Source organism: Diadema setosum, chromosome 12 (genome assembly GCF_964275005.1).
Source record: "Diadema setosum chromosome 12, eeDiaSeto1, whole genome shotgun sequence".
Classification (NCBI taxonomy): Eukaryota; Metazoa; Echinodermata; class Echinoidea; order Diadematoida; family Diadematidae; genus Diadema; species Diadema setosum.
The window spans coordinates 6,880,060-6,952,148 of record NC_092696.1 but is presented as its reverse complement, the minus strand read 5'-3'; the positions used below and the strand labels follow the sequence as shown (position 1 = coordinate 6,952,148).

Genomic DNA, 72,089 nt, shown 5'->3' with positions numbered 1-72,089 from the left:
ACCCCTCGCATCTTTCGACATTACACGCAGCTTCAACTAAAAATAACTCAGCAGAGCTGAAAATCTTGCTGTCAGAGAGTCCTACTGAACGATGGCACATTTCATTTCTTCTATAGTGTTTTAATGGGTGCAAGTCACGAGACCGATACCCACAAGTCATACAGCCTTACGAGTTATACAGCCCATAAGTCATACAGCCCACTTGGTATACTACCCACTTGTTCGACACTATTGAAGTAAACAAAGATCACGAGTTCGACACTATTTAAGTGAATAAAGCCCACGATTTCAATATCAAGTGAAATATAGGCCCACGAGGTATACAGCTCATGAGTTCGACACTAGAAAAAAGGGCTCCTAAGACTGACACTTCCAAAAAAAGATCGAGAGCTCATCCTGTCGGTCTCGTGGGCTTCGTTTGCGTAGTGTTGGCCTCGTAAAGCCTTTTTTTCAGCGTAGTTATCGGTCTCATGGATTTTATTAAATACAATGTATAGTGTCGAACTCATGGGCTGTATGATTCGTGGACTGCATAACTCGTGGGCTGTATGACTGATGGACGAATTTTCAATGTCAGTCTAGTGGAATGACACCGTTTTGTTATTTATGTTGTATTTATGGCAATGCGATATAAACTGTTTCATAACCTGTCACTTTGATTGTTACAGTAGTCAAACAGTAGAAAGTCTATTAGTAACTGCTGCATTTGCATTTGTGTATCCCATACCTCTTGGGCAATAGATTGATGTACTCGATGTCTGTCCCAAGGCGTTCCTTCCTTCACACGACAGTTCGATGCACCAACGAGGCCGTGGAGAAAGGACGGTAGTAGGAGAAGATGACTGGGAGAGTGTGACGCCATCAGCATTGATGACGTAAGAATTGATGGCTGGTTGTGGCTGGTTCTGTGGGCTCACGTGACATTCAATATGCAAGGAAGATCCCTGGTCACGTGTCTTGATAGTAATCACGTCATCGGCCGGGCCATCTGCGAAATAGTTGAATTAAAAACTGCCATAAATGCCAATTAATTGATTCGTGACAACACAGTTACAAGGGACAGATAAAATACCGAAACATTAAAAATGTTGATATTCACTTTATTTCATGCAATCCAAGTCCACAGCCAAGAGACTCTTAAATGGAGGGAAAATGATTTGAACCATCCTTCTCAAACACGGTTACTATTACAAAGGTCACTCTTCTTGAATAACGCAGACTTATGTTCACGCTGTGAACGCAAAGACATGTCAGGATTTTAAGAACTCTACAACAACCTTCGGAGAACTTGTGTTGATGATATGTTAACAACTCACTAACTGATATCCGGAAGCGGTGCAACGGTGTTCCTAAAAACAAACATGAAATTGTGTCAGATGTTGGGGTCAAAATTACTCTTGGATAAATGTGACCCGCTACAACAAAAGGATCCGAAAGTCGGGGGAGGACAATTTTCTGAAAATGGCATGACATTATTCCCTTACTCTTCTCCTTCAATTTCATATATAGCACAACTCATAAAAGTACTTTGTTGAGGAGATATCAATGATTTTATTAGCGCATATCAAATGGTTGAGGAAATCAGAGTTTCGAGAAAAACACCTTCAAAGTTATCCTTCCGACGCTATCATGATCAAGGGGAGGCGAGATAATTTCCCCCGCTTGACAATAAAACGTATGCTCCCAGCGACCTCCGCGATGTTCATTCAAGCCTAGCACCAGTGGTCTACGCACAACCAATCAGTAACCCGGATGCCACGCACGGACCAATAAGATCACTCCTTCATTGCTAGGGGTGGAGTCTAGCTGCGGCGCTAAATCCAAAACTTCAGACAAGTACCTGTTACGTTGAAAGTCGGAAAATCATGGCCCAGAAAAACGCTGATTTCTTGCCTTTCCTTTGATCATTTAGCTTCGAAATTTAGGCAGATGACAGACAAAAAATTAGACTACAAAATTATGCCAAAAACAGAAATCCTATTGTTTTGACCAATTTTGATGATGTGACTTCAAATTTTATTTTTTCTCGGCTCAGCCGTCAGTGACTTTAGGATCCTTTTGTTGTAGCAGGTCACAAATAGACATTCGACGTTCTTATCATGTGAGATGTATATAACAGACGAAGGGCTCTCAGACAGACGGACATATGTATGTGTAAAAATAAACCGATACGAATTATAAATGCGCACTATGATCTGCTGGTCGGTAATTAAAAATAAGTGAATGTGATAACAATTTAAATCTCTATGAATAAGATTTTATGTAAATTTTTGTGTTTATTTTGTTGACCAGATTGTGTGGTTTCATGGACATTAGGCATAGGCAGAGCTCGAACGGTATCGGCGCTCACTATACGACATGAAAGAAAACGGGGACAAGAAAGATGTGCTCTAATGATGTTAAAGTTTCACACCAACGTCATAATGACCCTCTTCTTTTTCTAGAGATCAAATATTCAAATACGAATAAAACAGCAGACACTAAACAAAGATCACCGGATGCTAAAACAGAAAAAAAAAAAAAATGATCTCGCAATGTGACCTTTTACGTGAACATAATTTCCCCTCTGCCAAGTTGTAGTATGTCATGTACATTCCATATGTCTTTCTTTCTTTTTTTTTTCCCGATATTTGATGGCGAATTTTGCTAATTGATTCAAACGTATGGCGCGTTCATACACTGTCGATGTCTACCTTATAGAATGCAATACTAAAGAAACTTATTTTAGCAAATTTCATAATAAAAAAAAAAATCCATACTTCTTTTCATGAGAATTATGCATGAAATACGTTTTGTTTGCGTTCGGAAATAGCAGAAACCACCCTTTGTTTGCTCTGCACGATTTGTGACACAGCCTTGGCTATAATATTTATATTTCAGTTCACTTCTTTTCGTTTATTTTCATTTTCAGCAAAGAGTGTCAGTGTACAAAATATAGCATTAATAAAAAAAAAAACATTAATTATTCTACATAATATATATATATATATATATTTACATATATATAATAGCTTTATGAACACAAGAAAGTTAGAAAGCTATCCATGAATAATGTTGATAATATTGAAAATTCTCAAATAAATATGCAATTGGATATTGAGTTTTATTTCAAAACGGGCTCACTCCATTCTTGTAGAGATATTTGTGATTAAAACTGCTAAAAAAATAGAGTAATAACAAAGTATATGATGTCTTCAATCATAACTTCTAGAACATTCCTTGTAATGTTACTAGTGACGTATTACTGGAAAGATTCCATTTTGCTCTATCTGATGATGGACTTACTTTGAAATGTTTAAAAATGGCGCTTAGCCCATTTTGCAGTAAAACTCTTCATATATACACACACAAGTACATAATATGGGCATGGGTTATACAATAAACTACTCGATACACACACAATAATTTATGCAAACTGTAACTGAGGAAATTAATGAATTGATTAATAAATGTGATACAATAACTGATTCAAATGATTCAAATTTAAAAGCGGTTAAGTATGGTGTCTTGTAAACAATGATTTTCATTTATGGGTTTTATTTTTTTTTTTCTGTTAATCAATGTAAATAATTTGTAGCAGTGCCAAACGTCCATCTTCGATGAATGGCACAATGATGCCTTTGAAAATAAAGATAAAAAATACAGTTTTGAATATGTCTTTCTCCGACAAGAGATGAAGCATGTTCTCTAATCGATATGTCCGACCAGTACTTTATAAGTGGAAGAAAGAGAAAATGAATAAAGACAGACTAAACATTCTTTGTTACTATCACATTTCTTGGCAATTCCATTATAGCTTTAAATGTTCGTTTGATTTCCTGGTATCTCGATGTTTTAGGCAAGGATTCTCAACATTCCCCGCTTACTTACGTTGTGTAATGTCGCAAGGAAGAATGATGTCAACGTTAATGAGTATCCCTCCGCGCTCAAAGTGACAATAATGTTATGAATATGTATTTATGTAAATTACTTTAACGTGTTCAGCCCAAGAGGGGCGGAGGATGTTTTGAGACTCTGCGGACTGACAGGAGGAATAAAGTTCACTTGCTGTTACTCCAAGAAAGTCTGGTATGGTGGTGATCTGTTTGGTGTCACAGAGGATAATTCTATGTGTGACATGTAGTTGAGTTGCCATCATGTTTTCCTAACTTCCATAATAGCACGTATGATATTATGTCCTCGTTTGCAAGACATGACACAAACTACATTCGTTTTCAATCACTCATATGTATTGGGAGAGTTATAGTGGACGATTCTTCTTTAGTTTATGGCATATTTTCTATGCTCTGTAGGCCAAAGCTATGCATACCAGAAGACACACATGCACACACAGCATCATCATCATTATAATCATCATCATCATCATCATCGCCATCGTCACCATTATCATCATCATCATTATCATCATCACACCACTATACCAACATGCAGCTGTACAATAATATTAAAGACTTACGTCTAACGTTCAGCGTGGCTGATTGTTGAGAACCGGAAATGATGCACTGTAGCGTCTTTCCATGATGAAAGGAGGAAGGAGTGAAGGTCAACACACTTTCGATGTTGTAATACGTCTTGTAGTGATAGCAGCGATCCGAGCAGTACTCGACACGACATTATACGGTCCGGTAAAATACTCTCTCCTTCGACACTGTGCTCAGAACTACTTCATGCGAGTTCATTGTCGCAATCGCTGCATGCTTTATCGACTCTTAAATATTATCCTGGTACAGTGTTTGGGGAACAATACCAAACAAAATGCGATGACTAAAAGGGAAAAACAATTTGGGTTGACATGCAAATGATGAAAAGTACATTACAATTTTGATAATCTATTAATTTAGGATAGCATTGCTTTCCGATGTATATTTTCAGCACAATTAATTCTGGTGATGAAGTTAATAGTATAATTTTATCTATATTACACTTTTATACTGGTACTGCAAGTACAATTATATCACTTATTAGGATCAGTGATCTTGTACAATTCCTGGGAAGTAATTAATATCTCTTGAAAATGCGGAAACCCAGAATCACGTAAATTATTTCTTGGAATTCATGTACGTGCCTTGTTCGGACGTCAAAGACAATATCATGTGTAACATAAAAAGGGAAGAAAATGTTTACGCTATCTTGAAGAATAGATTGATTTTATTAATTGCATGCACTGCGTACCTGTCTGACATAACAGTTAAAGTATATTCAGCACGCTTTCTTATAGATCCTTGAACTTACACGTGAAATGAAGTTATTTGCATTTTGGGGGGGCTGCATTAATACACGTAGAGACGCCGATTAATAACTTCAAATGTGTGCCGCAGAAACGACTCAACTGGTGCGACGTGTGTGTCACCTTGTATCACGTTTATTCTAATTTCACGTCACTGTTGGATTAAAGATACACATGGTCAATTCCTGATAAGTTAAGTCTTGCAAGTACAAAGAGAACAAAAAGACTCTACGACGGTTGGGATATGTGGAATCATAGATACTGCCACCAGTTATTATATGTCTTATATCTGCAAATATTTTGGCTTTATAGCAGAAGATGTGTTTCATTTATTTGGAACGTCACAACTTCAATTAGAGTAACAGTCATCCCTCATGAGCGCACATTCCAATACTCAGAATCCTTCTTTGATCACCAAAAACAAAGACCACAGCAAAAAGGTAAAAAATGACGGACACGCGTAGCGTCTCCCTTTTATGACTCAAGCTATCCAGTGGGGACAATACGAACATATAGACATTAAGCAGCAAAGTGGGAAGAAAAACTGCAGCTGTTTCACGAGAATCATTCATCTGTAGCGGTGTGAGAGCAAACGTTACGCAAAAGTTTAACTCACAGATTCGTTTTCAATTCGTCCTTAACTAGTTGGGTGATGTTAAGTTCGTTTTGGTTAAGATCTGTGTTTTTTGCGAACATGCTACTAACACTAGAGTGGTCTACATCGGGCATACTGCTGTCTTCCACTGAGACCTGGAGACATCAATTGCTAATTCTTTGGAAAATCTCAGTTTTTCTTCAAATCCAACAGACAAAATAATACGCTTTCTCCATGATTTAGTCCCTTGAATCTCTGTTACTCGTATGGCTACCATGACCATCTTCTAGAACATCTGATTCCGAGATATGTCGACGTTTTTTACGTCAAATCTATAAGGGACATCAAATGTTACTTCCGTCGCCTTCGATGAAGAAAATTACAATTTAAATCAACTCGGTGACAATATCCCAACGTTTCCAAAATCATTACACTCGGACAGATGCCCTTGACATGCATACTAAAGAAATCACACCGTGCATTACGAATTTGCGTTAAAGCATGTTCTTTTCCGGTAAGGCGGTGAGGCAGAAAGATTCGGTCGAACGAGAACGACAAACGATAGTTTTGTGCCATGAGGAAACACACCTCAATGAAAGATATACCATTCTAAGTTTAAAATCTACCATATTCATCGTTCTAGCAATGGCGATGTGGTTGTATATGAACTTCTGTAAATCCCGTCTTTCCTAAACACTGTAGAGAGGCCGATTCAATGCTTGCATTTTCTGCCTGTTGAACTTTCCAGCACTTCTCCGATATGAACAGTGAAACGGTAAGCTCTGCTTCATGCAGATTTTTCACCTGTAATTGTTAATGGGATAACCAGTATCTTTAGATATTGGAGTATCTATTCTGCCTGGTTTTTGACCTCTGTCGTCCTCACGGGTGAAAGTACAGTGAGTTTTCTGCCCCATATGAGTTTCACTGTACAAAGGTTACTTCCGTCTCTGATGTCAGTTTAGAGACTTCCCATAGGCAACACAGAGTGCCTAAGCAGTTTCACGCCGGAAATCGTTCAAACATATCTCAGAATTAAGGTTGCTTTGCTATGGCACTCGCTCCCGAACTTGTACACCCTACAAGACAAGTAAAAACTCACACACACACACACACACACAAACACACACACACAGACAATGTCCTACTTAAACTCAATGAGACAGGCAGTTATACGTTTGACAAAAGAGAGTCATTAATTTGGGGGGGGGGTTGCGTGTACATCTTGAAGACTAAATAAGGTAAATATCAAAATTGATACGTTCACCGTTTAATGTTGAGCATGTTTATTAGTTTCCTAGTGGCAGTAATGCATTTTACATCAAAGAACAGTCATATTGCAAATATATGTATGGATGTGAGTTCATCATAAACGTAAATAATGTATATGTCATTTTTTTTTATGTGAAATACATGTTCAATATCGAACAAAATTTAACAATCTGTCCTTGTCACACACATAGAATATATCCTCCTATTGTCTCATTGATATTTTGGTAGACTTTTTCTCCTATTATGAAGCAGTGTTACTTCCATGGCATTGTCAAAGTGTCTTGATATACCATTAAAATATACCAAATTGTCGACCACCCTACCTGTATGCGTAAAGCCAGATCAAATGGGCAGAAATCCACCCATGTATCGGGACGTTTTAACCATAATTTACGTGATAATGTACAAATTACAGCAAATGAAGGGCACGTATTACGCAAGGTGAGTTCAACCTAGTCTCAGTTATCACAATGAGGTCGCATTCAATAACGAATCTAAGTTTCTTCCGGTCAGCCTAAATCTGTCAGCAGTGGACCGAGTCGATTGAACATTTCCTTGGTAACCCCATCCTTTGTCTTGTCGAGCCTGATTGCTATTTGTGACCACGCCCTCAGTGATCTGGACGCCGTCCAAGAACCAGCTCGCTGTCTGTGACTCGAGCACTCCACTCTCGGTACACCGCGCAATGACTTGGCGGTTAGCCGTCAGGGTACTCGGTACGGTGAAAGTCACGGCGACTGTGGAATGAGATAAAGAAAAATAAAAAGAGCCATTCATTTTGTAAAGTGAAGAGTAATTTGCTACTTTGTCATGACTATATCAATTAACCTCAACAGTGCTCAAGGAGAGCCTCTATGAAGAGGTGCAAGTAATTGTTAATCTGTCAAAATGTAAGGTTACTTTCTACCAAGGCCTACCAGACTTCTTTGCGGCGAAGAGCCCAAAATTACCCAATGCAACAACTTGAAATGTATAATCTGTTTATCCTTACCCATTCTTAAATTCAAGATGGGCATAATTTTCACGCAAACAATTGCTTTTCCCTTGTTCGTGCACAGTATTATGGATGTAATTATCCTTTCTTGAATTGTGAAAGTATCTCTGAGATATCTTTCTAAGCCATTTGGGCAGAAAAAAGTCTTCAAAATGGAAAAGTAACTTTGATATATTTATATATTGTAGTCTCATTACAAAAATTGTTTGGAGTGTTTGCAACTATATAGAGATGATCCCACGTGGACACAAGAAGGGTTTCTTACCACAAGAATGCATCAAGAAGAGGAGGATTCCACCCGTGACTGTAACTTGTGCCATGTTGGTCCTCCAAGAGTCCAAGATTGCCATCTGCAAGCAAAATAAAACAAAACGTTTTTAGAAGTGAATATATTGTAGGCATCGATATTATACGATATGAACATTAGGATACGCTACTTGTGTTGGAATACAAACTCTTATGGAGAAAATGATTTATTACTCTTATGTAAAGATCTTACAGTCAACAATATCAAGTCTTCATTGCTATTGTTGCGAACCACCTCTCCCATAAAAGGCAAGTACATTCAGCAAAGTTCCTATAATATCATTTTAAAGTGTTACTACCATAATCACAAGTTAAAGACAGAACATGTGTAGCCGGCGATAACTTCTTATTGAGGCCGTAAATCTGTGCGTCATTTATATCGTGATATGATTCATGTCGGGAGTGTGATCGTGCGGAAGCACATGCAAGGTAGTGCTCTTGGTCGGACAGAAATATCACTCCGCCTAAGATAACAACAGTCTTGTGACCTGAGTCGATTTCACACCGCAGAATAATAGGAGGACACCGGTTTACTAATAATACTTTGTGTTTTTTTTTCTTTCTGCGCATACCGTAAGTTGTGACAAGACTTGTCCAGGACCTGACAATCAAACAATTTGCTCGAGTTTGTCCATTTTAAAATGGTCTCCAAGCATTACTTTAGGAACACGTTGGTCATACATTTTCCCATTAACGTATCTTATATGTTGGGGTATTTATAGAATGTAAATACATAGGTAAGCCGGCATAAAAGTAAGGTGGTCTATCTACGGACTTTATCATGATGAAAATTATCGTGATAATGTGTGTACATAACTGCATGGCGACAAAAAAAAAATGAAGATAATAGTGAGATTTATTTTGGTCCCTTCTTTTTAATTCTTTTAATTCTTCAATTACATTGTTATTGCGGCACACTCATTCTGCATCTATTAGACAAATTTGGACAATTACTGTGGTAGTAAATGTCAATCCCCCCCCACCCCACCACAACCCCAGCGAAAAGAAAAAAAAATGTATAATCTATAATGATTTGATTTTCCACTAGATTTGAAATTATGCACGAAGATTTAATATTGCAAGGTTTAGGTACTAGTATTTGTCTGATAATGCGACCGTACTTTTTTACAAATAGAGTAATAGATTTATAGACAAAAATAAGGTTATCTAAGGTTGTAAAAGAATTGTATACCCTTGAGTAAGATGTCTTAATATGAAACTTATACTTGCTTTACAGAATTACAGGTTTAGTTTTGAATTCATTCAAAATTTCCAGGTAAAATACGCATTGGCAATAAGTATTAACAATGTTTCATCTTATGCTTAAAAGTCGAATTATTGTTGTTGTTGTTGTTGTTCATTTCCATCTGTGAAGATGGCTGGATAGCCCATATTCAGCTACACTAAGCTGGTCTTCCACTGGGTCCAGTTGGATGTGGGGTGGGACCACTTCACCGGGTTAGACACCCTGCTCTTTTCGATGAATGAATGAAGCGGGATCTTTTACGTGCATGAGCTGTGACTCTCTCATACACGGGACCTCCATTTTATGTCCTATCCGAGGGACATTCATGATTTATTCATGATGATTGGATGGATATTAAACGTCTTGGAGTAGAAATACATTGTAATTCATAATAATTCTATCATCTGAATTTTTTGGGTCTTATATCACTAAAACGCTACGGGGTGGGGGTTAAAGACTTAATGATTTATCATGCAGTTGTCCCTTTTATGATTATGGTGTCTCCCTCTTGAAATGCACCTTACCATAAATAGACATACAAATACCATGAATACAAATGTGTGTGTTAGCTATCGTCAACCATTCAAATAACTCGTCAGCCCACACTTTACCTCCAATTCTATTTACCATTTGAAAGTCTAAAAAATCTGGAGTATCAATGTCAATTTGGAACGCTCATGCTTTTATTTAACATAAAATGTTTAGATTCTTTTCCAGACTTCTGTCTTTCACTTCAAACTCAAATACTTATTCATGCGTAATTAGAAATGGTATATAGATGTTTCTCTTTCAGGGAAGATCTGAAGGTCTGATGTTAAGGTCCCAGATTATGATGATCAATACCTGACGGTATACAGACACTACAAACAAACATTATTTACATTATGTTCACAAAATATACATTAAAAAAACTTTTAGAGAAAACCGTAACACACAGCACATGAAACAGTTAATATGATTTCATTTTATGTGAAAATTGATCATTAATTTTTCATGTAAAATTTTTGTCTGGCCTCGTTTTCGTATAAGACCGTCCTATATAGAATAATAATCACATAAATTTCCTCAGCCTAAATAACAGGTATTGACATATTTTTTTTTTAATTGTTTGCAATTGTTTGCAATGTTTGCAATCGTAGAAGCATTCCAATGAAACAGTTCGATGGATACATTAATATTATTAGTTTGTGATATGTGCGCATACATTTTTTTTAATGTATTAAATGTAACATCCATCCCAAATATGTCACGTTTAAACTTATAGGTAATGTCAACCCTATACGTGATACCTTTTATTAAACCCTAAATATAATACATGTATCGACTCTTATTGGAATACACGTACTTAACTAGGGGTCATGCAATCATCCTAAACTGTAAAATGTAACAATTTAGACCCTATGTGTCATAATAATCGTCACTAAATGTACATGTATATATTTCATTTAGGGTTAAAACCTTTTACAAGTGGGGTTCACATGATTATTGCACCTAAGGTTTAAGGTTTGTACACTTAGGGTCGATGTCACAGTAAGCATTGTTATTGCAGTCAGGGGTGATAGAAACTCTGCGTTGTAAAGTAGGATGGTTATCTCATGTTTTTGCTTTGTCCCAGTAGATTGCTGAAATGTTTGCACGAACAGCTCAGGATGCGTTTCTGTGTCAGGCGTGCCATCTTTTCATTCTGAAAAAAAAAAATGAAGAGATTAAAAACGCAAACTCAAAAACATCCCCACCCCCACGAAAAAAAAAAACCGCAAAATGTATACACAAATTTTTACCAATAAAACATGTTATTTTCTTACACAGCACACCCATGGTTTATACCTATGTTTTCTTAAAGGGACTATACAGTACTGGTTGAGGTGAAGATTCAGCTTGTAACGTTTTGCGAGATATTTAGAAACCAACCTGTAAAATGTTAAAGAGCATTTAATTCAAAGGGCAATCAAAAGTTTATTTGATTAAAATTGGTTTTGAAATGACTGAGATATCTAAAAACAAGGTAAAACAAAGAGATCCTTATTAAAATTATTGCCCGTCAATCTTATTAGGATCGCTTTTTGGGGATATATCAGCAATTCAAAGACTAGTTTTCACCAAATAAAGGTTGAATCCTTCTTGAAATTTTATACATGTTCTTTCATATTTCAAAAGAGGTTTCTCATTATCTCACTTAATAAAATAAAAATCAAAATTAAAAAAAAATGTTATAAAACTGCGTAAGGTCTCGACCAAAACTATACGCTTTCTTTAATACAGAAGCTTTAGAAATTAAGCTCTCAATTGCAAGCTATTTTAGAATACAATACCTCATTTTAGTTGTGACTTCGTAATAAGGTTCATAGATTTGTCTCCAGTGTTTTAACAAGGTTAAAAGAGAAAATTGAAATACATTACGAAAACGACACAGTATTGGTGATGATTCAAAAAAAAAAAAATATGTCTCCAAGGAAGACTTCTCAAACATATTGTAGTACTTCACAGTAAGGATTAAAAAACTGAGCATCCCAAAGTATGAGGATTATACATGCATATCTAATACAGGAGATCATATTATAGTTTGTACACGACCGGTAACCAGATACTGTGGTGGAATATCGTCTTAACGATAACAGTCATTTGATAAATACAATACGAAGCTGTGTGACAGGATGTGAGTCAAGACTGACACTTTGTCACAGAGCCAAAAAAATACCAACTACTAACATTAATACTTCATATATTGCTACAGAAATATTCACAGACCAAAGTGAGTGACTGGATCAACGATTTGTTTGCTCTTACATTGCTCCAGAAGTTTTAAAAATTCGAAAGTAAGCTTTAGAAATAAATGGAGATGGTAATTTACCTAAGCAATTGAAAAAAATGAATAAATTAACGATGCACATTTCCATGATATAGAACTGTTAAAATAATTGACAAACAAAACTAGTTTCATTATTTTCAAAGCATTGATGTGAAGAAAATACTTTGAAGGTTAAACGGATGTCATCATCACCATCACCTCTTTCTCTCTCCTTAGAGATATACTAATTGTATATTATATAATTATGTATATATCTGTGTTCTGTATATGTCTACATTTACATAATTGATATCATTGCACACCCACGTTCTGTTATCACGTCAAGATATCATACAAAGTCAAATAAAAACTTATATCTTTATCACGCTTTTTTTTTATAAATTGTATAATCATGTAGGCCCTATATCGTACACATAAGTTGGATGGTTTTATAGCATATTATACTACATTAATATCAAGTGGTATCTTTATATTAATTGTGTTGTTTTCTGTTGTTTTTCATGATTGAAGCTTCCTCTAAAGACAATTTACGATTATGATTTGAGATTTGGTGTAAGATACATATAATCACCGTAGTCATAGTACCTATCTACGGGCGGGAAGCTTTCGGCACCTGCAAAACTCGCATGTAATTTGATGCTTGTGCTGTTTTAGCACTTGGCTCACTCTTGAAAGTGTGCTATGTTCTCTGTTGATTTTTGCCAATAGACCGATTCTATGTCATGATTATGATGTTCCCACGATTGAAGAAGTTGGAATATGTGATAAATCATACTTAAATCATGACATAAAGATCTCACACGAACTACCTTTTCCTCCCTCCCTCCTTCTCCCTAGTGGGTCATTTTTTTTTTCAATTCCCTATTATGCCTTCCACTGCCTCGCATTTCTATCAGGTTTTGTTGAATTGTATGAAATGTATTTACATTTGGAGCAATTTGAACTCACATGCTGACTTTCACTAATGCCCTGTAAGAAAAAGGGATAACTCTCCTGTGTTCAGTCGTACATTGTGATGTATTGTTTATACCATGTATTATCATTTTATGTTCAACAAGATACAGAGCACTCTCGTTTTGAAGAAAAAATGCCCCAGTTATATCGAAATTTTGTTACCACGGACTACAAATTCGGGTTCCAAAATTATTATAAGTGAATTACATACAATTTATTTGTTCGTCTAAAACAAAATTTCATACAAGTACATCATGAAAGAAAAATTAATTATTGAGAGGACTTCATTATAACGGGAGTAACCTGCATTTATATCATTTGCCGCTGGTATATCGTGTTGTCGTTTGTTGTAATACCGAAAATGATAAAACGTCAAAGGAGCACATGATGGAATTGGAATTAAAAGCCTCTATTGCATTTTCCTTCTTACAAGACACCGGCATTCTTCTTTTCATCAAAATAATTTGGCAACAAAATCTGAAGAAATTTATAAGGATATTTGTTCATGTTAAGATGATTGATGTCGTTTGCTTTGCAGTGGAGGGCCATACTCCATGCACCTATATGCCTAACATTCTTTAGCTACATGTATGTCCCATTTTGCTACAATGAAAAGGTGTACCCTGCATTTGTTTTCTGGAGGAAAATGTCCCTGCTTCCCCTCAACTAGTGCGTACGAAGCTGACTCGTGGATTCAAGTTACATCCTGGACTATCCAATTGCAGATGTTTGGAAAATAAACTTATGAACACTAACCTAGATCTATTCTTCCTCATTAGTGTTTAATGATAGAGTCTCAGTCCCTCCTGTTATCGGACACTTCATTTAAAAGAAAGGACATAAAACATGACACCGCACACTAATTTGTTAGCATATCAATCTGATATCAATTGTGCTTTATTTTATTTTCATACACTTCAGTTACATCAGGTATAATGTGTACACAGTGCGATATCACTCTGTCCACCAGACATGTATGGCTGGATTGATTTCTCCGAGCATGTGCATGATGACCTGGATTCTTAATGAACGGCAAAGCTTTAATGCACACATCATGAGCTTCAACAGTTAATGTCTTCTTTATTGATCAATAATGTATGCCGTATGTGTGGAACAGACCATTTCTGTATTATATTATTGCAATTCATGGATGCTTCTTTTCTTACAGCCTAGTAACGAAGCACTTCATCCACCTGCTCCCTCAAATTAACTTCCTTAGTCAGATAGTCAAATAGCTGTTGCTAGGTGGGGCAAGACTGCGGCAAGCTTTGTGCTAACCGTAGGGGCAACGTTTGTGAACAAAGCATGCATACAATTTGAATACGTTGCCAAAACGGTCTATTGATAAGCATGATAAGAGTGGAGTAAGCGGGAAGGTAAATTTGAAGTCAAAGACCAGACTAATTACTCCTCATAATGACACCACACTGAAACAGAGAGAAAGAGAGAGAGAAAAGACAGCCGGAATCTTTTCTTTTGTGAAAGACATGTGCAGCAGCTCTATGGTGTTTTTGTTTTGTTTTTTGATAAAGAAAGTCATGACATACAGTGCACTTCCGTTTTACGGTTATAACGAAATTTCAGTTAAATGGATCGTATAGTTTTGGTTGAGACCTAATTTCAGGTTTCTAACATTTTTGGTAAGATAATGAGAAACCTCTTATGAAATATGAAAGAGCATGTAATTCTATGAGGAATTCAACTTTCATTTGATGAAAATTGGTTTTGAAATGGTGGAGATATCCAAAAAAGAGCTATTCTAATAAAGTGTGGGACCCACACTTTATTACAATTGCTTTTGTTTTATTTTGTTTTGTGGATGTTTCGGTCATTCCAAACCCGATTTTCATCAAAAAATTTTGAATTCCTCTTAAAATGGTATGCTCTGTACTATATATTAGTGTTTTCTTGGTATCTCGCAAAAAGTTAAAAGCCCAATTCTCATCTCCACCAATACTGTACCATCCCTTTAAGGTGAATAAAACATAGTTGTTTGAAATAATTCTCTTAGGAAACTCACCACATTTGGAGGTCATCGGACAAGAAACTTAGCAAAGGACGTATGGTAGAAAGGGAGCACCTCACTTCAGTGTCATTGGCTTGATAGGCGTTTAAAAGTTCTTTTGATTTCGCTTTTGAGCAAGCGACTGTCGTAGTACAAGATACACTGTATCTAATATATCAATAAGCATGATTAGCAAGAGTGATTATGTCCAAGTACTTTTTATTGACTGTTTCTTTTACTTTTCATCTTAGATTTCATTATCATGATCAGCAATAGTTGTTTTGAATATCCATTTTTTCTCTTGCCAAAAACGTCATGTCAACTGCAGTATAAAATAATCCCATTACATGTTCTTCATAGATTTCTTATCTCTAATATTCATCTGTAATTGCATTATGAACTTCATATTGTGTTTATAATCTCAATTGACATCTTCACTTTGATGCGGATAATCAAATTCCCTATTTGTGATATTCATTTAACATACTTATGTGTAATCGACGTGTGGACTTTTCAACATTCAATGAAAATTCAAGTCATGTACTTTTTTAATGGATAGGTTTAATTTGAATACTCTTTTATGATATTTTTTCAATTCATATGCGAAATTGAATACTCGGAAAGAATTGGGGACAGGTGCAGAAGGAGTTGAATAACCTTTGCCGAAAATGTACGCGCATTCTGCCGTCAGTGATTTAGAGTCCGCAAATCGGTTTAAGTAGTTGATTAGAACGATGACAAACGGTTTTGAATTACGAAATTTTGATGCCTGAGCAAATGTAGCAACATTGAATGCTCAGTCTAATATGAAATTGAATGACAAAACAATGAAATTAGCCGAAAAACCTGTATCATAAAGCACATTTACTATTACTTCACTTATCCATTCTCGAGAAAGTCTAACTAGGATTAACATAAAGTTCTATATTCACTTGATACAGCAAATGTGGTCCTCGAAATAGCTGTGAAACATTTAACCTATTTTCTAAAGACATTATTGAATTATGATATTTGGCAAATAATATAAACCAAACACACAGTGAAATGTAACAACCTCGTCTTATCCCGAGGACAACTCCAATACATGCCATTCGTACTTCTACTTGTCCTATAGCTGGCGATGGAGTTGCGTGTCGTCAGATCTCTCTTTTTTGCTTTTCTGGTCCTTCTTTTTTCTCTCTGACCTTCATATTATTGTACTGTACTTGTGTTCCTAATTCTGCTATACAATACTGCGTCTTTTGATTATGTGCCAATTCTTTCTGTTTCTGTTTATTTATTTATTTTTTTTTGCCTGATCAACAATGATATTCTGGTAAACACTGCTCAAAAGAATATAGGACTGTCACATTTACCATATCTAAAGTTTGGATGTCCTCAGAATTAAAAAAAAAACACAGTCTATGCTGTTTTTCTATATTACCCTCAACATGTAATGATAATAATGATAATAATAGTGGACACTTATATAGCGCCAGGTAAACCTTTCAGTGCTCATGGCAAAAATGAAAAGATAGATGTACACATGTATATATGAAGAGTGTACCGATAAGTCCATTTTTGAAGATTTTGAAGTGCTGTCTCTGTCATAAAGTACAAAATAAAATATTGGTCACTACATATAAAAGTACATTTTTGAAGTTACGGTCAAAAGAAGCCAAAATTTCCTTATTATTCTCTTTATTTTTCTTGACCTTTAATCGCAAATATCTCCATTTGGCAAATATGAACTTATCGGTTTTTGCGAACAAACTCGTCATATGCATATACATGTTCAAACATGTCAGCAGAGAACAAAAGGGCAAACAGCAAACAAACATATACCAGATAAAGAATACAATCGTTCCGAACATAACAGACAACAAGTATAGTCCTCATGGAGTGTGAGAGGAACAGATACGTTTTAAGTTTGGATTTTAATGTTTCTGTAGATGACAGTTGCGTTAACTGAATAGGTAACTGATTCCAAAATTATGTCCCAAAACGGAAAAAGCACGATCACCCCAATCCTGTTTTACTCTCTGTGTTTGGAGTAACAATGCATCTGATGATGAACGTCCGTTACTAAAAAAAAAAAAAAAAAAAAAAACAAACAAACAAACAAAAAAAAAACAACTTATTCTGAATAGCTAAATATAGATACGATATTGGTGCAATATTGTGTTTTTTTTTTGAGTGATCCACCCTTCACAAGCCTTGTTTTTCAGTAGATCAATCTTTTCACGTCACTATATTTATTCTATTTACTTATCATAATGTAAGTCCTATTGTAGTGTACAATGTATTTGCATTATCTTTCGTTGTTGGCTGGATAAAGCGAAATTGAATAACGTGGAGATATCAAAATGCGGCAATATTTTCATTAGAAGGAATTGTTTTAATTTTCTTTCTTTTGTTTTGTTTTAAGAGACAGGGATATACACTGTTTCCTAACCTTTGGATAATAACTGTTTTATTGCCTTCGCTGTCATGAATAAAGACTAAAGCACACAGCCTTTACAGCAGAACACCTGGGGACAAGGATCTTTGTTGTATGGCAATTAGTCTCGATTCAGCAGTATAGAGATATAAAAACGAGCCCAAATTGGTTAAAAGTGCTTATATCATGACTAAGCTACTCATTTAGAAATGCTATCATGGCTCAATAAGCATATCTACGCCCCCCCCCTCCCCCCCCCCCCCCCCCCAAAAAAAAAAATGACACCACACAGGATTTGCCACCTCAGGTGCTACCAATTTCTGGCCTTGCCCATGGACTATAGATGCACGCAGTACGTGCCGAGTCCATGCTAATGCGATAGTCGCCCGAGTAATGTACACGAGCAATATCCACAGCTACATAAATCTGAGCCTTTGAGAAAAATCAAAGTCATTGTGTGTCGGGGAAGATATTTGTAGCATTTTAATCTGTCTTCCCCATTATACGTGTCTAAAACCAAGCAGCCATGACTACACAGTCGTTAAGGAGACAGCGTCACCATTGCCATTAGCACAAAAATTAAAATCACTCACACATTTTAGACTACAACAAATCATAATACTGAATAAACTCTAACTTAAGAATTCTTACGGAATTAGCAATACACTTATTTACGATTCATTGCACCTTCCTGCTGATATCTGTGAAGGTGCTTCTTGGATGTGGTTTTGATACTTCTAAAGTTTCTTGACTAGGTTTACGTGCTAAACGATTGTCGCTGGTCAGCATCGAGGCTGGGGTAGAACTGCGTTATCATAATTCCAATAATTGTAGCTCCGACCCTTCCGAACGTCCTCTTTGCTCTATACTGAATCCACAAGCCATATAGTGCAAGATATCTATGTGCATGATCTGGATCCTCCAGGGTTTCTTGTAGTGGGTAGTGTCTGTATTCGCTGTGTTCTATTTCAGGTACCTGCCGCCTGGTTGAGACATAGAATAAAAAAGTAGATAAAAAAAAGGAAACTTATTACGTGCGTTCATAATTATGACCGTATACAGGTAGAAATTACACTTTTATTCAATGCCTTTTTTTTTTCGTAAGCAAGGTTTCCAAATGTTTGTACAAGTAATTCCCCAGTCATACTTACCTTCGATTATGATGCATAGTCTGTGATTGATAGCTGAAAAGAAGAAACCAAGATAAAGATGTTAATTGCTGATGTATTGACGCGCTTAATCTACATTTTTAAGAGAAATTAGCCTTGATATGGCCAGTGTTGTAAGTACTTGAATTTGATAAACATTCAGCGTGCCATTATTCGACCTAAAGGAAGAAGACGGTGTATGTCACATCCACTGAATGATATCTGGTTTATAGTAGTTATGGAAAAAAATATCATTTCACAACAAATTTCAAAAGACATTACATCATCCGTCTTGGAAAAAATAAAAGGGAATATACCTGTATAATGTTATATCAACTACAATCACCTCGGTGGGAGAAGAGAGTTGTTTTCGCCTGATAACTGCAGCAACACACACAGCCACTGATAAGATGAAGGCGATTGTTAACAATACTGCAGTGGTGGATTCCTGGTGTAACACTCCTTCTACAGTGTGCATCTCCGGACAAAACGTATCTGTTGGGAGACAACAAAGACAAGTGCCATTTGAATTCAGGATAAACATTATGATTATAAGCACGCAACTACTCACATAATTTATCAGACAGCTCACGTCAACATTTCCAACAGTAGTCTATTTTCTATTTTTTTGTTTTGTATCGATGAAAGCTTGCAACCCATCTACGTGTCGATCTGTGAATGTTTTATATCAATCGAAAGACACCCACCGGGATAAGAATAACGTCAATGCGTCACAACTTTAGCTGTGTTGGTGTGATGTGTTGGGATCTTTGTGATAACTGATATTGGGAAAAGGATGGACAAAAAGAGAGAAAAAAAAATGATACAAAACAAACACCTTATAACACAGCCCCCCCCCCCCCAAAAAAAAAAATGAAACAAAAAACAAAACTGAAAATAAAACAAGCTCGAAAGAGTAACCTACATGTATGAATACAGAGTGGCACAAATGGCGTACGCGGCGAAGCAAATACAGTGTACTCCCGATATAAAAAAAAAAAAAGTTCTCGCGACCGGCAGTTTTATTTTGTTATATTGAAAATTTCGTTATAACTGAACAAAATATAGTACAAGATGAGAACACTAATACCATTCGCAAATTTATGTTATTTATTAAATACTCATCAATTTTAAATGCGATGGTACCTAGATAATTTCGTCTTAATGTTAGCAGTAAAGTTTAAGCATAAAGTTGTTTGAACTTCCGTGCTTAGTTTGGATAGGCACTTCTGAAAACTGGTGCTTAAGATTCGGCTACAGTTCATTCTTCCAAACTTTCGTTATTCCTATAGTTCGATATTACGGAAGCTCGTTATTCCTATGGTTCGATATTACGGAAGCTCGTTATTCCAAGGGTTCGCTATTCCCAAGAGTCATCATTTCGAAGGTTTGTAATGGACAAAATGAAACAAGGCTCGTTATTCCGAAAGGTTCGTAACGCAGAAGAAGTAATAAGGTTCGTCATTCCAGAGATTCCTTAGTCCGAAAATGAGATAAGGTTTGTATTGCCAAAGGTTTGTTTGTTACTAATCTTTTTTTTTCTCTTCCGGATAAACGAACAGTTTTCCATACTCGAAATCTCGAATATTCAGAATAACTAACGTTATTTCAATTTCTGATTGACGAACCATCGGAACAACGCCTCAATTTGTAGTAATAAAGAAATCCATTTCATTTTCGGATGTATGTGTATGGAATTTTTGAAAAAATGAACCGTCAGAACAAATTATAACACGAGTTCTCGAAAACAGTTTGTAGCACAGTGACCGAATTGGGCAATTCATTTCTTTTTTAATCACACTGAAATGTAAAGCAGAGACAATGCAGAGACGCTCTGTATTCAAAATGTTTCTTCCACTTTGTCATTTTGTAAGCAATCCGCCTTTCGTTATAGTGGTTCATCTTTCTCTTGTTTTTATTTACCAATGGCACTCTGAAATGACTTCGTTACAACGAGAATTTCTTTATAATCGTGTTCGTTGTATTCTTGCACCATAGACTTTAATGATGGTAATTTCCTGAACTGAGCTTTTACTTCGCTGTAACGAAATTTTGCTATGACCGTGTTCCTTGTATTGTTAAATGGAAGTGCAGTGTACCACAGGAATATGTGAAGGCACGTCTATCCGCCGTGGGTTTGTTACATGTATGACACAGCGTCTTCGAGCCTGCAATAAAGCCATAGGCATTCATGACCTCACAGGTAATAATGGTGCAGCGATTGAGTACTGGTTTGATAGTGATCGGTGTGGAACCATAAGTGGACCACGTGACATTATTCACTGTGATGACGTATGAGTGGAAGTCTGCCTGTGGTTGGTACTCTCTAGGCACGTGACACGACACCGCGAACATTACGTCATTATCATCGCCCAGAAGCTCAGAGACTTTGATTTCAATTACGCTGTCTGTAATAAAAAAAAACAAGAAAGAGGTAAAATATGAATTAACATCAACAACACAAATCACAGTATTTAATTAGTTTTGATGACTTTAAATGCATTCGTTAGTCACTATTCTTTGCATGGTATTTTCTACGAAAAGTCACTTCAACATGGAAAGCATTGGTAGTCGCACACACTTTGGAGGCCTATGTTACCTCAAAAAGTCATTAAATGCTTGCTTTTTCTCCATTGGTCAGTAGGGCACGTGATTGGGAGTTCGTCTTTCCTCTACTGACCATGAGTCAGGATGGAGTTTATTCTGTTTACATAGCATCTGGTACTTAAAGAATAAATGATATTGGCGCGTGATTGATACACATGCGGCTCTACACTGTACGTTGAATATAATCTGTTCATAGTCTTTTAAATTTTGTATTCTTTTTGTTTGCTTTTTTGAATCTCAGCAAAAATGCAATGATCTCTTAAAACCATGAAGCTTGGATAGTCATGATAGTACTGTAAACAGACGTCTAGACGAGTTATGCTCGTCAGGGTTGTGGGTAAACGACGGAGAACAACCTGCATTGACCTTATAATTATCATTTTAATAAAATACACTTTTATTAGCATACAGAAACTGCCACTGCCGGTTTAACATTTACGCACCTCGCCGAATCAACGAAGATTTGCAAAATACTCGTAATAATTGTGGTGATGAGAATGTCGGCTAATTGTTCCTTTGTTCATTCCAACCACTTTTAATCTTATAATAGTGAATATAAGGCTGACCCAGTGCTTACCTTCATCTGTAGGACAGTATGTCTTTTCAACCGATGTAGAGCCAACTCCATTTTGACCAAGGCAAGTCACGCGTTTACACCTGTCTGGACGAGGTGCTATGATAAAGAAGGGACCTCTGACGACGAAACTATATCCTGGTCTACCTTTATGACGAATGCATGGATAGGAGGGTAAGGCTGAACACGTGGTTCCAGTTGACACGTGACCAAAAGGTTTCCTCCTGGATGGTTGGCGTCCTGTTGTTCCTGAAGTCTAATAACTGACAGGGCGTCTGCTGTAGTTGCATCTATCCATGTATGGTGATCAATAAAGTGAAGGATTTGTAAGATATTTGTATCATTATATCGAAATATTTTAGACAATACTTAGCACTAAAGCGTGAAAAATCATAGTAATATCAGGGAGGTCTCACCTTCCTGGTATTATCAACGACACCACAAAATTCTGTGTCTTTCCTGACAAACTTTCACAGACAGAAAAGGCTACGGAATAACATTTCGAATGCATGATTCATACTCTAGCAATCGCTCATATCCGATCAGTTCCTGGACACAATTTTCTGCACTTTTCTACTGTAAACTTTTAATATTGCACCAAAGATGCATTCAAATAATGAATAGCTCTTACAAACAGACCAAAAATAGTTACGTTTTGGACAGTAAATATATGTTGTCGTTGTATTTCTGAGTCCGTTGCTTCCTTTGCACGACACGTCCACACACCATCGGGGAAGAGGAAAAAGACGAGTGTGAGGTGAAGACGATCTGGAGAGGACGACGCCATTAACGTTTATCTCATACATTGTGATGGGTGGAGATGATTGGTCGTGAGGAGTCACGTGACACTCAATGATAAGACCAGGCTTGACGTCAGGGTCCGGTTGATCGTGAAACTTGATGTTTATCACATCTTTTGATGGAAGCTCTAAATCAAGGCAGAATGAGGGAGTTTAGGAAATCGAGGTGAATAGTTTATTCATATCATATTTTGTACTTTCTCTGCTTTACTCGACGGAACTGCAACTTTTTTTTTATATTTTCATAGTTAAATATCATATATAATCCTTCATGTAATAGAACAGTGGTCCACCCTTTATTAGCCCCAAACGCAGTTATATTTTTCCTCTGGCCGGGTTAACCTTGGAGCTGCTATACACCAAACAGCATTTTGACTGATCCAACGTTCGTCAAGCATTCAAATTCATTATCTATTTGTACCAAATACCTAACTTTGACCCGACACTATAAAGAAATGCTTTAGCCGCCTAACATCAAATTGATTGTTTCGCTATTTCCATGCTCTCAGAATTCTCATCTTACTTTAAAAAATATGTGATTTGTTTAGCTTAAATATATCAAAACGTTCCAAGGAAACAGTATGCAAGTCACCGATTAATAATAATAATAATAATAATAAAGTACATTTATAATGCGCCGTATCTATCATTAATGCTACTCTCAGCGCATGAGAGCCTGCGTACTTCAACACATACTGTGTACAACCCTCCAAACCCAGTCCACATGATAATACATTAACATTAACAAAAACTACAATTAAACAAATATGATTTATCTATGATTTAATAAATGCATTTGGGTTACAATCCCTTAAAATTTTCTTTGCAGATGTATAGGAAAAGACAGAATTTTCGTGTTCATCTCTATAATTATCTTCATAATAAATGAATACAACTATATCTTTTCGTAACACACACACACACACATATATATATATATATATATATATATACAGCAAAAAAAAAGAAAGTAAACACTTTTTTGAGATCACATTTTTCATAGAAGATTTTGGTGAAAATCAATGCATTTTATAGCATATTAAAGGTAATCTAATTGGCTATCAGGTTAGTAGGTTAATAAACAAGTAAACTTTACGCATGAGTGAACATATTCATTTCTGCCCTCCAAGGCACAAAAGTAAAAAATGCAAAATTTGATAGGTTGTCTTTCATTTGGCAATGCCCTTCACGATCACAATAACAACAAAAAGCCAGTTTAACACAATGAGAGAAAAGAATGAAATAGCAAAAACACGTTTTTGTTCTCTGTATCTCTTTATAACTTCAAACAAAAAGAAAACGGGAAACTAAAGGAGGGAAAATGAATTTTCTGTCAGCTTAAACTTCAAACGACATAGGAAGCAGTGGCATAAAGATGATTAACATAATTTCTTTATTTTACTCTTCTTATTTAGTAATGTAAGGATTCATGAGATAAATTTAAGAACCAAATATTATTTGCAATTGTCCTAATTTGAAAACAAATTGAAATTTCTACCATTTCTGTTAATATTGCTTCTTCTATTATTTCATTGGAATATGGGTTTGACCTAAGATTCTTCATTTTTCTCCCTTATTTTTTGGCCTTTATTGCTATTTTGGGCTTCAAAGATATGATAGAGATCAAAGGTTTATTTTTGCAACTGAATTCATGTATCTAATAGTGTTAAATTTGTATTTTGTTCTTATTGTTATATGGAAGAGCACTTGCTCATGAAAAACAACTTGTTCAATTTTGCAATTTTTGCTTTTGTGCCTTGGAAGAGAAAAACAAAGATGTTCACTCATGCGTAAAGTTTCCCTTTTTATTGACCTACTAGGCTGATAGCCAATTAACTTACCTTCAATATGGTACATAATCTATTAACTTTTAGCCAAATATTCTATGAGAATATGAGTGTGTGTATAAATGGTCTTGATTCTCAGTTAAAGTTAATTTCATGTGATGTTCCACAGGGCTCCTAGGCCCACTATTGTTTATTTTGTACATTAACGATCTTCCCAGTTCCTCGCCAATTCTTTCCTTTATATGTTTTGCTGACGACTCCAATCTGTTTTTTACACACAGAGATCCTTATACTCTTGTTAACACAATGAATAAAGAACTTAAATCTGTGCAATCTTGGATATACGCCAATAAATTGTCACTTAATGTCGATAAAACTCATTGTATGCTTTTTAGCAACAGTCTTAAAACCCTTCCTTGTAACATTAAATTTAATGAAACTGAATTAAATCAAGTTAGTAGTATAAAATTTCTAGGGCTTTTTATTGACAGTGATTTGTCTTGGAAATCCCACGTCAGTTATTTAAGTAATATTCTTTCCAAAAATACGGGTGTTCTTAATAAACTGAAGAATGTTTTTCCAAGTCAAATCCTGCTTAATCTTTATTCTACATTGATTACTCCGTACCTTAATTACGGTATTCTTGTTTGGGGGAATGCACCTACAAATCTTCTTGACATACTGTTCCGTGTTCAAAAACGCGCCATCAGAAATATCAACCATGTTGGATATTTGTCCCACACGAATGATTTATTTTTCAAAATAAGATACTGAAAACATCAGATTTATTTAGTTACAACGTCGGCATATTTATGTATAAATTTTCTGCCAAGGAGTTACCGGATGTTTTCACTCGCATGTTCAGGAAAAACTATTTGATTCATAATTATCCTACCCGCCAAAGTGACGCATTTCACCTTCCACGTACTCGAACAATTTTCGCTAAAAAACCGATAATGTATACGGGCCCTAGATATTGGAATGACCTCTCCCCCGAAATAACAAGCTGCTTGTCTTTATATTCCTTTAAACGCAAATTAAAAGAGTCTTTATTGAGTGCATATCTTGCAGAAACGGAATAATTGTAATGTCTTATGTAATATTGTGGTATGTTATTGTCCGATCAAACATTCTTGTCAACACGCTGCAGATTCCATTTTAAGGTCTTGCTGTCAGGCTCTCCGAATTCATCATTATCAATTCTACATTCTACTTCGCTTCCCTATCCTCCTCTTTCCCTCTTTCTCTCTCTAGCTTTCTATACAGAGCTTGACGGCGGACACCAAATGGCTTGATAGCTGTACATGTTACTTCTTGTGTCTTACTGATAATATCCTGGCGATAGCATTTAATGCAACAACAGTTTATAGTGTACATTATGTATATACCTAAGTAGGCTTTATGATTATGCAAATCATGTTGTCCTACTGAAACCAATGATATCTCGGTCACAGTAATAGTTCAAATTTTAGTTTTGTTTTTGTTTTGTTTTGTTTTTCTTATTTGGCACTCTTACATCATCTGGTCTTATCTACTATCCGTTCTCCGTTTCTTTTTCACAAACACTGATTACTCGGGGCTTATAGCCAAACAAGCTTACTTTCATGTAGGTCCCGCCATACTTTTCTTTGATCAACCCCATCTCGATTTCGAATTTGACTAGTTATTACATATAATTACTGTGTTATCACCATGTATATTGTTGTGTTTTGCACATTGTTTACAAGGTGAAAGAACTTGTTTGATTTCTGTTATAATGTCCACAAATGAGAAGTATGGAAATAAAATGAATTGAATTGAATTGAATTGAGAAATATAAACTTGAAAAAGTGTTTACTTTCTTTTTTGCTGTGTGTATATATATATATATATATATATATATATATATACATATTATATATGTGTGTGTGTGTGTGTGTGTGTATTTATGCTTCGTTATTAGTGCTATGAATATAATATGTGTCATATATGCACGTCAACGAAAGAATTTGCCGATTTTTGATTACTTGTAAATATCCTCAGATAATTCATGTTAATTTATTTGATTTGATAACATAGCCAGTCAAGAAGGAAGATAGAAATGCAGAATGCCTCAATTTGTTAACACCAAATGACTTTTCAGAACGTACGAAAGTGTTTCGCTGCGTCCACACGAGAAATACACAATCCAATAAACCAAACTGATAAAATGTTTTGTGCCAGGTTAGATTCATTACGACTGAACTGAATACGTGCCATGTATACATTGTATTCAGTTTAATTCTATTCAGTTAACTTCTTCCTTTAGTCTCCTAATTACTCCCTCTTCTCGTCTCCTTCTGTTTACTTTTTCTCTCTCTCTCTCTCTTTCTGTCTGCCTCTCTATCTTTAAGCTCTATTCAATGTAAAAGCATTGACACATTTAAACTCTACGGTCAAATTTTCATGCGTAGAATTTCAGCCCGTTTTAATGTAAAAAGAATCCTAAAAGACATTTAAACTCTACACGTGTAAAATGAAATTATCTTTAATCGTATGTGCCTACGTGTGTGTGTGTGTGTGTGTGTGTTTGTGAGTGTCTGTCTGTCTTTTTATGTGTGGGGTGTGATGAATGTGCGTTTATGTTGCATGTACTCCTAGATCTTGAAAAAGTGAATGTTTGCAGGAAAAGTGAAATAACTACGAAAACACAACAGAAAAATATATCAGATGAATTTGAAAGGAAATTTGGCGGAAATGATCGCTAGAAGACGAAATAGTTTCTGATTTTTGTAGCGAGTGTGAAGGACGAATTTGAATTGTTAATGACGAGAATGTGTGACAAGTGACTAAATTGAATAGACTTTGTTCGAAAATCATTGACGAAAGACGAATTTGAAACTAGTATTGGCATATTCTAGATTTCTCGGGACGAAATTGAACTACAAGGCTATGTAATTGAATAAGAAAAGTTTGAAAATAAACTGGAAAGCATAAAATTATCATCCTTTCTTTCATTCTGTTTTCTGTCACACTTCTTCTCTGGCTGTTCATTTTTAGAAATAGGATGGTCCGTTAAAAGATATATCGTCCTTGCGTCTGCAAATATCTGTTGCGTATGCCGATCACCTCGGATTTTTTCGTTTGATAACTTCGTGAACTTTCATCCACTCTGGAATTTCATACCCGGATAACTGAACATACTCGTCATGATGCAATCGCATGTCTATCATACTATTTTTCTCTCAACCACATGAGCATTGGCAGAATAAGTGGAAGCGGCTTACAATGGCAATCTCGTCTCTAATATACTCATACGATAGAGACTTCAAACCACATGGAAGCAATTGGAGTTTCTTAGTGCGATATACCGGTTTTATTCTCTTCATGATTAGCATTAATATGACAAGGCAATCGTGTGCTTGAAATTATCATGATTTTATCGCTACAAGTAACATACTCATGCTGTCACATGATTACACAAAACCTATGGTAAAATGGTACAAATCTACCTAAGCCTTTAATTACAGTTTAAAGGGGAAGGCTAGTAACTGATCAGTGGGAATCAGTGGAAACGCTGGGAGATGATTTAGATTGTTCCAATCCTTATGGGATTCATTCAAGAGTTCATTGTATATCTATTGTGTGAAAATGATTTGCTTCAGAACGGTCTCATACTCAAGTAATGTGCAGATTAATGCTCCGTCACTGACCAGGGACGCTAACCTGGAAGCATTAAACTGCACATTACTTGAATATGAGACCATTCTGAAGCAAATCATTTTCACACAACAATAGATATACAATGAACTCTTGAATGAATCCCATAAGGCTTGGAACAATCATCTCCCAGCATTTCCACTGATTCCCACTGATCAGTTACTAGCCTTCCCCTTTAAAATTTCACTGGTCAGAAATAAATCTTGTAGCAAAATAGAAACTACCAATACAAAATGATCGTTTATTATACCTAATTTAATCCTGATTGCAACCAGAGCAATAACGGACAAAACAAAAGAATGGAGGAAATGAATGTGTTCATTTACATTTCGATATAACGGAATTCAAATCAAGGAATATCGCGTTTTTTCCTTTGATGGCATTATCCCTGACATTTTCAAATATCATTCAGTCAATTGCATCCCTAAATAAAATTCATATACACAATGTAATATGATGTACTATATACGATCAGGTAGGTGTTAGCGAAGGAGAAGAAACAAAGTCTCTGCATTGTACCCATACTCCTTGCCGCGGAGAAATTATGCGCTCTAGCACTTGTTACTGAATTGCTTTGGCCAAAGACAACCTTTCTGTTTTATTATGCGCCCTTCCTCAATCATATTAAACCGAGCGACCGGCAGTTCGTTGTCTCTTTCAACTTTTATTTAGCAGAAATTCTTTAGTGTGTATAGAGGACAAGACACACGAACAAAAATTATCAAAAAATTGCAGTTCTTTACTGTTCTGTGAAATGCTACTAAACACAAAGAAACACGGATTAGCAATCACATAATCCGAAAGATTTCACATTACTGTACAATGGCGAGGAAAATTATGCACAGAAGTGCGCAAGATGGTTAAATGCTAACTTTCCATAAGATATGTTTTTTTTTTTTTTTCAGTCCTGCAGAGGTAATAACAAGAGCATTTGAAGAAAATCTGAAATAATTATTCAGTAACATATCACCAGAAGCTGAGAAAGTTCAATGCAGGATTTCAACAATTCCTCTGAAATACAGCTTAAAGTTGTTAAAATAAAAAAACGTTTTCTTGGTCTAAAAATGAAAACAAAACAAAACAAAAAACAACAACTCTATGGAACAGCAGCTTACTTGGAGTATTGAATATCAAAGCCAATGGAATACTAATCATTCAATTGTCATACGATGGAATCTGTGTATAAATTTCAACAAAGTGGGAAGAGATTTCACTCCTCTGTCATCTCACGGATACGGTTTATCGACGTTACAGAAAAGGATATATATATATATATATATATTGAGAATATGCGATTTGCACTCGAAAATAGAGCAGATTGCAGTTCTGAGACCAAAGTTCAGACAAACCGGACTCATTGCTGGTGCAGTGATACTGTATGAATAGGGACTGCGGTGACTTTTTGACATAACGGAATCAAACGGGAAAAATGAAGAAGGAAGAACAGAAGAGTATTTTGTAACATTATTTTGATTGCCAGTAAAGAATTATCATATCTGATGGCAAATCAAAACATGCAAAATTAATCTGACCGTAAATTGTCCTGTGTCTCGCAACTATGAATACCATAATGGGAAATGTTTTTTTTTTTCTTCTACCGTGAATATGATTAATTGCTTCATAAATTGTTTGGCAAAGACGTTACAAGTTAGTAATTGTTTTAATGTGTGACAATTTTGACTGGAATGACAAGTATTTACATAGGTTTAACATTAAATATTACACAATATGTATTTCATCTTTATTGCTGAATAATACACTTCGAAACATGAAATCCGGAAACCGCACACCCTTGCATTTTATGAAAAATGTTATCATGTGGGATTGTCATAGTCCATTGTAATGGCATAATTATGATCGAATCCACCTCATCGGTTAAGTATCAGATTAATGAGCCTTCGAGGCGAAAGTGAGCCGTCGTGTCACAGGGAAAATGGGTATCCCATAAGTCCAAGATGAATCCGTTTACTCGAAACTCTGCACCTGAAAAGAAGGAAATAATTTGACTACCAGTTGATTTGACTACCATTAAGTTTAATTTAGTTTTGAAGGTACATGACGTTCCTGAACCATTACTAAAAATTAGGTGCAAACTATTCTGTAATACCAAAGTAAGTTGATATACTATCATGTGGTCGAATAAGAATGCTCGCTTCAGGCTTGAGAACCCTCAACTCGTTGGCTCGTGCATGGCTCTCCTGTCTTGTCCTTACTTTTTGTTGGGTCGCATTTACAATGTCATTAACTCTTGAAATATCAAATATAATATGTGTTGAGAACTTAATAATGACAAAACAGAGAGAGTAAATCTGCCCTTCAATAAAAACACGAAAATGTACGTAAATTACAGTTTGTACAACTTGCGACATCAGTCACTTCCACTTAAACGATTATATTTCGTTCATAGTTTCTAAAATTTGTTCCTTGACCGCGTTTGTTTGACTGTAAATCGTCGAAAAAAAAAATTGCACAGATGAAATCTATAGTATGACGTAAAATTTAAGCACCCGAAACCAAACTCCCCATACTTCAAGCTATGATATGAAGACGCATATTAAACAAAACATGTGGAAGATCCTCAGCACGTCTTAAAGGTAAACTGGTATAAACACTTTTTGCGCAATATTCTACTTTGGTGAAGTGCAAGTTAAAGGGTGTTGGTGCTTTCTTGTGGCACTGTAGTGTGATCATCTTTTAAATACCTCGTCTGGGGGGAAGAATGTTCTTCTTCTGTTGACGTAAGCGACGCAGACGATTACGGACAGGAAGAACACGACCACAAGAAGAGCGTAAGTTGTCGACGGTCGTTGCAGAGCTCCTTGACGCTGAAATTCTGCTATTATTTCCACCGCTTTTACGAGTTTATGTAAGACAATGAGACAAAATGCTCACTAGCCTGAAAGACACTATTGTATTAGACATGATTTCGAAACATGCTAGGTTGATATAGGTATCAGGTTTTCAATCGCAGGCAAATCGTGCGGAGATCTTTGACTTGATTAACGTAGGAATAATAAAAGTAATAATAAGTAAAAATAGCCTGTGAAGGAGACCCTTGTGTTTGATTCATTCAGTGTTTTAGTGTTCCCTGGTGTACTTTTATTATTTAAACAACAGAAATTATACATTTTGATAACAAAGAAAATGCTTAAGATGAAGAAAAATAAGATGATGACTTCATCAAACCGTGGTCAAAACAGAGAAATTGAATGTTCGTTTTCGGTCACATTTATTGTCCCTACTTAGTGATTTTTTCTTTAAAATTGTTACTTCAATTATGACACGTAATGACGTCTCATGACTTTTTCAACACTTCCGTTCTTCAGAGATTAAGTGTGCATCGGTCTGGAACGAGCTTGAATGTTATATTCTCGTGGAAACAGAACAGAGTAAACCGAATAGAGGGTATTTCTAATCTCTGGATTTTTAAAAACATACCATACCTTCTGCATGCAAATTTCCGAAAATTTGGTGAGAACACTTAGGTATTTAAAAAAACACTATTTGGAAACCTCCTGTAAATTTTGAACTCGCTGAAGAGGGTCGTTATTTGTTGAGTTAAATCGAGCTTTAAGATTCAAATATTTTTTTTTCTGTACTAAGAAAAAATTACAAATCTAAACTAATAGTCTCGTTTTACAAACATGTGTGATGAACTTATACAGTTGTGGTGTGTTGTTATTTGCCATAGATAACAAAGTAAAAGAAGCTAGTGAATTCCTCCTTTGTAACAGCTTTAACATGTATATCTTGTGTTCGAAGTATAAATTTCATATTACAACCAAAGGAGGATTACATATGTAGAATATGCAGCTGTGCCTCGTACACAGAATGCGTTACGGTGAGCATTTGGTGCATTATTTGAATTTTGACGGCTGACAACCTACAAATATCACAGAAATGTTATAGCTTTACAAAAGTCTTGTTATTCTGGTGGGATATATCATTCTGTGCTATTTGGGAAGGAATACAAAAGGGATGGCCCATCTTTAAAGGGAAGCAGTCCTGAGATTTTCACTGTACTGATAATTAAGAAGAGTAAAAAATATAACCTTTCACCAATTTATACGCGTGGACATCAAAAATTGTCTCCGTACGCGATTTTAAAAAAATAATTCCTGCAAGCGATCGTGTAATAGCCTGCCAAAAGGTGCAACGTCATTGATGCCCTACTCTCAAGTTGACAGCTGTGCCTCAGAAAACCAATTTAAGAGTTCAAAATGATCATATCTGATTTTTTCATAAAATGTGACAATATGTGGTTTTATTATTTCAAACAAAATATTTCAAGCTTATCTATATATACAATTAATATGAAAATAAATAGTAAACATATATTTATAAATAACTAGGGATGCGAGCAGAACACCGCTGGAAAGAGTTGTGCATCGATGACGTATGACTCTCCGCCAAGACTTGTTCATTTGCAGAGTCACACTTTTTTAACCGAAATGTACGAGCTTATTTGATGATTTGAAAGTTTGTTTTTGACGAAAGTAGTTCATTGGAGGTACCAACAACAACATATATATTTTTTTTTATTTCGTGAGGACTGCGTCTCTTTAAGGGCTGTCACCAATCAAACGTCCTTTCATTGAAAAGGCTTCAGACAGTGTCAGTGTGTGTATGTGTGTCTTTGTTGTAACATCTGTTTCTGAATGTCTGAATATAGCATATGTATCAAGACCGTATGTTGGGTTTAGGAAAAGTACTGAACGTATTGAAAATAGTGGTAAAGTCCTTCTTTTTTATACTAGTGTATTTATATGTATTAAATTGTGTTTTACCAGCTTTCCAGTTGTTGTGGTCTCTTTTTTAATACCATAAAGCACCGTTTTCAAGATAGATGTTGACAAAACGGTAAATATTCAATTGATTATAATGATTATAACAATCTGCATTTATATAGAACACGATAATCATTTTCATAAAGAGGTTTAGGAACTGTAAGTATATTTTCGTATTTTACATCAGAAAATTGGTATGTTTAAAAAACATCATTTTTCAAGAATTTTACAAATTCTATGTTATGCCACAGCTTACCTAACGGGCAGAAGGTCTTGGTTGCAGTGGTGGAGCCAAAATCGTTCCATCCCGTACAGGAGACTTCGGTGCCCCCGTCGGCCCGAGGAGTGAAGGCAGTCGAGGGCGAGCGGGAGGATGAGAGAGTGACGTTATCGGCTGTGATGAGGAAGGTATGGATACCTGGTGTCGGCTGGTACTCCTCGTCGATATGACAGACCACCGTGTAGATTTTCCCGTTGTTCTCTCCCACGCGCTCGTTGAACTGAACATCGATAATGTCATCTATTATTCAATATTACGGAAAGGATGAAGGGAACCACGTAATTCGAAGGTGAGACTATAATAAAACACTTATCACACAATTGGAAAGACATTTCAAGACAAAGGTACGAGATATATGTTTTTAAGGAATTGAAATACACTATAATTTTTCACAGGTCATTAATGTGTTTAGTATTACGTGCTTAGACTAGAATATCGTGTCATGTTTCAGATCGAAACTTAACTATGATTGTAGTAGAATAATATTCATGGAACATTCTTAGCCTAAAACTTTTTTTCTAAACAACCAATCAATTATAAATCTTCTCTAAGACGTATACTGTTTGTTTATGTTAAGTGCTGTCTGGGGCAACTTATTTGTATAGGGTCCCATATTTCTTTCTCTCTCTCTTCTTTTTTTTTCTTTAAAACAACAAAAACAACCAATCAAACAGACAAACAGCCTATCTCAAAAGTAGAATATTTGGACCTCTAAAACAGTATAAATCCGTTGAACGCGTTGTGCCACGTCTGTTCCTTCCCTCACACATGATGTTGATACATTTGTTGGGACGAGATTCCACAATCGCAGACGAGACACTCGACGATGAAATCGTCTCGCCGTCAATGGAGATCTCGTATGAGTCGATTGGAGGTGTAGGTTGGTCACGTGGCTCGATGTGACACGTGATTACAAGGTTAACCTCGTTCGCGACTATCTGCTCTTCAATCTGCAGAGTTATAATATCTTCCCCGGGGGGATCTTGATTTGGTATCAGGAAGAAATTCAAATGATAAATAATTGTGTACTTTCATTTTGTTAGTGTTGTAACTTAAAGGCATATGTTACCATTTGCAGATGAAACAAAAACCCAGCATTAGTGCTTTAAAATAGTTCTAAAATGTGAGTTAGGGATAGAAACAACCACTGTAAAAATTTGAATCTGTATTATCAATGTTTAGTATTGTTAAATACACAAAATGTGAACAATAGTTATAATAAGAATACTTTCAGACTAAACCGTCTACAGTTATGGTTTATTGAGAAAAATACTGATATCTCCTCATATTTTAGGCTTTATTGCGAAAATTGTATATGGTAGGACGTTTTGTGATACAACAGATCTACACATATGCATAAAAGGTGATATCTTCAAAAATTTCAAAATCACTTCTCCCAAAGGTAAACTGGACCTTTAACGTTATGAACATGGGGAATTACATCCGAGAACATATGAAGGGTTTGTTTGCAAAAACCGATAAGTCCATATTTGCCAAATGGAGATATTTGCGATTAAAGGTCAAGAAAAATAAAGAGAATAATAAGAAATTTTGTGCTTCTTTTGACCATAACTTCAAAAATGTACCTTTATATGTAATGACCAATATATCATTTAAAAGGTATTATTTTGTACTTTATCACAGAGACCGTACTTCAAAATCTTCAAAAATGGACTTATCGGTTTTTGCAAACAAACTCTTCATATGTAGTATACTACAGTATATAAAGAGCTTGCAACCAAAAGGCGCTAAATCCATTGAAAAATGATGGATTTAGCGCCTTTTGGAAGCAAGCTCTTCATATGTTTCTATATATATATATATATATATATATATATGCATATATTATATATATATATATATATATATATATATATATATAAATGAAGAATTTGTTCGCAAAAACCGATTAGTCCATTTTTGAAGATTTTGAAGTACGGCCTATGGCATAAAGTACAAAATAATACCTTTTAAATGATATATTGGTCACTACGTATAAAGCTATATTTTTGAAGTTATGGTCAAAAGAAGCAAAATTTATCTTATTATTCTTTATATTTTTCTTGACCTTTAATCGCAAATAATGTCTCCATTTGACAAATATGGACTTATCGGTTTTTGCAAACAAACTCTTCATATATACGACTGCAGTATAATTCTATGTCATACATGTATTACTTATAAGGGAATAAAAGGAATAATCAACGCATCTTACTCTTAAGAAAGGCTGTCGTATCGGGGAATCCATACGAGCGTCTTGATACTCTGTAGTTGGTTTCGTTTCGGTCAAAAATATCTTATTCTAAATCAAGCATAATGGTTTGTTAACTATAACTGACTCTCGTCCTTAGGTGTAGGTATAACAAATTTAATAACAATCATTAATATGAAATATTCTCACTTAATACAATGTGAAATGATGTTGATTAGCTATAAATGTGGTTCATCTATGTTCTTGATGTTTATTTAGTTTCCTTCTGCAGCTAATCTCGTCATTTCTAACACCCCAGTAAATAACAAAAGACTTTATCAATTAAAGTTACCTGTTAGACAAAATTCATTCACTGTAGATGTCGAACCGAGTTCATTCATTCCAATACACGTGACGTCCGTGCAGCCTGGAGGGCTTGACGACACTGTGAACAATGACGAGCTCGAGTTTGACACCGTCATACTTCCAACTTTGATCTCGTACCTCTCGAGAGCAGGGTGTGGTTGGTCGATGTCGTTCACGTGACAGGAAATAGTGAAAATACCTTGACCACTGTCATCCAAGCTTTCAACGAACTCGATGCTAATGATATGATCACGTGGGGGATCTGCCAACGAGTCACAGAAAGCATTTGAAAGAAGCCATAAAAAGTTCAACCATTGAAGAAAAGATATCATGACGTCATATCAGAAATAACACCCTGCAGAACAAAACTGAACAGATGTATGGTGAATATTCTGAGTTGTCATGTTTGAACGGGAAAAAAAAATCATTTTGTTTATCATATCCCTTTCTTCACACATGCATTCCTTTCTGAATGCCTTGGTTTTCTTGCACGAAAGAATGTGTCATTCCATGCATATTATGCATCACTTGACGCATTAATGTATAAGAGCTAGAGCTAATATGCCTGATGAAAGTGCACACAGTTCATTCAAGCACACATCAAAATCTATTAATGTTCATATATACTCACATAATGCAATATGAATAGGTATAATACATTATGTGATATGACATACCGTGTAACTATCAGAATTAAAAAATATATGGATAAAGTCTTACGTTTTGGACAGTAGGTTTCAACAGATGATGCCGACCCGATGTCATTTTCGCCAATACACGTGATATTCGTGCACCTATCCGGTCGAGGAGATAGGGTGAACGAGTTGGAGGTCGACAATGTTTGACTATCTCTCTTGATGACGTAACTGTTGATAGGCGGGAATGGTCGAGTATGAGAGGCTATCTCGCAGTATATAGTTAAATCAACGTGACCACCAACCTCCCTAAGATCCCCCGACTCTTGGAACTCAACCTGTATAGCATCATTTGGCGGAGGTGCTGTACAGGGAAACATAAAACATCGGAACACGATTTTTCAACATTAAGAAACCTTCAACTACACTTAACAACAGAGCTGAAAAGGTATTGTAAGTTTGAAGTCAAAGAATCCTCCTCAAGACTTGTTTTAGTAGTTTAGTCGCATTGATTTTAATCATGGTATAATGCGCAATGGACTGTTTTCAAGACCTATCAGTATAATTGTATTCAAGCTTCAGAAGAAGCTTTACTGATTGTACAATACCTCGTGGGCAATAGATTGATGTACTCGATGTCGATCCCAAGGCATTCGTTCCTTCACACGACAGTTCGATGCACCAACGAGGCCGTGGAGAAAGGCGAGTAGTAGGAGAAGATGATTGGGAGAGTGTGACGCCATCAGCTTTGATGACGTATGAATTGATAGCGGGCTGTGGCTGGTTCTGAGGGATCACGTGACATTCAATTTCCAAGGAAGACCCCTGACCACGTGTCTTAATACTAATCACACCATCGGCAGGGCCATCTGTGTGTTGGTAACAATAGGATTGTCATCAATTTCTGTCAACATTTTTAATACGTCAACTCAGAGAATAAATATTTTGTTGTTTGTCCCATATTTGAAATTCATGTAAGCATGCACATTCGTGTACAGACTTCGCGAACGACGCTGGCCTGACCTCTTTTCGTAGGACTCAATATGTGATTGCAAATTGTGTCAGCGTCGAAGCAACATTTCTAGCTACCATGTTTTTATGTTATATGCATCAATTTTGGTATGCATACTAATAATGTTGGGCATATTTAACATGTGGAAAGAAATCCTGCTCGATATTGTTTTGAAGTAGAGCAGCTTTAATTTGGAATAGTATTTACAAGATCTCAATCCTTTCTCTAAAAAAAAAAAAAAAAAATGGGAGCAGCTACATTTTATGTCAATAAAATTATTAGATCTATGGAACTATTGATACACTCTACCTAAAGAAAAGTAAGCTCTGCAAGCAAAATGCTACAAACGAATGATCTATGAAAACATTTCGTTTCTTGCATATGTGAAAAATATATATAAATATATGTTGCGGGAGGCAATGATAAGGATGTTCTATTAGTCTGTAATAAAAATGACTTGCCTCTCGAATAGTGAGGTAATATACGCTGATGTATATCCTCGTAGTGCCGTCAGGTTCGCGATTGCTTGTTTAACATAAGGCGGATGAATACAGTCTGAATAGCGCTTTCTTTCTGTAACTGTGTTCCCACATGGTAATCTCTATAGCAATCTTTTTATATATATTATATATATCATAAATCTTGGTTTCTCGACTCAGCTTGATCTAAATGATACCGTTTTTGGCACTTTATGATAAAACAAAAACTATAGAATTTTATGTTTCTATCACCTACGCTGAACTTTTTTTTTTTTTATGGATGAGTTTGCCCATGTGCGTCCTTACAGTACACAAAACACACACACACACACACACACACATACAAATACACTTTTTGCGTCAAGAAAAACACGCTTAATCTCTCAACAGTTTTCACACCCACCCACATCACACACACACACACACACACACACACACACACACAGATTATATATACAGTCAAACCTGTCTATAGCGGCCATCCAAGGAAAACGAAAAGAGTGGCCGTTATAGGCAGGTGGCCGCTATAGACAGGTTATCCAACTTCTTGTGCATTGCCTAAAATTATTTAATGTACATGTATCATCGTTGTATGGTATATGTATGTGTATAACGTGTGTACACGTGTGTTTATGCATTTGACAATGCCGGTGTTTATCACCGGTTGCACAGTAGCATATAATGTACAGTCGTGCTAGTGCATTATTATAACGGAATGAGAGATGGATGCAGCGGTGGTGATCACTGAATGTTGCCCATGATTTAGTGGCACGGCTACAAAGCAGAAAAACACGCTGAATATCGGCTTAACTTCTGTGGCCGCTATAGACAGGTTAAGGTCTACCGCGGAAAACACATTTTGTGGCCGCTGGCTGCGTTAGACAGGTGGCCGCTATACACAGGGTCTTCAACATGTCTTTTCTCTCGTTGGATTTTCCAGTGGCCGCTATAGACAGGTGGCCGCTAAGACAGGTTTGACTGTATGTATATATATATATATATATATATATATATATATATATATATATACAGTATGTGACCGTGCACCTCAAAACGAACATAGAGTTGCACACACTGATTTTGCGCGAGGACTGAAAATAAGTGAAACGGGTCAACGTAGCCGAACTTGACTTTTTCATATTTTCTGAAAGAGCGGGTCTTCTTTTACATTATGCTAAAATTTGATAGCATAAAACGGGCAGGAAATTGTGTTTTTTAGCAGTTTATCTCGAACATTTTTGGTAGAATAGTGTGATTAGGTTTTTTTTAGAATCCCTTTTTCATTTCTGAAAAACCTTGTCCACACTCTTCACTTTCAACTCTAATAACTTTTGAAAGGATAGTGCTATTGCTTTGAAAGTTGGCATCAATTATGGACAAAATGTCTTAATGAGGCATGCTTAATTTCAGTTTAATCTAATAATTCCTTCATTGTTGTTACTCTGGTGGTTTACTTCCTGTTTTTTGTCCCATTCATCGCACAGCCAGCACGGTTTGGTAAAGATTAAGCGCTTGAATTAGACACTACTTCAGAGCCTCTTTCCTCAGTTCACACTTTTCCTGAGTTTGTGGTTTTTTTTTTTTCCAATATTTAGATAGGTTAGGACAGTCCATTTGATTTGAGTTATACATCATTTTAAAGCTTAAAGTCTGCTCTTTCAGAATATGGTCTTAACTTAAAATTCATGTCTGGCGACTTTTGGTTTGTTTTGAGATGCAGGGTCACATATATACATTATATATATTATATATATGCATAATTATAAGCACAAAGTACAGTTGAAATTGGCCTACAGTCGCATTATAAGAAATAATTGCATTTATAGTAAGGAAAATGATTAAACTTGTTGGGTTAACTGATTTTTCGGTGATTAGATGAGCCGCTCATAAACGTGAATACACTCAAAAAAATCAAATAGAAAAGTGGCTAGATGACGGAAGAGTTGAAAAGCGCAAAACTGTAGAGTCCATTTTGAAAATCAGTGCATTAGTAAAAACTGGTATTATTAGGGACCACCTCGCGAAAAAAAAAATGCATTGATAATGATGGATCACTTATCTCACATTTTGTCAACTATTTGTAATAGTTTGTAAAAAGTTCGGTGTCTTTTTTTTTTAAGTTTTCAACCGAACTAGGATTTCGTATTTGCAATGTTACAATGAAAGTTCCTACGAAAGTGTAGGGAAATTCATCTGCATCTCCCTTAGCTTATAGCATGGTGAGATATGAGATGCATCTGATGATGGCCCTTGCGGAGAATACTGCTTGAGGTCTGGGCAGTAGGCCTACCCCTGAAGATCCAATGTAAATACCGGTTTATACCATACAACAGCATTAAAATAAAAAAAGAAAATCCATGTTATCTTTCTGCAATTGACAAAGAATACAATTATATGTCTTTTTTCTATACTAATCACTTGATTTCTCCGACAAAAAAGTGAAATAACCAACGTTACTAACCGATAACTTTACGTGTATGATTTTTTTTTCGCTTTTTTATAATATTGTTGGTGAAACTATACCTTATTTACTTTTTATGTGCCACGTTCGCACGTCCAACTCAGTGGACGGCGTGCCAACTTTGCATATTCTGCTCAACAAACAAAGCCGCTTAAACCGATCGCTATTAAAATCGCTAATTCCGCGGCACAATGAAAGCGTTTCTCGCACTTTTGTTCCTGTCACATACGGCTTGCATTCTATGTGGTGATTGACTATCAAGCGGTGTTCCCTACTAGATTTTCGTGTACATTCTTAGTTTCTGTCAGTGTTGTATGTGCAAAAGTCATGCCTTTACAGTAATGTAGCAACTGGTCATTCAAAAGAAAAAATGAAAATAGATTTGTCATACAATTTGTATCGAGGCAAAGTTTGGCATTCCTCTTTCGTTACAGCTTTGCTCCCTATTGTGTCCATCTTATCAGAAATTTGTAGAAGTTATACAAACTGGAAAAACCGAATTCTTTCTCGAAGCATAACCACCTTCGTGTCCAAGAATAACATGACACACAGGGGGTTTCCACCATGGCACATACAGAGTTAAATGAGAAATGCACTAATTGTGCATCATGAAGGCTCAAATAAGATTTTATTTATTTATTTATTTATTTGTCAGTTGTGAATCTTTACAGGTTTTATCACATCTATTTTAACACAAACACACACTTGCACATACATACACACACACAATTAAGATAAGCAAATGGCGATGGTATTGGATACATACGTCTAACGTTGAGCGTAGCTGATTGTTGAGAACCGGAAATGATGCACTGCAGCGTCTTCCCGTGATGATCAGCGGAAGGAGTGAAGGTCAACACACTTTCGATGTTGTAGTACGTCTTGTAGTGATAGCAGCGATACGAGCAGTGAGAGGGATTAGAGTAAAAACAACCCACATACGTGTAGATAAGTAGTCCTCTGAAACTCTACTTCATCCGGCTCTCCGTGCCAATAGTGCTCATGAATATTTCGTGTCAGAGTTGTCACCTGCGGTTTCCAAATGAAAAATACATATAAAACCATATTTCTTACATAAATTGTCAATAGGATATGCACAAAAATATGATCTATGGCTGGAAAAAAGCGTAATGAGGAAATGATTTCTTGCCAGAGTGCAACACCACAATTTTTTTTTTTCATATCAGACGGCATAGTTCGCTCATTCTTTCTGCAGTTTTACTGACAAAGATTAGTGTCTGTGATAACAGTAATAAGGAATTCCATTCCGATGTTTTACTGTTTGTTTGTTTTTTTACCAATACCGTCACTTCGTCAATGGGTAGTAGGAATAGCCACATACTATACATGGCCTGTGATCAATATTGTATTTCTGACAATGATACAAAATCGCCATAAAAACTATAAGTGTGTGGAGCCGTTACTCAAGACATTCAGTACGATAGCTTTTATAAGCGTAATAGGGCAGAAAAATGCAGAGCGTTCTCGGAAAATAAATTGCTTTCTCTATATTACATGTGTTGTTTCTTTGCTTCTAAATCAGTTTATAATGTATGTCAATTTGTCTGAATTCACTTGCCTCAGCCTGCAAGTTGAATAATAATAATTACAATTTTCGCCAGCTACACTAGTAGAGGCACCGACGAAGAGCTAAATGTTTCTGCCACTGGAACGGGCCAACCAGTGTAAGGGGTATGTCATGTATGTCGCTCGGTGTGTTGTTCGGTTTAATCTCACGATCTTGCTGGACTAAACAAAGCAATTGTAAATTCTGCGCAAGGTAAATTTACCTAAATGATTTAGATTGAATAACAAAGCGATGGTTCGAATAGATGTAAAGTCCTCATTACTCAAACCAGAAAATAAATGGTTTATACCTTCATATATTGCGAATTTTTGGTATCACTTCTGTGGTACTGTTTATGTCACATCTCCAATTTCACAACAAACCTGACCTTATCCCAAGGTTGATAATTTCTTATATTTACACCACACGAATTCCTGAAACCAATTCAAGACTTCAATACTCCAAATAACAAACAATCCAATATTCTTCTTTGTTGGTTTCAGGCTATCCAATGAAGACACTTCAACCTGTATTAATCAAGTAGCCAGATGGGAAGAAACATTAAAGCTATTTTGCGAGATATATCTATCCGTACTGGTTTAGAAGCCAATGCTCGGGTGATTTTGAACTCAGATAATGTTATTCATTCTGCCTATATTACGAAAAGCAGATTCTAGTTTCCTCTTGCCGAAAATCTGTAAGTTTAAAGGCCATGCTATACAGCTAGAACTTAGAATGGTCCAAGTCGGGTAGGTTGTCGTCTTCCAATACTCCCAAAGCATTCCAAGTAAAATCTGAATGGAAAAAATGACCTTTTTTACCGTTATATCAGGAGAAGTAATACAATATCTATATTCAAGACATTCTACCAATCATGTTCTTCATTTGACTACCATCAAGCATCCATGTGTATTCAATTTTCGAGCAATTAAAGAGTTTTTTTCACGTTTCGTCATGTACTACCAAACGTTACTTCCGTCGGTGTAGAAACATTAATGGAATAATTTGTATTTTAAAATGACGTGATTCAAAACTTTGCTTTGAGCGCCATCCGTACTAAGTGCATCTTAGAGGAATGGTGATGATATGATTCCAAGTACGACGACTGTATATCAAAATAATTGTCATTTCCGTTTGCAGTAGTATGGCAGAAATATCAGGCCGTAATGAGATAAATCAAAGCTTATTTTCTGCAAATGGAGTGTCTGTCGCAGCTAAAGATGCATCATAGTTAAACTTAACTGTATCCTTTAAATCGTTTAGGTAATTGCCTTGTATCTGTTTTCGTTGATTTCTTTACTCCGTCCCTTCTAGCTGCATATCATAGAGAAGTCGATTCAACTCTTGCATTTTCTGCCTGAGAAGTTTCTTAACAATTTTACCAACATGACCAGAAAAAACAGCATGCTCTTCCCTAAAAAATTATCCATATACGTTCAAACCTGATGACTGGTTTCACAAGACATAGGAGGCTGTGTTTTGCGTACATTGAAAACGATATCATTCCCAGGGAATGAAATACGGGGAGTTTTCTGTGGCGCATGTGCTTTACGACACAAAGGTCACTTCCGTCTTCATTGTCGTTCATGAGAATTCCTCGTTCAATAAGTCTTTTGATATTGGTTGTTTGTTTAGAGGTGTGTAATAGGGCATATCCACTCTCTTTGCTCTCTGTTTTGTCATTGCCCATTCATGAACTTGTTTGGTATCTTTATCAATATTCTAATTGTTACACTTAAAGCATAACCAGAAATCTATTCGATTAGTTAACTTACAGACAGAATTATCTTTTACCAAGTTCACCAATATACCAAACTTTTCATGTGTAGTCACTGTTTAGTGCATTGTTAATTTTATCATCAAGCCCCGGTGCTGTCTCGGCACCGTATGGTTCCTGAGATTAAAAAATGAGATTCAATCAAAATATGTCAAAGTGTTAACAATCCTTCCAGTTGTAAGACAGATTGACTGGGCAGAAATCAACCATAGTAGGCATGTTTTTATACAGAAAATTACCTGGTTACGTGTCCCTCACAGCAAATGAGCTATTCCTATACCGGCAAATAAGTATTCACTTGTTCTAATTTTCATACTGAGATTGCATTTCGGAACGGTATTCTATTTTTTCCGGTCAGCCTAAATGACCGGTAGCGTAGGAGCGGTATGTATCTGTAGGTGGAGCCGATTGAACATTTCCTTGGTATCCCCATTCTTTGTCTCGTCGAGCCTGATTGCTATTTCTGACCACGCCCTCTGTGATCTGGACGCCGTCCAAGAACCAGCTCGCTGTCTGTGACTCGAGCACTCCACTCTCGGTACACCGCGCAGTGACTTGGCGGTTCGCAGTCAGGGAACTTGGTACGGTAAAAGTCATGGCGACTGTAGGGTAAAAGCCAAACAAAGTGATATAAACAATGTCAGGGGGTCGTAGGTTTATTCATTTTACGTTTAAAATCAGACCATCACGGAAAATTTGTAGAAATGAGCTGAAATAATACGATTTGTCATGATACATCAACTAACAAATCATTTAGTAATTTATTGAGATTTGCATGGAGGCAAGCACATGGATCAACAGTTAATCGTCCTTTCTTATTGTGTCATATGGTCATGCGTAATGTGTCTCTTTTGAATTGATATTCGAAGCATTCTTTATGAGACATTGATTAATACACAACGCACGTTATGATAAAAGAAACTTGAGAGGAAGGCTATCTTACCACAGGAATGCACCAAGAACAGCAACATCCAACACGTGACCATAATCACAGCCATGTCGACCTCCCAAGTACCCACATCTGCAAGAACATTGAATACCTACGTGACAAATTAGATATATATTGTGTATGATTATATTGATGAAAATATGAAAATATAACCTACGTAAGAAGAGTATGATTTTAAAAAAATTTCTATTGTTATGTTCTTGCAAGTCATAGGAGTGTGTATTTTCAGGCAATGTTCATCTAGTCCGTACTTTGCACACAAAGTATTCTTACCAAGAAAGAGATGATATCAGTCAGAACATGTGCATTCGGTGCCGACCTCCTGCGAATCTCTGATCATTTATATCGGGATTGGTCTCAATACGGATACGGAAGCAGCGGGACGGTGCACAGCCTAGAACAGAAATATCACTCCGCCTAATATAATAACCGCCAAGAATTATGTGTCGGCTGTGGAAACTTATAGGTCCTTCATGGCCGTGATAAGAGAATGGTTCAAAGCAAAACAAGACTACCATTATGAAATAAAATAACAAGAAAATCTTGGCAATCAAGGAATGTGCACTAATTTGTCTTTCATTACATCTATCTATTGTATCAAATTTGAATCTCTGAATTTTTGAAAAAGGCGTTTTGTAAATTACATTTCCCTGTCCCTAAGAGGGAATTCCGTAGAGTTTGGTAAAGGCAGCGTGTCGCTATTGAGATGGCCGGTCTGCGAACTTCTCCTCTTTCTTCTTCTTCTTCTTCTTCTTCTTCTTCTCCTTTTCTTTTTCATCATCATCATCATCTTCTTCTTCTTCTTCTTCTTCTTCTTCTTCTGGTTAAGGGGGGGGGGAGGCAGAAGTGTGCCTCCCTCAATTAGTTGAAGATTCTGGCGGGCTGAACTTTGCTTCGAAACTGCCTTGTAACAGCTGCTGCACCAGTCAAAGAAAGTCGCGTTTTCCTGTTTCGATGGAATGGATCTTTATCAGGTCACACCGTTCGCAAAACTTATGGTATATGTTACAAAAATAATGATAATAAAGATAAATAGCAGAACCCCAAAGAAAATATAAGCTTCAAGAAGAAGACATAATTATAAATGTATCACTCTTGTCTTAAAAAATAGATCTCATTATTTGTTCTCTTCCTTCCTCCTATCTCAGCTCTGACAATTCTTACAAAACATGTTATAATCCTTACTTATTGCTTCAGAAATCTTTAATGAATATGGCTTTAGGGAGGGTCATTCCACATCTCATATTTTGTGATTGATTTTATTGTATTTATAATGATTATTGTAACTAGCGACTCTGATTGTGAAGAACTAATGCTTTTTTGGGGGCGCACTCAGGGATTAAACATTACGCACGTTTTTTGTACTACCATGACTTTGCCGTAGATGTTGAATAATGGGAAAAAGAATGAATAACCCAAAATCCATTACTTCTAAGTGTGATTTCTTCACAAATAGAGTATCTTAAAATTTGATATCAACACGAATTCTATTTTGGTCGATTAGAAACGAATAATACGTGGACATATCTCTACAGATGTGATTTTGCAGCTAATTTTCACAAGTTCATTTTTGTAATGTTTGAGAGAAAAGTGCCCAACTTGAATCGTACGTGTAGGCCCTATAACTATACGAAGAATCTTTAATAACGAGAAGTCTCGTATATTACGAGAAGTGCAAGCGGTTTGGGGAAATCAGGTGATAAGATATGTAAATAGTTACTAAGTAGAAATACAGGGTAGTGTTTCAATGATAACACTCGGAGAAGATAAACACATGGAAATCACATGACAGGATGTGAGTCAAGACTCAACACTTTGTTGCAAAACCGATAACATGTAGACCGTTAAAGATTTCATACCTCCGATTTGAAATATGAATAAAGTAATTTCGAAAATATGTATGCGTATTAAAGTCCAGAGTTTCTTGACGATGATCAAATGCAATCGAAGAATATATTTGAGTATAATAAATTGACGTGTATACATTATCGTTAAATAGTTCATTTTTAGAAATGTTTCCGTCAGCTCATACGCCCTCATTATTAGAGTAATAAATAAAAGTGCAGACCTAGGGAAGAGTTACTGAAGGTGCACCCGATACGTCCGACGGAATACATATCCCATATCATCAGGGCTCCTCTCTCTCTCTCTCTCTCTCTCTCTCTCTCTACATGGATTTAGTGAGAAATAGATTCATATTATCACAGGCAGGCCTACTCTCAGCCTGTCTTTCTCTTTCACTTTATCATTGTGACATGGTATCTACACAAACCATGAACATACGGTCCTTCTAATACATACTGTATCGATAATAAACACACGTATTAACAATCATTGTATTTTTCATTAATCAAATAAAACACTAATGTCTCCATCGTATCGGGCTGCCTTTCCCTGAACTGAGTCTCAAAACGATTCCTCGCCCACAAGACAAGCTGGCTTTTACTCTTTATTATCATTATCACCTGTCTTCGGTTGTGCAACAAAGAACTGCTGCGTAGACACCTGTGTTTGAGATGTATTTCAGCTCTTAAGTATCGGTGCTAGGCGCTGGACAGTTCGATAACATGTCGTTCCCATCATTGGAAATGTCTTATTATATATCGATTCTTGTGTTATTTTGTACGTTCATCGCGCTAAGGTGAATTGTTACATTATTTTCCCCTAGTTTTCTGGTCCATAACATGTGACCGCCTAGCTCGAAACCCACAGGTAGATTCCTCTTATTTCACATGTTTAATCGTCTTAAATGCTGTATTTTGTATCCATGCATATTTTTTGTTATGTTTATTGTTTAGTTGTTGAAATGTGGAATATGGAACAATAAGAAATTAAAAACAAACGAATAAACACATTTCTTTTTTTTTCCAGATATGTGTTGCATTGGTCCCATACAACCATAGAAATTTGAACAAAGCAAAATGTCCTAGCTACCTCCCCCTTGCATGCCCTATATGCACTGATAAGTGGTTAAGTGGACAAAAATATATCCTGGGTGGTATGATTTCATTTGTTTGGAAAGCAAGCTTACGAGTTAGGCGAGAACTATACTTCCTCATTAGTGTTATTGTGACACTCCACTGCCGGAAGACACGACATTAGACACCGGTCACTTACGTCTTAAAATCAATATGAATATGACACAAACGGCAAATCACATCTTGCTTCAGTTACGTTGTAATGAGAGATTTTATGATCATATTGTTCACAGTGTATGTGGTGTTCGTGGTAAGCTAGGGTATTAATGCGCGATATTTCTGACAACAATTTGGAAAGATCATTGTAGCAAAACAGCAGTGGGATCACTGTAGAACACAACAGAAAGGCCAAACGCACATGGGCAATTCCGCGGTTAGTAACGTTACATTTGAACAAATTTAGATGTTTGTTTTTACCACTAAATTACCATTTGTTCATTTCAAGTCAAAATTATGTCAAAAACATGTTCATCCTTCCCATGTTTATGATACAGAAAAGAATGAACACAATCCAAGAAATATTAGAAAAGCTATAGCAACTTAAAGGGCTGGTTAGTAACGTTACGAAAAAAGGACATGACAAAAAAATCAATGTCTTGTAACAAAAAGTGTGCAAAAATTCAAGTTACTTCAAACAAAGTGTTGCATTAATTTCAATTATTGCATCATGACAAATGTTCATTCAAATTTTTTAGCAGTTCGACCGATAATTTTTTAGCTAGACCCCCAAAAGCATGGTTAGTAACGTTACGGTTAGTAACGTTACATTTGTCCGGAGTAATTCCGCAGGTCATTTCACCCTTTTGTAATTGACAAAATGTCACATGACTTCTGGAGTATTTAAATGTATTCATCTTTTACCCTTTAGCAAAACTTTGAGGAAAAAATTTCAAAGGAACCCACTGTAATTTGCATTTAAGTGAATTTCAGCGTCCCCAGTCCCACATGTACATTTTAAATGATGGTTTTAGATCTCGCAAAATCAATAAATACGAAAAATAAAATCTACTGAATTTGAAAGACCCTAATGATTGGTGAACATCCATGGCATTAGTTGATACCTAGATCAAAGGGTAAGATAAAGAGGCACATTTCTTTTATCCATGTCATGTCCACCTAACTGCGGAATTGCCCACATACATACATACACACACACACACACACACACACACACACACACACACACAAATGACCAAACACTTATGTTGTTAAGAAACACACAATTCCAGAACCCCTTTCAACTGCTTGTCACAAACAAGCGCGTCTTTATGTTGGGAAATTTTAACATTTCACTACCGTACAAATAATTTGTCGAGATATACTGTTCATCATTTCAATACGTCCATTTCATTTCAATATAGAGACTGTGTTATGTGGGCTCCACTAGAATCCCAGGGACGTCATGATTCCATTGCATTGGTTATTGCAATGATTGTTGTGCTCCCTTGCGGAGACTTCCAATATGAGCTCCCTCGTGGAGACATCATTATGGTATATCTAATATTCTTGTTTGATCTTTAAAGGGGAAGGTTAGTAACTGATCAGTGGGAATCAGTGGAAATGCTGGGAGATGATTGTTCCAATCCTTATGGGATTCATTCAAGAGTTCATTGTATATCTATTGTTGTGTGAAAATGATTTGCTTCAGAACGGTCTCATATTCAAGTAATGTGCAGATTAATGCTCCGTCACTGACCAGGGACGCTAACCTGGAAGCATCAAACTGCACATTACTTGAATATGAGACCATTCTGAAGCAAATCATTTTCACACAACAATAGATATACAATGAACTCTTGAATGAATCCCATAAGGATTGGAACAATCAACTCCCAGCATTTCCACTGATTCCCACTGGTCAGTTACTAGCCTTCCCCTTTAAGATGTATTATGTTTTATTTATGTCAGTACTGTCTGGGGTAGATTATTTGTTGTACAGGGCCCCATTTTTTCTATCTCTCCTCTTTCTTTAAAGCACACCAACAACATAATTCCATTACACAAACAAGGAGGTGAAAGTAACAAAAGAGTGATATCGATCACTGCTTGTTTATTTGTTCTTTTATTTCAGAATTTCAAATAATTTTTCTTTGTGTTTCCTTACTTACTTCATCTCATCATTTTCTTTCAGTACACTCTCTGCAATAATAAAGAAGAAGAAGAAAAAAAGAAAAGAAAGAAGAAGATGATGATGATAAAGCACAGGAACAAGAACAAGTACAAGAAGAAGGAGGAGAAGAAGGAGAAGGAGGAGGAGAAGAAGACAATGAAGATGAAAACCTTTTGTCTTGACGCTGGAAGGACCAAATATGAAATTTCGACCCTGCTAATGCGTAAAAGGAAACAACAGAAGAATCGACAAGAAACCCTCAAAGATCAACACAAGAATGGAGTATAAAAGATAACGAGAGTGAGGAAGAGACGGGGAAAAATTCATTTCAAAGTAGGATTTGGTAACACGCCCTCTACGATAACGAATAGGCCACGCTTTAGTAATTTTCTACTGATAGATATTATGATCGAAAACACCAAGAGCTCTGGGGGAATTCCTGACTAATCAATTATTAACCGCTTAAAAATTAGCTGTTCTTTCCAGTAGCAAAACAAGTAACCTTCTGTGATAGCTACACCCGTAAAGGCCCCTATTTCCGATATTTAACTTTGAATGTGTGGGTGCTTTTGTTCTTTTTTTTTTTAGTAGGATCGGGCGTCACAACAATTATTGTAAAAATCAATAGGAAGTTAGTAACGTACATCTTTTACGTATATTCAATTTAGTGTATAAGCGTCTGCATTATCACTGCACAATATTTTACACACATTGTTAACAATCATGTACCCCATAATACCTCTGCCAACTTCTTAGGTAGCCCTAATTTCGAAAGCATTACATAGCGAGGTGCATTTGGCAACGCGTACCAGCAACAGACTGCTGATTACAAAAACAGAATTATGCTAATTATTATTAAGGTACACACACACAAGCACACATGTATATGTATACAATATACTACGCTACCATACACTCGTTTTTGTGTATAATTATATTTGTGTTATTTAACGCCTTATTAAGGCACTTTGTGGAGAATTAATTAGCCAGGCAAAAGATATTTCATTATCAAAAAGTCTGCCATTTACTTCGTTGGCTGATACAGCAATAATCTATTTCTCACAACAGTGTAACACCAAAAAATAAGAAAAACCACTGCAATTTATAACAAAAAATGTGAAGCTTTAATATTTTTCAATGATGAAGAAGGTTACGACATATTTGAAAGGTCGCCTGGCTAAAGTAAGTTCTTAACCGACAGGTAAACTGAGGAGTAGGGGTAAATTAAATTCGTGTTTAAAAACTCTCCTGAAATTGTATCTTTTGATAACAGTACCATGTTGTTGTTTGCCTACTCCCTTTATCTGAGCTTTAAACAAATTCATATATTTTTTGTGTGAGTTACATTTTCTTTTCGTTTGTATGTCTTTTGTGTGTTTGTTCTCTTATACTTCAACAGCCTAGAACAGAGGGAATCTTTAGAGCTGGCCAAGTTGGCATGTAGTAAATCAGACTTTTACAGTGAAGCAAAACGCTATTTACTTCTTTAGTTAGGAAATAAATCAATGAATCTTTAAAAACAAGCTTTTCTTTGAGGCGGCGGTTTTGAAAATATACGCTTATAAGAAATGATAATAATAATAATAATCATTATTATTATTATTATCATTATTATTATTATTATTATTACAATGATAATAATAATTAATAATGACAATAATAATAATAATAATAACAATGATAATAATAATAATAACTAATCTAATCATGATCAGGACTTCAACAACATTTCATCGCACTTATTCTAATCTCTTTTGATTCACTATGGTATTCATGTATTGCGTGTCTGTCTACAAAGGTGTAACTTGTGAGGATGCTCTGTGCAAGTAAGATCATTAATCGTGTTAACAGATCAACATCACGCACTGATTCATGTGGTTACATATTTTGCTTATTCTGACAGTTAGGTTAAAATTTTAGCCTAAACTGATTACCCAGCAATGATGATGAGTAATGAATGCACGGTGATAGCACAACTCCAAAATGGACAACAGGCGCTGTTCTTTTATAGCGTGATGCTGACTTACAGATACACGTGTATTTACAAATTTCAATATGCCTGCGGGTAATTGTGAAGGTGCTTCGAAGATGTAACTGGGTGTTATGGTTTTTTTCCGGAATAACTTTACGTTTTATAGTTGGCAGGCCGGTCTGCGAGGATGCTTAGCTGACACCACGTTGTTGTAGATGCTGTCCACCTACTCTCGAAAGTTCCATTTTTGCTCTATACTCAATCTACAAGCAACTCAGTGCGGGACACCGTCGTGCATGGTTAGGCTATTCTGGGCTGTCTTCCGCTGTAGTCGCTGTGCTACTGGTCGCTTGGTCAGTTCTTGTATCTCCAGTCATACTTACCAGTTTAGATTATAATGTATCGTCTGTGATTGATAACTGCAAAGACAGAGTTAGAGATGTTAATTGCTGACATATTGACATGCTTACTGTACATGCTTAGCAAAAACAGTCCCTGGTATGGCTAATATTATAAATACACGAGTTTGATAAAGCAATGAGCCTTCTATTACATCAATTCATTTCATATCTTTTCATTTCATTTCATGTTTATTTGAAACAAAACGGAATTAGAGAAAGGCATTTACACAGAAATATGCTTAGTTTTACAAAAACCAATCCAATGAATAAAGGAAATCCTGTGAATGGAAGTATGATCAACGTGATAATCATGTGCTGTGAATTTTATTGATTGAAAACAGAGACGACAACATGTTAATTTCTATTATTAGAAAACTGATAGATTACAACTAATAACATAAGATCATACTGTGCCATAAATAACAGTCATTACAATTGTATCATATATACATTACAATTATTATCTTATTCAAATAAAATCGAATATATTATAAAGAAATATATCTATATCATGATGCTACATCACCTCGGTGGGAGAAGAGAGTTGTTTTCGCCTGATGACTGCAGCAACACACACAGCCACTGATAAGATGAAGGCGATCGTTAACAATGCTGCAGTGGTAGATTCCTGGTGTAACACTCCTTCTACAGTTTCCATCTCTGGACAAAACTTATCTGTTGGGATGCAACACGCGTTGCATGAATGAAATATAATATTACAGTGCGCAATCAACTTCCCCATGATAATGAACAATACATTTTGTTGTTGTTAAGTTGTTCAGTTATAACGAAAGTTCGATATAGCGATGTAGAATTTGAAATTATGTTGCGATTTTAGGAGTGTATTACCTTTATGTCATTTTTGGACAGATCCCCAATCCAAACAACAGAGTTGATAATGTCAGTGACTAGACTCTTTATAATTATTACAACCTCTTTTAATTTAATTTAAATTCATGTTAAAACAAAAGCTTATTACCTCCTGGACATATCAGATCGAGTGAAGTACTCCAGCTGTGTACGTTGCTTCCATTACACATGACATTTACGCACTCGTGAGGACGAGGTGACAGTACGACGGTAGGATGCCATGATGAAGACAGGACCTCACCGTCGATTACGATTTCGAAAGTGTCGAAAATGTCTTCCGGGTCAGTAACACACGTGATCGCCAGTTTGTTTTCACTCTCTCGATCGTGCGTCACGATGGAGATGATTTCGTGTAGACTTGTCGGAACTGAATTGGGAGAAGTTACAGTTATACAAAAGTGATCCGGTAATGGGTCCTAACATATGCACGCACTATAAGCATTTTCAAATTCATTGTCATTTGTTTCATTTTAAAGTAAGCTTAATGGCGCCACGTTTAGTTAACTCTGAAGACTAGAAGCTGCGTACACTCAAAACATTGCACATACCCCAAGTCTTTTTTTTTAATGGTACACCTTAGTTCAAACTTCATTTGGCGAAGACCGAAGAGGTAAAACTGGTAAACACTAGTTCAAATGCCACTATACTCGTATGATAATACTCCTAGGCAATTTCACGACTTATGGACATATACAGATGCACTGGTGACCAAGAATGATGTTTCATTTTTCCATTCTTACTTTGCTCTTATGTCTTCAATTATGATAATGATATGAACAAGGCTGTTTTGGTCCTTACCTTCATCTGTAGGACAGTATGTCTTTTCAACCGATGAAGAACCAACTCCATTTTGACCAAGGCAAGTCACGTGAGTACACTTGTCTGGACGAGGTGCTATGGTAAAGGAAGGGACCTGTGACGACGAAACTATCTCCTGGTCTACCTTAATGATGAATGTGTGGATGGGAGGGTAAGGCTGATCACGTGGTTTCAGTTGACACGTAACCAAAATGTTTCCTCCTGGATGGTTGGCGTCTGCATGCTGTTCGTGAAGTCTGATTGACAGGGCGTCTGCTGCAGGTGCATCTACCCATGTATGGCGATTAGTCAAGTGAAGGTTTTGTGAGATACTTGGATCGTAATATCAAAATACTTTAGCCAATATCTGCACTGAAGTGTGACAAAACCATACCATCGTCACCAGTAATATAAATGGCTTTCCTAGCGAACTCGTGCAAACAAAACACTTTTCTTAGTTCTTTTAAGCAAAACCTTGAAGCCATTGTTTTTTTATCCTACTTTTAATTTGATCGTGATCACATGAAATATCTTCGCGTACTCACAATGATGCCTCGGTCGGTAATTATATTTGCTTGATTAAATTGCTACTTTATTTAGCATTGGAACCTGCAGTTTAATTTTATGAACATTACATTTTGTCGATTCTTCAAATTCATTATCTTCTCCATATATTGTATTCTCGCATGTTTCGTCATTTTTCGTCATTGACAAATTGTACTTAGCGTTTATTATTACTACGAAGCCTAAATCCTACAAGCTTTTGCTTTTCAGTAAGTTCCTCATATTTTGTCCTGATACATTTGATTATTTCCGTCTCAAATTGACTGTTGTGTTGTACGAAAATGTGGAATATGGAACAATGAATAAATAAATGAAGACTACGGAATAAACTTTCGAATTCAAGAATCGTACTGTTGTACATGTAAATACTCCTTTCACATTGTTTTATGGAAACAATTCCACGGACCCTTCTACGTAACAACTATAACAACATTGCACAGAAATCTTCGTCTGAATTACAGACAGCATTTGAAAATAAACGAAGAATATTTACGTTTTGGACAGTAAATAGACGCTGTTGTTGTATTTCTGAGTCCGTTGCTTCCTTTACAGGACACGTCCACACACCAGCGGGGAAGAGGAAAAAGACGAGTTTGAGGTGAAGAAGATCTCGATAGCTCGACGCCATTAACGGTTATCTCATACATTGCGATGGGTGGAGATGGTTGGTCGTGAGGAGTCACGTGACACTCAATGATAACATCAGGCTCGACATCAGGATCCGGTTGATCGTGAAACTTGATGGTTATCATACCTTCTGATGGAAACTCTTCATCAAAATAGAATGAATCCAAGAGGTTATGAAATCGAAGTGAATAGTTTATTCAAAACATATTTTGTACATTCTTTGTGTCTTACTTGACTTAATTAATAAATAGTGATAACATAACTATCTAAAAAATATCGGGTGAAAATATCCACTCTTGAAAGAGTGAATACCAAAAGGAGTGAATTTAGAGTGAAATTGGAGTGACTTTTGAGTGAAAATGAACATTTTCACTCAAAATTCACTCCAATTTCACTCGAAATTCAATCTTTTCTGTTATTCACTCCTTCAAAAATGAAGAGTTTCACTCAATCTTTTTTTAGAGAGTACTATTCAGGTAATATACAGCATATTATTATAATGTTTCATTCATTGGAACATTCGTTTACCCTTTTTAAACTCCATATGCACAACTAGTCGCCATGCCGGGACTACATTTCGTCTCGCAGTGGCCGGGTGATACATGAAACTGCATTTTGAATTATCTCACGTACGTCATGCATTCAAATTCATTATACGTCTTTACCGGTGATCTGCCACCAGGAGGAATGCTTAAGACGCCTAAATATCAATTTGATTATTTCCCTGTTTCCATGTTCTCTGAATATTCACTTTAGTAAGCGAAAATATATTAGTTGCTCCACTTTGATTGCAAAATGTTCCAAGAAAAAGGTGAGCGAGTCGCCAACCAATAGATAAAAATTGGGGTTACAATCCCTTACAAAAATTCTTTGCAGGTAACTGTCTAAAGAAATCAACATTTCGATACATGACAGCATGAGGTAATTTTAGAAGACAGGATTTACAAATATATCATTATCCTGTTAATAATGTATGTATATATATATATATATATATATATATATATATATATTATGATATTGTATATATACGAACAGTTCAAACAGATGTTAGAGTTACCAATGTGAAACAAATGTGATACATATTATTTTAGTGTAATCATCTCAATTAGTCAATTCATAATCATGCATTGTGTTTGGGTGTAACTGTGATTACTTCATTAGGTATAAATTGCCATGAAATTCTAAGCAAATTAGCATTACAGAACCAGGCCATACCCCATTTTTTTTTTATAATCTAATGTCTTATATCATAATGCCTGCAAACACGTAAGCACCCTTAAAAGCAGCTGGTTCGGTATACATTGTACAGGGTGTACGTGATTACCGACTTAACATCTTAAATTGTGATCCAGCGCATAAATCGACTTCGTTGTTACAACACTGTTTGTTTATTTGTTCGTTTCTGTGTTTCTGTGTTTGTTGGTTGGTTTGTTTGTTTGTTTTTCACGTTTTCAAGCTGATTCAGCATTTATTATTTCATTTGTACTACCATTCGGTACTTTGTACAAAGAACAAGTAATGCTTCAGTATTTGCACTTTTTGCAACGACGAAGAGAGAATCTGCTGAATTCGAAGAATTTGCAAAATGACTTGTAGTAGGCCGGCTAGTGAAATTTGTCTGATTCATCACACAGACAGTAAAGGGAATGAAGAGCTAAAGAACAGGCTGGCATGACAGGTTGCTTGACTTGTTGGCACTAAACGACTTGCTAAAAAGCAGAGAGTTTATCCATTGCGGAAGCACAGGAGAGGATTTTCACCCAAAAAAATAGAAAGTGATGTGATGTTTTATGAAAAATGTATCATGATAACAACGATAATGGTTGTGCTACGTATGCAATGTATTCTGAATATTCGAATTTCACTTTATTGTTTTTGCCTCCTGAATATTCGCTCTTCTGGTCTCCTTTTTATTCTCACTCCCACTCTCGTCTCGTCTCTCTCTCTCTCTCTCTCTCTGTGCCTTGGTCATGAGTATTCTTTATTTCACCTGTTCTTTCTCTCACACACACATCTAATTGCATTAGATATTCGTCTTTGCTTCTACAAAATATTTATTGCATTTCTCGATCACCTCGGATTATGACGTTTAATAACTTTGTGAACCGACATTTTATCTACTCTGGAATTTCGTTCACAGCTGTGTGAATAATAGTTCTCACAATGCATTCTCATGTTTCTCTTTTCTTAATGCACTCTTTCCTCTAAATCATAATCTCATTCGTAGAACAATAGGTAGGGGGTATTTCAATGACACTTTCACCTCTGATATTCTCACACAATATAAAGACACTTTAAAAGACATGAAAGTAACGCGAGTCTCCATGTTCGAATAAACCGGTTTTATTCTCTTGATGAATGGCGTTTATAACAGTGCAATCATATAGTGTTTTAAAATACCATGATTTTATTGCTATTAGATATACAGGGCTGTAGATGGTTTCGTATGTAAAAAAAAAAATCTAAAAATACCATAATAATGTAGAAATAGACGTTATTTTGCAAATATTGTTTGAACATTAACCGTTAACTGGTTTAAGGACTAGTAAGTAATGAGTCACGCGGCAAAACAAAACCAAAACTGAGAAAAACAAAAGAACCGAACAAAAGATTGCTTACTAACATCTCGAGAAAAGTCAGATCAGAAAAAGGCCTGATTTTTCGTTTGAAAGTAATAACCTTGGCGTATCCAAAGTATTATTCGGTTAATTCCATATTAGAATAACGAATTAATGCATGAACATATCATGAGACATCGAGGCTGCATACCGTTAACGGGAAAATGGAAGATATTTGTGAATATGTACGATTCACATTTGAAAATACAACAATTCGCAGTTCTGAGACAAACGTTCAAACACAAGTAGAACTCATTGCAGTTGCAAGGATACTGTATGAACAGGGGTACTTTTTTTACATATTGGAATCAAATGGGAAAATTGAATAGGAGTGTAAAAATCTAATAGAGTTGTATTTCAATTGCCAGCAAATCCTTAATATGGCACATAAAGGCAGATCTAATCATGGAAAATAAATCTGACTTCATGACTTAAATAAAATGGTCGTGACTTTTTTCTTTTTTTTTTTTTGAATGGGATAAATAACTTCCAAAAAAAACTTGAGCATGAATTCGACAATTTGTTGATTTCTTTAATGTCTGACAACGCTGGCTGGACCGAAAAAAAAAAAATCAGGAAACCGCAAACTCGTGCATTCTATGAACACGTGATGGTGATCTCGAAGAATTGCCATAGTCCATTGTGATCACACAATATTATCAAATATTTCTCCTCGGTTTTCCAGTGTAACATCAATGTATATTCGAGGCAAAAATGAACCATCTTCTCTCTCAAAAAAAAAAAATAAAAAAAAATGAGTGTGCCATAGTCCAAGATGAATCCGTTTACTGGTCGAAACTCTGCACCTGAAAAAAAAAAAGAAAAGAAAATGAAGACCAATCAATTTCAGTTTGGAATGTACATTATGTTGTCTATAAAATCATTTCTATAACATTTATAGGTGCAAGCTATTGTGTAATATCAAAGTAAGTTAATACACTATTATAGCGAATTACAATGCTCGCTTTACTGGCGTAAGACCCTTCGTTGCACGAGTTACGATATAAGCCACCTCCACTGAAAAAGATTATATTTCGTTCATGTTGCACTTAAAATTTGGTACTTGACCGCATTTACTTGATGGCACACACTAAAAAAAAAGAAAAGAAAGATATTACACCTATGAAATTAAATCATTTAAACCTTAAAGACCAAACTGTCATGATTTCATGCAAGCTATGAAAGGTGTGGAGACGCGTATATTTATATGTATTTATATATAATTTACATAATATTTACGCCTTGAGGGCAAGTTACAGATCAACACTTTTGACACGATTTTTTTTATACTCTGGTGAAGTGCAAGTTGAAGGGTGTTGGTGCTTTCTTGTGGCATTGTGGTCTGATCATCTTTTAAATACCTCATCTGCGGGGAAGAATGTTCTTCTTCTGTTGACGTAAGCGACGCAGACGATTACGGAAAGGAAGAACACGACCACAAGAAGAGCGTAAGTTGTCGACGATCGCTGCAAAGCTCCTTGACGCTGAAATTCTGCTATTATTTCCACAGCTTTTACGAGTTTTTGAAAGACAATGAGACAAATGCTCACTAGTCCGGAAGACAGTATTAAGCAAGATTCCGAGATTGATAGATTGATAAATGTAAAATCACCTCAATGGCAGGCAAAACGTGCGGGTTCATTAACTTGATTACCGTGTGGAGAATAATAGTAAAGATAGAGTAAGAATATCTGATGAAGGAGACATTTTTTTATGTATAAACGGTCATTCAATATTCTATTGTTTCATGGTACACTTTATGTCTTTAAACAACAAAATGATAATTCTTCATGAAAGGAATGTTTAAAATGTAAACGAGTACAAGGCTGACAGACTCGAACCGTTGTGAAAATAGAGTAGAATTGAACTGTCATTTACGATCACAACCACTGCCTCTACTCTACTTTAATTTTCTTTAAAAAATTAACTTCACTTGAAAAAATTAACTTCACTTGATATGATATCGTAGAATCTTTTTTCCTCACCTCCCTTCTTCAGATATTAAGTTTACATCGATTCAATATTATATTGTTTCATGGTACACTTTATGTCTTTAAACAACAAAATGATAAATCTTCATGAAAGGAATGTTTAAAATGTAAACGAGTACAAGGCTGACAGACTCGAACCGTTGTGAAAATAGAGTAGAATTGAATTGTCATTTACGATCACAACCACTGCCTCTACTCTACTTAAATTTTCTTGAAAAATTAATTTCACTTGATATGATATCGTATGATTATTTTTTCCTCAACTCCCTTCTTCAGATATTAAGTTTACATCGATCGAGAACGCCCTGAAGGCCACGTTTGGGCAAAAACAGAATAACGTCAAGCGCATGGAAGGTATTTCTAATCTGTGAATATTTTTGTGGACTGCCAATTATCCAACATCTCTTCATTGAAAAATGCTTTGTTCACGCGCATTTATGTTCATTAGTGCGTGTGTTTGTCTCTCTCTCTCTCTCTCTCTCTCTGTGAGAGAGAGAGTGTGTGTGTGTGTGTGTGTGTGTTTGTAGTAACATTTTGTTTATGAATGTTTCAGTTAAAAGAGGGGCACCCAAAATATTCAAAGTAGTGGGTAAAGTCATTTAGACTATTAAATGCGTGTGTTTGTCTTGCTTTCCATTTCTTTACCAGCTTTGCAGTTCGTTAATCTTCCAGAAAGCAAAGTTAAAAAAAAAAACGGTGTCGATGAAACTCGAAATATGCAAATATCATCCAGATTTTTTTTTTTTTTATCCTTTGATACTAAATAGGATGACACTGACGTGATGATCTCCATAACTATTGCATTCCCACTGCAGATTGTAAGTAACACATTAAGATAACAATGAGAGGACGTCGTTTACAAAATTCATGATACTTGTAAATCAAAATATGAAACAGATTGGTAAATACTCCAGCTAGCTTTCATTTAAATGATTTCTTCATTTTAATTGATATGCTTTCAGGGTTATGTCAAGGCTTACCTGACGGGCAGAAGGTCTTGGTTGCAGTGGTGGAACCAAAATCGTTCCATCCCGTACAGGTGACTTCGGTGCCCCCGTTGGCCCGAGGGGTGAAGGCAGTCGACGGCGAGCGGGAGGATGAGAGAGTGACGTTATCGGCTGTGATGAGGAAGGTATGGATACCTGGTGTCGGCTGGTACTCCTCATCGATGTGACAGGCCACTGTGTAGATTTTCCCGTTGTTCTCTCCCACGCGCTCGTTGAACTGAACATCGATTATGTCATCTATTATTCAATACAAGTACAGGATGAAGGGCAACCATGTAATTCGAAGGTGAAACTATGATAAAACACATATCACAGTTTGGAAGACAAGACAAGACGTAGGTACGAGATCTATTTATTCAGGAATTTAGATACACCACACGTCATACACCGTTCTTTCATATAAATGTTTTTGGAATATCACGTGCTAAGACTAGCATAATTATTGTGTCATATTTGAGATCGAAACTTAGCTATGAATATAGTAGAATAATATTCATATACATTCTTACACTAAAGCTTTTTAGAAACAAACAAACAAACAGCCTATCATGGAAAAGCCAAACTACAAATTAAATTCCCCTGCATTTTGCATATTACCCCCATATTATTATTTTGAATGTCTTAAGTAGACAGCAATAGAAACAATGAAGGACACCAGCAAAACATCCTAAGTAGAAATTCTGGATTTACCTCTAAAACAGTATAAATCCCTTGAACGCGTTGAGCCACGTCTATTCCTTCCCTCACACATAATGTTGATACACTTGTTAGGACGAGATTCCACAATCGCAGACGGGACACTTGACGATGAAATCGTCTCGCCGTCAACGGAGATCTCGTATGAGTCGATTGGAGGTGTAGGGTGGTCACGTGGTTCGATGTGACACGTGATCACAAGATTAACCTCGCTCGCGACTATCTGCTCTTCAATCTGCAGAGCTATGATGTCTTCCCCGGGAGGATCTTAATTTGTAATCATGAAGAAATTCAAAGAAACATTGTGTACTATTATCCATATCTGTAAGTGGTAACATTTACGTTGTAAACATGAAAAATAAATACAAACACCAGGCATCAAAATACACTATACACCGTCATTTTACCGTGACAGCTTTAATTTGGCATTGGTATCAAACTTGGTTTAAAACATCATTAATTTGAGGACATCTCGTATTCCTCAAGAAAACTATCTAAGGTTTGATTGTTGAGTACATAAACTGTTGAATACTTCTTTGTCATATTCATACGGGAATAAAAGGGATAATCTACATATCTTACTCTTGTAAAGTTAAGAATTTCTGCAGTATCGGGGAACCCATACAAGCATCTTAATAATTATTGTGTAGTTGGTTCGTTTCGGTCAAAAATATCCCGTTCTAAATCAAAGATAACGGCATATCAAGATTATTGTCCGTAGATGTAGGTATGAAAGTTAAAAGGTTACTTTTAAATAATCATTAATAGAAAACTATTCTCACTTAATACAATATACATTGACGTCGACATAGATAATCATGACACCAAAATCTATAATGCTAATGAAGCTTTAAGAATGCATGTATGTATACATGTAGTTCATTTGTATTCTCGATGTTTATTTTTTCCCCTTTCTGCTTTAAAGCTAATCTCGTCATTTGTAGCACCCAGACTTTATATCCCTGTCAATAGCAAAAGACCTGATCAGTAAAAGTTACCTGTTGGACAAAATTCATTCACTGTAGATGTCGAACCAAGTTCATTCATTCCAATACACGTGACATCCGTGCAGCCTGGAGGGCTTGGCGATACCATGAACGATGACGAGCTCGAGTTTGACACTGTCACACTTCCAACTTTGATCTCGTACCTTTCGAGAGCAGGGTAGGGTTGGTCGATGTCGTCCACGTGACAGGAAATGTTGACAATACCTTGACCATTGTCAGCCAAACCTTCGTCGAACTCGATGTCAATGATATGATCACGTGGTGGATCTGCCAATGAATTTAACAGTTATGTGTTGCTGAATGGTTTACATGGCGAAGTAAATGAGGAGAGCGGTTTGATGTAAGGCTACGGTCACAACCCCCAAAATCAGCCTGCTCGGCGACCGGTCGGCGAGTTTTTAGCCAAAACCGGTCGGACAACGACCGGTGACCGATCAGTGACCGACCAGGCGCCACTGATTTTTAGGGCATCGGTCGGTCGCCGCTGAAGTTTTAAAGCGGAGTTAAAATTTCAGCGGCGACCGACCAGTTTTCACTTGCTGCCCAAAATACGCTCGGTGTCCGAGCGGGAACCGCCCAGGCACTGACCTAATCGAGCGATCGCTGCCGAGCGATTTAGGGAACAAAAATAAGAGAGACAAAAATGATAACAGCACAAAAAAAAACCAAGAGAATAGATCGAGCGGTCGCCGTCGAGCGATTTAGGGACTAAAAATGTTAAGAGGAAAATGACAGAAGCACTGAAGGAAACCAGGGACTAGATGGAGAAGATAATCTAGCGCAATTTGGAAGAAGCAGGGGGAGGGATAAGAGGCAAGGAAACCCCAACAACATCTCAGCATCTCAACATCTCGGCAACCAACATGAGGGACATGGAAGTCAGAGGCAACCACTTTGGGGCAAAAGAGATGAAAGCTAAAAGTTAGTGTTGATATGTTGACGTAATAAAATATGGTCTGGTTACCTTATCATTCATTAAAGGCCTATTGATTGAAGAAGAAATGAGTGACAAGAGATGGGGAAAATTAAAATATGAAATTAAATAGGAATAGAAAAATACTGTAAAATATAGAAGGAAGCAAGATATTTTGGAAAATTCTAATCTATTCTAATCTTTGTTCCATCTTAGGTGTTCCTCCCTTTTGTTTTATTTCCTAATTTCTAGCTATCTGTGGTATCACATAGCTGAGGTTTGTTAGTAGATAATTTAACTCTTAGATCTTTTGCCTCGAGTTTTTCTTAATCAATTAATTAATTAATTAATTAATTAATTAATTAATTAATTAATTAACACATCACAAATCGCATAGGTACATTAATAAACACAGGTAGCTCGCGAGAAATTTCCGGCAGAGACCGGCGGGTGGCCGTCGGTACGCCTACGGGTCACCGGTAGATGACCTATCGATCACCCGTCAGTCGCTGAGCGATTTCGTAAAAATCGGCCGGTGGCTGGTGGGAGATCGTCCAGTTGCCAATGGGGCATCGCTCGGTGACTGCTCGGACTCTGCGAATTGCAGATCCCCATATTTCGCCAAAATTTTACTGAAAATCGATCGGTGACCGACGGGAAATCGACAGGGCACTGCTCGGCCATCGCTAGAGTTTTACAGCCTGCTCAGCATCTCCAAAAACTGCTGAGCGGTGCCAAAATTTCAGCAGTGACCGAGCAGGTTACAAATCGGTCGGTCGCCGCTCTGAGTTGTGACCGTAGCCTAACACTATAGTGTACGTAGTCCTTGCAGGGATCGTTACTTGACAGAGGAACGTTATAAAGAAGAAATAAAATGTTAACCATTTTAAAGGAGAGCAATCATTACGTCAGAATTATCAGAAAAAGCACACGCTTCGAAACAAAATCAATGCAAAACGAAACAAACAAAACAAAAAACGTGTAGGTCAAGAGGGGCATTAAAGAATTTGTATAGTTTTGATTGAGACCTGACTTTAGGTTTCAAACATTTTGGGGCGATATTAATAGGAGAAATCTCTAATGAAATGTGAAAGAGCATGTAATTCCAAGAGGACTCCAGTGTTTGGTTAATGGAAATTGATTTTGAAGTGTCTGAGATATATAGAAAACAGAGTGAGCCTAATAAAAGGTAAGACCCATCTTTCATTACAATTGGTTTGATTTTCTTTGTTTTTTGGATGTCCCAGCCATTCCAAACCCGATTTTCATCAAATAAACTTTGAATTCATCGTAGAATGGTATGCTCTGCACCATTTCAAAAGTGGTTTCTTGGTATCTCACATAAAGATTTACAGAACAATCATCATCTCCACCAATACTATACCAATTCTTTAAGGTTTGGACTGGACGTATCCGGGCAGTTACCCCCCCCCCCCCCCTGCTAAATACTGGTTCGTGGTAAAGTTAGAGTTAGTATTAGTTTTAGGGTTAGGAGTTTACGTTAGGGTTAGGATTACGTTCAGGACTAGGATTAGGATTAGGGCCAGGGGAAGGGTCCGGGGTAATTGCCCAGGGGGTAATTGCACAAGACCGGGACTGGAAAGTAGAATCTGAAATGGCAGATATTTCATGAAGTGAGGAGATATGAACAGCCATGATAAACATTCAAAACTGTAATGTTGCAACACGTAGGTTTATCCTTTCCTTTTGTCATACATGTATATATTCCTATGTAAATGCATTGTCATTTTCGCACCGATACCTGTGTACCCATGCATAAATAGCGCATTGCTTGCTATGTGTGTGCTTTTCATAGCCGGAGCTAATACCACTGCACATAGGACACAGTTCATGTACATACATTAAAAATCTTCAAATATATCTATAAACACATAAGGCACCATGAATATCATGAATACGATATACAGTGAAACGAAAAGGTCTTACTTCTGGGACAGTAGGTTCTAACAGATGTTGCCGACCCGATGTCATTTTCACCAATACACGTGATATTCGTGCAGCTGTCCGGTCGAGGAGATAGGGTAAACGAGTTGGAGGTCGACAATGTTTGACTATCTCTCTTGATGACGTAACTGTCAATGGGCGGGAATGGTCGAGTATGAGAGGCTATATCACAGGATATAGTCAAATCAACGTGACCACCGACCTCCCTGAAATTTCCTGACTCTTGGAACTCAACCTGTAGAGCATCATTTGGCGGAGATGCTGTACGGGGAAACAAAAAATATCGGTACTCGGTTTTTCAACAATACAGACAACTTCAACTAAGAATAACTCAGCAGAGCTGAAAAGCATTTTGACACTTTCATTCAAAGAGTCCTACTGAACGACGCCACATGTCATTTCTTCTATAGTCTTTTAATGGGTGTACGTCACGAGACCGACACCCACGAGTCATACAGCCCAAGAGTTGTACAGCCCACAAGTCATGCAGCCCACTTGTTATACAGCCCACGAGTTCGACACTATTGAAGTAAACAAAGCCCACGAGTTCGACACTATTAAAGTGAATGAAGCCCACGAGTTTAATATCAAGTGAAATAGGCCCACGAGGTATACAGCTCACGAGTTCTACACTAGAAAAAGGGCTCATAAGACCGACACTACGCAAAGAAGGCTCACGAGACTGACACTTTCAAAAAAGATCGAGAGCTCATCTTGTCGGTCACCTGGGCTTTGTTTGCGTAGTGCTGGTCTCGTAAGCCTTTTTTCTAAGCGTAGTGTCGGTCTCATGAGCCTTTAGTGTGTAGTGTCGGTCTCATGGGTTTTATCAAATATAATGTCTAGTGTCGAACTCATGGGCTGTATGACTCGTGTACTGTATAACTCGTGGGTTGTGTGACTCATGGACCAATTTTCAATGTCGGTCTCGTGGGATGACCCAGTTTTAATATTTATGTTTTATCTATGGCAATGCGATATAAACTGTTTCATAATCTGTCACTTTGATTGTTACAGTAGTCAAGCAGTAGAAAGTCCGTTAGTAACTGCTGCATTTGCATTAAAAATCTAAATTTTGTGTATCCATACCTCTTGGGCAATAGATCGATGTACTCGATGTCTGTCCCACGGCGTTCCTTCCTTCACACGACAGTTCGATGCACCAACGAGGCCGTAGAGAAAGGACTGTAGTAGGAGAAGATGACTGGGAGAGTGTGACGCCATCAGCTTTGATGACGTATGAATTGATGGCGGGATGTGGCTGGTTCTGTGTGCTCACATGACATTCAATATTCAAGGAAGATCCCTGATCACGTGTCTTGATAGTAATCACGTCATCGACCGGGCCATCTGCGAAATAGTGGAATCAAAAGCTGCCATAAATGCCAATTGATTTGTGACTACATAACTACAAGGGACAGATAAAATACCGAAACATCAAAACATTTTGATATTCACTTTATTTCAGGCAGTCCAGGTCCACAGCCAAGGGACTCTTTAATAGAGGGAAAATGATTTGAATCATCCTTCTCAGACACGGTTACTACTACCAATGTTACTCTTCTTGAATAACGCAGACTTATGTTCACACTGTGTATGCAAAGACATAATGTGCCAGGATTTCAAGAACTCTCCGACAACCTTCGAATCGAGAAGCTCCTCATACCTAACTTGTGTTGATAAATAATGTGGTAACACTACACTAAAATTATCTGGAAGTGGTGCTATGCTATTACGGCACATTTTGGTAAATTGCACATTTTGGCAAATTACGAAAATGTGCAGTTACCAAAATGTGCCGTAACATAGTTACGGCAAATTTTGGTAACTGCACATTTTGGTAAATTTACCAAAATGTGCAGGACATTGACGGCACATTTTGGTAACTTTCTGTTCCTCCACAATCATCACAAAAACAAATTGTAAGTGCAGTTGGTTTTTGTCCCCACCGAATGAGTTCGGCAGCGTAGCCGTGTCACACCTTTCCGGGCAAGCTACGCGGGCTTGTTGCGAGTAAGGTTTTCCCAGCACGCAGGAAAACTATCTCGCCCGTAGTTGTCCGGAGCTGCACTCGCAAGTCCGATTTACCCGCAGCCAAATTTTGAGCAGCACTTCGCAGGCAACTCCCACGCAGGTACTTCGCAGTCTCCGTATGCGGTCAGCGCTGCCAAGATAATGACATTCTGTCATTTCTGTTGGACTTCTGCCATTCCTTCAGATGAATTTCTGAGTTGTCAGCACCCACGCGCCTGACACGCAGGTCACACAGAATATCCGCAAAAAGAACATAAGTAGCAAGCATCCAGCAAGTAAGACACATATGCACAAATCGCGCAAAGCCTTGTCCGTCCTCAGAAATTGTCCGGTATGCTGGAAAATCCTCACACGCAACAAACCCGCGTATAGCTTGCCCGGAAAGGTGTGACAAGGCCTTAACATGGTTACGGGTAAAAATGATTTGCGTGTGCACCTCCGGGCGACTACGGGTGAGATACGTGCTAGGTACTGTTACGTGCAGGTCATCTGCGGGGACCTCTGGATAGTAAAAATTGTTCTTCGCAAGTCGCACGCAAGGCTTGCCCGGAAAGATATGACACGGCCTGTAAGGCCGTGTCACACCTTTCTGGGCAAGCTACGCGGGCTTGTTGCGAGTAGGGATTTTTTTTTTTCAGCACGGAGGAAAATTTTCTGCGGGCGGACAAGAATGTTTACGAGTTTAGCACTTGTGTCTTATTTGCTAGACGCGTGTTACTTACCGTCTACTTGCGTGTATTCCGTTTGACCTGCGTGGGAACTTTGAAACCGATCCTTTTTCTGTTATGAGCGACTTACGGGTACAGCGAAGTACCTACGTTGGAGTTGTCTGCAAGGTGCTGCCGGTATGGGTCTCCTACTGGTGTTCTGCGTGTACCCCCGCAACTCACTCGGAACATATTTTGAATATGCTCAAGGCCTTGTCACACCGTATCTGGGGAAGTTTGACTTGCGGGGAAGCAAATTTGCTACCCGGAGGATCTCCGCAGTTGGTCCGCACCTGACATTAGGCCTACCTAGCGCGTATCTCGCCTATATTTGCCCGGAGGTGCGCACGCAAGTCCGATTTACCCGCAGCTAAGTTCACAGCATGAAAAAACAAACAAACAAACAAACCAAAAAAAAAAAAAAACTTTTTTTCCGGGTGAGTCGGGGGAATTGCCCGCAGAGGTACACGCAGAACGCCAGTAGAAGGCCCTTAGCGGCAGCACCTCGCAGGCAATTCCCACGCATGTATTTCGCAGTCCCCGTATTCGGCCAAATTAATGACATTCTGTGGTACTTCTGCCATTCCTTCAGAAGAATTCCTTCACTGAGTTGTCAGCCCCATGCACCTGGCACGCAGGTCACACAGCATACCCGCACGAAAAGCAATTGCAATAGCTTACTCGAGCCTTCAGCTCGGGTGAGCTAAATAAGTGTCTTGCCTGTCTTTTCTGCTGCAGCAGGACCATAATCACCTTAACTCTTTGACCGTATTTTAAATCTCAAGCCCATCCATGGGGTTTTAGTTCAGTTACCAAAATGTGCAGGCAAATCCACTTTTAATTGCACATTTTGGTTACAGTTGATCCCGTCAGGTATCGGCACATTTTGTTAAATCACCAAAATGTGCAAGTTACCAAAATGTGCCGTAACAAATGCTGTTCCTACAAACAAACGTGAAATTGTGTCAAATGTTGGGGTCAAAATTTCTCTTGGGTAAATAGACATACGACGTTTTTATCATGTGAGATGTAACAGACGAAGGGCTCTCAGACAAACGGTTTGTATGTGTGAAAATGACGTCACTTAAACCAATACGTTGGTCTTTGATTAAAAATAAGTGAATGTGATATATCCCTCTATTGATACGACTTCATCTGAATTTTTGTATTTATTTTGTTCGCTGGACTGTGTTGGTTTCATGGACATAAGGTAAGGCAGAGACCGTACGGTATTGGTACTCAAAAACGACACAAAACAAACTTGCAAAAGAAAACGGGGACGACACTGCACAATAAAAGTACAATGTATGTTGTTGTGATGTTCACATCAACACCAACATGATTCTATTCTTCTTCAAGAGATCAAACATGTAAAGAAGAATAAAACAGTAGACACTATTAACAAAGATCACCGGATGTTAAAACAGAAAAATAAAATGACCTCGCAATGTGACTTTTCACATGAACATAATTTTTCCCCTCTGCCAAGCTGTAGTATGTCCTTTGCATTCCATTATGTCTATCTCTCTTCCTTTTCTTTGTCCGATATTTGAATGCAAAGTTTGCTAATTGATACAAACGTATGGCGCGTACATACTCTGTTGATGTCTACCCTATAGAATGCAATACTAGTATTAAAGAAACTTATTTTTATTAGCATCTGTCATAATAAAACAAAAATCCATACATCTTTTCATGAGAATTATGCATAAAACACATTCTGTTTGAGTTCAGAAAAAGCAGCGACGACCCTCTGCAATATTTGTGACACAGCCTGTTCTATAATATTCATATTTTATTTCATTTCTTTTCGTTTATTTTCATTTTCAACAAAGAGTGTCAGTATACAACATAACATGAAGTAAAAAAAAAAAAAACAACAATATTGAAAAAGTTTTATTAAAAACACAATAAAATGAGAAAGGTTCTGCTCTACATGCTATAATTCATGTGTATGGCTATGGGTTGCCATGGTGTAAATCCCCCGTGTGCCACATTATTCTGAGACACCAACGTAGTCATGCTTTCAGAAAACATTCTGTTTTTCAAGTCTGTGTAACTTCTATAGATTTCTGTTACGCTGGACATGCAGTGAGTAAAGTTGTAGAGAAAATGCCAAGCAATGCTTTGATGTAAATTGTATGACAAATCAATGATTGTTTTTCTTTGAAATGACTAGTAGCTGTAAAGGTATGACTTTTGCACACAAAACAGTGACCGAAACTTATAATTTACACGCAAATCTGATAGGGAACACCGCTTGATAGTCCATCACCATGTAAAATGCAAGCTATATGTGAGTCGAACGGAAGTGTGAGAAAAGCTTCTACTGTACAGCGACATTTGGCGATTTATCGATCGGTTTTGGCGGGTTTATGGGTTTGAAGTTGGGTGCGAAGTTGGCACGCCGTCGACTGAGTCGGACGTGCGAACGTGGCACATAAAGAGTTATACAATTAACTAATGAATACACACATATGTAAAAGATGACTGAAGAGATTAATGGCAAAGTGATATTATAACAAGTGATTAAAATGATTTAAATCAAAAAGCGTTTAGGTAAGGTGCCCCACAATTAATAATATCCTAACTTAAACGGAAAAAAGGGGGCAAACTAAATACTCAATTTGTTTCTTTTTCATTCATTGGCAATGATCTCATAGCTTTAAATGTTTCTTTGATTTCCTGGTATATGTCAGGCAAGGATTCTCAACATTCTCCGCTTGCTTACGTTGTGTAATGTCACAAGGAAGAATGATGTCAACGTCAAATAGGCGTTTTCACATCAGCCCGATAAAAATCCAAGCTTAGGCGTTTTCACATCAGCCCGATGAAAATCCAAGCTCGAAATATTTTCCGTGATTGCGAATTAGAGCGCTATTTCATTTCTTATTCACATCAGGCCGAAGAGGGGGTAGCCCGAATAGTTAAAAATTTCAAAATAGGTAATTCGACAGCTGAGTATGTGCAAACAGCATCAGTAATGTGTGTGTCCTCTCAAAAATTCCTCATGACTTGTGTGCAGTTTGCTTCGATCGATCGGGTCACACACGCTAGGCATAATGGGATTCATCGCGCTAATTTCTCGAGTCGTTTTCACATTATCAAATAGCGCGCTACTATCCCGCTATTTCAGAAATTTCCCGAGTTGGAGTCGAGAAGTTTTCTCGATCAGAGCGATACAATTAGCGCGGTAATTTATGTTCACATTATCAAATAGCGCGCTATTTCGCTATCGGGAAAATTTCCCAAGTCAGAAAATAGCGCGCTATTTGGAGACATCGGGCTGATGTGACAACGCATATTGAGTATCCCTCCTCCGCGCTCAAAGAGACAATGATGTTATGAATATGTATTTATGTAAATTAGTTTAACGTGAGCAGCCCAAGTCAAGGGGCTCTGCGGACTGACTGTGGCGCTCGAGGGGAGGAATAAAGTTCAGTTGCTTTTACTCCAAGAAAGTCTGGTATGGTGGTGATCTGTTTGGTGTCACAGAGGACAATTCTATCTGTGACATGTAGTTGAGTTGCCATCATCTTTTCCTAACTTCCATAATAGCACGTATGATGTCCTCGTTTGCAAGACATGACACAAACTGCGTTCATTTTCAATCACTCACATGTATTGGGAGAGTAATGGTGGACGAACATTCTTCCTTAATTCATGGAATATTTTCTCCTTTGTATGCCAAAGCTTGGCATGCAAAATACACACAGGCACACACAGCATCATCATCATCATTATAATTGTCATCATCAACGTCACCATTATCATCATCATCGTCATTATAATTATCATCATCACAACACTATATAGCAATTTATGCAGCATGATGCTGTCCAATAACATTTAAGACTTACGTCTAACGTTCAGCGTGGCTGATTGTTGAGAACCGGAAATGATGCA

The 72,089-nt window shown here is 36.8% G+C and overlaps 2 protein-coding genes and 1 pseudogene across 2 annotated transcripts; all 3 read right to left on the bottom strand.

Annotated features, from left to right (window-relative positions):
- Positions 1-18,984: 18,984 nt before the first annotated feature.
- Positions 18,985-22,962, bottom strand: LOC140236013 (uncharacterized; annotated as a pseudogene).
- Positions 22,963-31,108: 8,146 nt separating this feature from the next.
- Positions 31,109-44,573, bottom strand: LOC140236326 (uncharacterized). Its single transcript, XM_072316280.1, has 6 exons — positions 44,345-44,573; positions 36,766-37,044; positions 36,032-36,307; positions 34,198-34,470; positions 33,465-33,728; positions 31,109-31,272 (listed from the first exon to the last, which is right to left on the bottom strand). Exons 1-6 carry the CDS (start codon positions 44,571-44,573, stop codon positions 31,109-31,111), a joined length of 1,485 nt encoding a protein of 494 aa, XP_072172381.1.
- Positions 44,574-58,651: 14,078 nt separating this feature from the next.
- LOC140236325 (uncharacterized) lies at positions 58,652-68,930 on the bottom strand. The gene is made up of 8 exons (XM_072316279.1): positions 68,865-68,930; positions 66,532-66,709; positions 65,428-65,706; positions 62,559-62,834; positions 61,555-61,827; positions 60,838-61,101; positions 59,228-59,376; positions 58,652-58,672 (listed from the first exon to the last, which is right to left on the bottom strand). The coding sequence occupies exons 1-8, from the start codon at positions 68,928-68,930 to the stop codon at positions 58,652-58,654; spliced, it is 1,506 nt and encodes a 501-aa protein (XP_072172380.1).
- Positions 68,931-72,089: the final 3,159 nt, after the last annotated feature.

Bases quoted from the DNA above. Each gene is read 5' to 3' on its own strand.
- LOC140236326 (XM_072316280.1), bottom strand. From the start codon at position 44,573: ATGACTTTTACCGTACCAAGTTCCCTGACTGCGAACCGCCAAGTCACT. The intron at 36,308-36,765 runs GTAAGACTTTAT...ACTCGTTGGCAG, and splicing joins TGAAACCTACTGTCCAAAAC to ATCCCCCACGTGATCATATC. The intron at 33,729-34,197 runs GTCCAAATATTC...ATTGAATAATAG, and splicing joins GGATTTATACTGTTTTAGAG to ATGACATTATCGATGTTCAG.
- LOC140236325 (XM_072316279.1), bottom strand. From the start codon at position 68,930: ATGGTCCTGCTGCAGCAGAAAAGACAGGCAAGACACTTATTTAGCTCA. The intron at 59,377-60,837 runs GTAAGCCTTGAC...AACTCGTAAAAG, and splicing joins CAAGACCTTCTGCCCGTCAG to CTGTGGAAATAATAGCAGAA. The intron at 58,673-59,227 runs GTATTTAAAAGA...TTTTTTTTTCAG, and splicing joins CATTCTTCCCCGCAGATGAG to GTGCAGAGTTTCGACCAGTA.